General features: G+C 39.2%; 5 protein-coding genes, 1 long non-coding RNA gene and 1 pseudogene across 7 annotated transcripts in view; 4 read left to right on the plus strand and 3 right to left on the minus strand.

Moving 5' to 3' along the window:
- Positions 1–2,148, minus strand: part of LOC147644650 (uncharacterized) — a 4,266-nt gene extending 2,118 nt beyond the window's left edge. The window contains exons 1-3 of the mRNA XM_086826058.1: positions 1,687–2,148; positions 138–1,315; positions 1–62 (exon numbers count right to left, since the gene is read on the minus strand). The exon at positions 1–62 is cut by the window's left edge and continues 105 nt beyond it. Of these exons, the coding sequence (XP_086682184.1) occupies positions 1–62; positions 138–1,315; positions 1,687–2,148 (1,702 nt within the window). The remainder of the gene's footprint in view (positions 63–137; positions 1,316–1,686) is intronic.
- Positions 2,149–5,507: 3,359 nt separating this feature from the next.
- Positions 5,508–9,629, plus strand: LOC147644651 (3'-5' exonuclease Snipper pseudogene; annotated as a pseudogene).
- Positions 9,630–24,328: 14,699 nt separating this feature from the next.
- BckdhB (Branched chain keto acid dehydrogenase E1 subunit beta) lies at positions 24,329–39,356 on the minus strand. The gene is made up of 7 exons (XM_020958631.2): positions 39,209–39,356; positions 38,500–38,986; positions 38,358–38,435; positions 25,136–25,382; positions 24,854–25,072; positions 24,711–24,803; positions 24,329–24,656 (listed from the first exon to the last, which is right to left on the minus strand). Exons 2-7 carry the CDS (start codon positions 38,721–38,723, stop codon positions 24,429–24,431), a joined length of 1,089 nt encoding a protein of 362 aa, XP_020814290.1. The 5' UTR covers positions 38,724–38,986; positions 39,209–39,356; the 3' UTR covers positions 24,329–24,428.
- LOC147644652 (uncharacterized) lies at positions 25,504–36,734 on the minus strand. Its single transcript, XR_015270182.1, has 2 exons — positions 36,220–36,734; positions 25,504–26,112 (listed from the first exon to the last, which is right to left on the minus strand). It is a non-coding gene; the product is annotated as an uncharacterized LOC147644652 (long non-coding RNA).
- A 1,308-nt stretch (positions 39,357–40,664) lies between the features above and the next one.
- On the plus strand, positions 40,665–44,449 carry LOC147644653 (uncharacterized). Its single transcript, XM_086826059.1, has 2 exons — positions 40,665–43,414; positions 43,528–44,449. Exons 1-2 carry the CDS (start codon positions 40,665–40,667, stop codon positions 44,447–44,449), a joined length of 3,672 nt encoding a protein of 1,223 aa, XP_086682185.1.
- A 49-nt stretch (positions 44,450–44,498) lies between these two features.
- LOC147644654 (uncharacterized) lies at positions 44,499–45,002 on the plus strand. Its single transcript, XM_086826060.1, has one exon. It carries the CDS (start codon positions 44,499–44,501, stop codon positions 45,000–45,002), a length of 504 nt encoding a protein of 167 aa, XP_086682186.1.
- A 314-nt stretch (positions 45,003–45,316) lies between these two features.
- Positions 45,317–51,679, plus strand: LOC110188777 (NHL repeat-containing protein 2). 2 transcript variants are annotated; one of them, XM_020958621.2, is made up of 4 exons: positions 46,781–46,818; positions 46,874–49,075; positions 49,141–50,354; positions 50,454–51,679. In XM_020958621.2, the coding sequence occupies exons 2-4, from the start codon at positions 48,889–48,891 to the stop codon at positions 51,237–51,239; spliced, it is 2,187 nt and encodes a 728-aa protein (XP_020814280.2). In that variant the 5' UTR covers positions 46,781–46,818; positions 46,874–48,888; the 3' UTR covers positions 51,240–51,679. The 2 variants fall into 2 exon arrangements, with proteins under 2 accessions (XP_086682175.1, XP_020814280.2); XM_086826049.1 differs by lacking the exons at positions 49,141–50,354; positions 50,454–51,679 and having other exon boundaries at positions 45,317–46,818; positions 46,874–48,270.
- Positions 51,680–72,089: the final 20,410 nt, after the last annotated feature.

A 72,089-nucleotide genomic window follows, 5' to 3' on the forward strand; every position in this document is an offset into this window, starting at 1 on the left:
TCAGGGTTGTTTGGACAAACTTCATCGGCTTCCGGGACGTTACTTGTCGGACCTTCCTCAACCTCCCAGAATTTTGTGAGGAGCTGATCCAGTGACTGGTCGTGGCCACAAGCCACTCGTATGGAGAAGGCACTCACACTGCGGGAGTGGCAGGAGACAGGGGGCCTGTCAGCACCCATTCGAAAATAGTCTCCTGTCCGAGAAGCAACCCGCAGATGTTAGTTTTGGAGTTGCCAAGGAGAACAGACGGAAGAATATTGGCTCCTATCAATACGTTAATTTGGGAGCTCTCGAAGAACTTGGGATCTGCCAAGGCGACGTCGGGAAGCCCTTGTAGAAGGTCTCGCGGAATCGGATACGAGGGCAGATTGCCGGACAACTGAGGAATCACATATGTTGCAGTCTCTACTTGTAGCCCGGGTCTAGCAGGTGAGTGAATTGAAAAATGCCACAATTTAGTAGACTGCGCAGAAACGGACTGATTAAGGTCGAAGATTTGGGCTAGAATGGTCTTAAACGGGAGTTTAATCAGGTTGAACAGCCGTTCCGTGATGAAGGTTGCCTCGGACCCTGAGTCTATTAAGGCTCGCGCTTGGAAGCTGCACCCGAGATGACAAACGTTAATGAGGGCGGTCCCCAATAGGACGGCTCCCGAGCCGGAAGCGAAGCACACTTTTACTCCACCGTGTTCTTCTGAGCCATCCGAACCTCTGGAAGTGGGCGCGGGTTGGTGCGTCGATGACGCCGACGGACTTGGAGCAGTTGCGAAGGGGTTACCGCGGTGTAAAAGAGTGTGATGCCGGCTATGGCAGGTGGAGCAGCTGTGGGCACTAGTGCTATCCCGTTGCTGATGCTCTCGTGCAAAACAGTTTAGACAAAGCTGCTTCCTCTTAATGTAGTCGGAGCGCCCATTCACATCCATCTCAAGAAAACGTGGACATAAGCGAGCAGGGTGATTCCCGCCGAAACAGAGATCGCTTCCCTTGGGGGCATGAAAAACTCGGGTCTCGTACGAATTGAGCCTGCGAATTGGGGCGCTCGTGGGTGCCAATCTTGGCGGAACAGGCCCCGAACCGCTAGGCCTGACGTCGTCGATGGCCTCCAGGGTGCGATGACGCTCTGTTTCGGCTTTGTTATGTATGTTGTTATGCTCCCACAGCGAAAGTGTTATGTCAGGGAGCTTGGAGGACACCATATACACCAGGATGCAATCCCAAGCCTCGACTTGAATCGAGGACATCTCTAAGGCTGCCAGGCAGCTTTGAATGGTGGTCTGCAGATCCGTCAGCGCGACTCCGGATTCCTGAGGCACAGCCTATATATTGAAGAGGATTCCTGAGGCACAGCCTATATATTGAAGAGGATCTTTAACTGGCTGTTGACCAACAACCGTCGATTTTCGAAGCGGTCGGTGAGGCGAACCCTTCATTGGTGAGCGGGGCTTTAGACACAATGGCATTTGCGTCGCCACTGGTGTTCGAGAGGAGGTGGAACAACTTTTCAACTGGGGTGATGCGAGAGTTGTGAATGTAAATCGCCGTAAATAGATCTCTGAAGGTGGGCCAACGAAGATAATCGCCCGCGAAAACCTCTGTGTCCACTGGTGAGGGCGAGTGGACACTGCTAGCCGCCCGAGCTGACTGAGAGGCGGCTTGAGATATTGCTTCCTCAAGGTTGGCAACACACGTCGAAAAAAACGGAATAAAAGTAGCTGTACTTTGACTCCAGCACTGTCGAGGTGGCCTTGCCGTCGTCGGACGCGGAGAGCAGTTCGAAGCAGCTCTCATAGTTTTTCTTCCACAGGGCCCGGATTTGGTCCCTATGGACTTGACACAAGAAGGGGGAGAATTGTTCAGTCTCCGGGGTGCCCGGCGTATGGATATTCGCCTCGAATTGACTGACATGGTCTGTGGTGGCAATAAACCGTTTGAGAGCGACATCTATCGCATTTTGCGCCATTTTGACATCTGACCGAGTAACTCTAGGCGAGGACCAAGATAGTGAATCAACGGATTCGTCGCTTTTTGTCCTTAGAATGGCAGTGGCAGCCTTAGGCTTCAGTTGAGACGCCCGCGGTGATGCGGATTGGGACCTATCCAAGCGGATGGAGGGGATCGGACGCGATTTCTTGTCGTCTGTTGTTGGCATTCTCAGAAGCGAATGCTGCTGATCAGTGCTGGTCAATTGTCGTACGGGAAAACGGTCTCACAAATGCACTGTCTTGATCGGCAAGAAATAGAGAGATGACAGACGAAATGTATATGGAACTAGGGATGCGGGTTTAGGCAGTGTGTACGACGAACAAACGGAATAGAGCTCACAGAAGGCTGGAGGATACGAAAGGAGCCAACAAAACTTAACCGAATGGAGGTACTGAGCTTAGATATGTATTTATTGTGAATTGTTGAGATGAGGATTTAACCGCTGTGTTATACCGACGGCGAGAGGTGCCTATATGAAGCCCAACAAATTAAGCGGCAACAACAACACCCACGGCCTTTGCAGCGGCGAAGTGGATACAAAAAAAATAAATTAGCAAAACAAGCGCATTCACATCTGTGTGAATTGAATTTGGATGTTGGTTATGCTGGTACTTGTCTAACAAATGTTAATGTCATCAACTGCAAGCCTCAAATGTTGAAGAGCCGAACTTAAAAGCTCGGTACTTTGTCGCGAGGAAAAACTCGATGCGTTGTGCCGACGGCAAGCGTTGCCTATGTGAGGGCCCCAAGAAACGAAACAGCAACAACAACAACACGGCCTCTGCGGCGGCGAAATTAAAAACAACTAAAACACTAGCGTTTGCGTTTGGGTTTTGTTGCTAATTGTTATGTTCACTTTGAATTTTTTTTTTCTTTAATTTTATTATCGGGATTAGTATCTGGAATCGTTGGCAGAAAATATATACATATGTAAATATATGGGCATGCATGTAAATAGGAACAATGTGTCAGGGCACAGTGGAGCGCCGAGAAGTGGACTGTATTAAGTTCCGCGAATAGAAATATCTTGACACGGCACAAAAAAAAAGACAAAAAAATATCGCGGCAGCGGCGGACTGTTCGGCGAACAAGGTGAACTCCCGAATCGAGTGCACACCGACTGTCCGATAGTTATTATGCCCCTTTTTCCCGCAACACGATTTTACTGTTCACGGTAAGGTTTTTAAATGCACGAAATTATGATGTGCAAGTGGTTAGCATTCGTGTGTGTGAGTAACACATCGGCTGAAAAGTCCCGGGCCTAACATAGAAAACGCTGTTTTTTGGTTTAAAATTTACTTTATTTATCAAATTAATCTTTATTTAGAGCAAAGCAATCATTCTAGCGCCGCTCTAACATTTCAACCACTTTTGTAGAACGATTATTCTTTTGCCTCAAAATAGGCCTCCATTTTCGTGATAACCTCTTCATTGGTGGAAAATTTCTTACCGGCGAGCATTTTTTTCATTGCGTTGTCTTGATGTGAGCAAACGCGGCACCCATTTTGAGAAGAGCTTTATCATAGAGTCAAATGCTCATGCAATATAAACCTAAAAAATTCTTTTGATATCTTTACGATGTCAGCTAACTGACGCAACATCATTCAAAACGATGTTGTGAATTTTTTTGATGATTTCCGGTGTTACCTCCTCATTTGGACGTACACTGCATTCTGCATCTTCAATGTCTCTAAGACCAAGTTTAAAGTCAGCAAACCAACGTTTTATTGTTTTTTCTGATAGAGCGGAGTCCCCATAACACTTTGCAAGCCAAGACTTTCCTGGAATGGTATGTTTTCTTATCAAGAATCAGTGTTATATCAAAACATCCATTCCATTTTTTTGAAAATATAAAAAGTAGCGTCACAATAACTCACAAACTAATGAATAGAATATCATGAAATTTTAACAGCTGTCTTATGAAAGATTTTATTAACTAAAAAATATTAACTACAATAAAAAAATCGCGATTTATATGTTAGACCCAGAACTTTTCAGCTGATGTGTTATGTGGCTGTACATAGACCTCGACCGTTGGCAGTTGATAGGCAACGGGCAATGGATGAAACGGCGAGGTAAATAGCGGCGCACTCAAGCGGACACCGATGGAAATTTTTGAGGAACGGAGGCAAATAGAAATTGGAGTTCCTCAGCTGCCTGTCAGGAAAACTCGGACTGGGAGTTGACACGAATGACAAGGGAAATCTTGCAGGAGTGCTACCGAAATTGAGCGTTCGGCCCACTGTTGCAGATCGGCAGCCAGGCTAGACGGAGAAGAAAAAATTCGTATTTATCTTGGCGGACAGATTCCTGGAACTGCTGGTATCCTGCAAGGAATCCGGCTCGAAGGACCAAATGTTTAGGGGGGCGATCCTGCCCGCAAAACTCGGGCCCAAGAATTTCCCCCTCCTGGCAAAACCCCGGGTTGAAAAAAATAAAGGGGGGGGGGGGGTTTGTTTCTGGGCGTCAGCTTTTATTTGCTGCTTACAAGAGACTCCACTTAAAGTGAAAAAACGAGCTCCCGGTCGTTTTACCTCGTTAAAGCGAGAGCGGGGGATCAGCAATAGTTAAATAGAGCGAGCGCAAGCCGGGAACAAAAAGCTCGCTCCTGAGCAGAGGCGACACAGTGGGCCCCTCATGTAAACATACCGTAATATCCACAGATATTTTTAAGGGGTTAGACCACCCCAAATGGGAGCACTTTAAAAACAAAATTTTTGTTTTAAAACTGTATAACTTAAAAAAAGAATCACATCGAAAAAATCCTACGTTATGCCATAAAAAAAATCTGTGTAAAAAATTTTAGGAGAATCGGTTGAGTAGTTAGATAAATCATGTACACCTTTCTAAAAATTGTAGTTTTAAGACAAACGAAGATCAAGAAAGTACTCTATTGGGGCAGGTGTACTTCACCTAGATCTGAGTTGCTAAGATTCGGATATAGAAGTGCGTTAAGGTTGTTTTTGATAATCATACCTGCCCTCGGCCTACCTGTCGAGCTTTTGTATCCTTTTAGAGCCATGTCAGAGATTTACGTGTCCCTAGACCAGGGCTCATGTATTAGGCCGATGTTGATGTTCTTCTCTCGGAGAAGGACTGCGAGATTTACTGAAGCGGGGTGGTGTTGGGAGTGTCGTCGTCGATGGCTATGTCGTCCAAAGCTTGTTGGTGTCGTCGTCTTCGTCTTCTTCCAATTGTTCTAGGCATCGCTGGCTGATAAGGAACAAGAACGTCTGGCCTGTTTTCAAATCCCTCTCCGCCTTGAGGATGGCCCAGTCCTTTATATAGGCCCCTGAATTCTGTGCTTAAACACCTTTTCGTAGTTAGATTGTCCCTTTGGAAACGAGATGCGAGCCCGGGGTCTTCTTGGGATATCCTTGGCAGAGACTAGCTTCATAAGCATGAAGCCCTTCCAGGCGTTGCTAATGTAAGTAACCGCTCGAACTCTTCAAACACTGCCTGAAATCGAGCTTTGTCCGCTTGGTCTCGCAGGTCAGCTGGTCATTCTTGGCAATCTTCGCCAGAATGAACCGGGCCTTGCTGGCCTGCGCCTTCCTTTGTTGGTGGGTAAGCCTCGCTGGTCGTGTAAGCCTCTCACCTTGAAGTGGCTCGTTTTGGTGGAGTTAATTGTTTTGTGGGCCATTTGGCGAGTGCATCTCTTAGTACGCTCATCCGAGCGCAGCAACTCGTCTTCGTCAATTTGAATTTCGTCAATTTATTAACGCCCGAGGGATTTGAAGCATTGAAGAAGGTCGACCGTGGCTCCGCCCCAGAGCCACGGCAAGGCCACTTCCGACCCAGGGTTGCCTGGTCGAACACAGCTTGATTTACCCCCTAGCCCTTATACATTATAGTCAAAACGCACGGGTAGCCCGGGTCAAGGAGGTGGATGGGAGTCAGAGGATTCTTTAGGTGTCGGAGTCACGGGACTCTGCCGCTCGCATTAGCTGTACCGTAGTACGTTTCCAGAGGGCACCACGCGGAGGACCTTCTCCGAAGGGAATCAAATTGATTTTCACCTGCGAGTCGACTTGATGCACCATATGGCCAAGGAATATAAAACAGCAAAAGCAATTGTATTAAGGGAGTAGACCACCCTGAAGGCTCGAAAATTGGAGGGCTTTTCAAAAATTCATTTTGACAATGTTATTAGAAATACATTTTATTAATTAGTGCATCAAAGTACATATGTTAAACTAAAAAATACTTATTGAAGGAAAAAAAATATTTACGAATGGCGGAGATATTGCCAGTAAAAAAAATTATTTTTTTTAGGTAATGGTCGTATGGTGTACATGCTGCATACCACATTTGTTTTCTGAAATTCAAAAACAAAAATTTTTTATAAACTATATAAGTACGGCTACAGCATGACGTAGCCATTTTTGGAATTTTTTTTTTTGAACGTGTATGAGCACTTTGAAAAAAAAAATTTTTTTTATACGAAATTTTTGTTTTAAAAATGTATAACTTTATAACAAACAAGAAAGGAAGCTAACTTCGGCACGCCCAAGTTTATATACCCTTGCACATAGAACTTCTACGACTAGGAATCCATACAATATAAATTATATATATTTGTGTTTAAAAACAATTAAGTAATACCTGCTTTCATTGCATTCACCAATACATATTATATTTGCAGTTTTACATTCACAGATTTGCATTTTTCCTCTACATTAAACGATCGTTTGTATGGCACCTATAGGATATAGTCGTCCGATTTTCATGAAATTTGACACAAAATTTGAGACTAATATAAAATGGCTATACCTCAAATTTGAAAATCTGTTGAAAACTGAAAAAGTTATAATATTTAATTGTATTAATTTCTTGATCATTCCTATGGGAGCTATATGATATAGTAGTCCGATTTTCATAAAATTTTACACAAAATTGCAGAGTATAATAAAATGGCAATATCTTAAATTTAATCAAATTTTGTTGAAATCTGATAATGTTATAATTTTTTTTGTAATTATTTTTCGATTATTCCTATGGCAGCTATATGATATAGTCGTCCGATCCGGTTGGTTCCGACATATATACGAGTGAGACTATATAAAAGACTAACTACAAAGTTTCATTCAGAAAGCTTCACAACTGAGAGACTAGTTTGCGTAGAAGCAGACAGACGGACGTGGCTATATCGACTCGGCTGTTAATGCTGATCAAGAATATATAAACTTTATATGGTCGGAGGTGAGTCCTTTCGCCTTGGAAAACTTCTGACTGAAATTATAATACCTTATAAGGGTATAAATCTTGTATTTCATATGGTTATTTCTTTATAATAAATGGTGTTCAATTTTATCAGATATCTCTTCTTCTAAATTAATTAAAAAAAAAAATCACTTTCATAGTCGTCATCCGTTCACCGTCGGACGAGCTATGAAAGCTATCTAAATCGGTTTTTTTAAGATGGTCTCCTTAACAAGATCGATAATCGTTCCCGAAAAATGCTTTATTTTATTTTACACTTTTGTTAGACAGAGATTAGACATATATTGCCATTGCAGCTTTAAATGGTTACAGTGGTGAGGCCCGATGCTAGGGCCTCCAATTAGAGCTAAGCTCCTTTTTGATCCACTCCCTCTGTTTGTTTTTGGTAATCACTATCAGTACCTCCCAAAATCAGTAAGGAAACCTATTATTGCCGAAACTTCCTATACTTCCCAGTGACTCCATCTGGTAGGCACCAAAGTGGCGAAGTCTGTTGTGGTTTAGCGCTGGGCAGAAGTAGAGCAGATGTTCCGGTATCTCTTGCTCTGTAAGTTGCTTACAGCTTCTACAGATTGTATTGTATGGCAGTCCCAACTTCATTGCGTGCGAACCGATCGCCCAATGTCCCGTAGTGACTGGCGTGATCCTGCTAATATCCCGCTTGCTGTTGGATAGCAGTTCACTGGTTCGTTTTTTGTCGTACCTTCTGTGATCGCTCTTACTTTGCCATTCTTTGTTAGCTATCTGCTTGAAGTGGTCATGATTCCTTGTCTGAATCGCGTTTAGGTACTTAGCCCTGCCGAGCCTGCACGGGCTAGTTCGTCCTGGCATCTTGTTGTGCCCCGGTATCCATGTTACTTGTATCTTATTTTTGTCAGCAAGTCTATTAAGGGCCTTCTTGCATTCTGCCACTAGTCGTGAGTTCGTTTTTACGGTCGCTTGGCTATCCGAGTAGATCCGCACTCTGTTGCCCCCGAGGTCCTGCCGTAAGGAAAGAGCGACTGCTTCCCTTATGGCTAGTAACTCAGCCTAAAAGACCGTCGCTGAGTTAGAGAGATTGAAAGCCTCTTCAATTCCCCAATTTTCAGCGTAGAGCCCAGCCCCTACGCCGCAGCTCAATTTTGAGCCATCGGTGTAGAGGGACACCTACTTTGCCCCTACTTCAGACTTCCCTTGAAGGGTATGAAGTCGAAAATGCGTTCCCGAATTTCATCTCCGCGATCATGTAGTCGGTCTTAACGTCCGTGTTAATGCCGCTGCTCCCAAGAATCTTGCAGTGACCGGCGCCGTATTCCCTCCAGCAATTGTTTGCCTTCAGTCTTACTGCGCTCTGTGCTGCAATGTCCTTCACGAACAGTTCTATCGGCATTATATTCAGGATAGCATTGAGAGCAGCCGCGGGGCATGAGCGTATTGCACCCACGGCCCCGCACTCGCTGCCCGTTGTACCCGTGTCAGCTTCGTTCTGTTGTATGCCCGAGTTAGTGCCGGCCACCATACTAGGGCTCCGCTTGTTAATATTGGCCGAACCACTGCTGTGTAGAGCCATATAATTATCCTTGGGTGCAGTCCCCATTTGTTTCCAAACATTTTCCTGCAGGAGTAGAATGCAATGTTTGCTTTCCTTACTCTTTTTGCAATGTTTGGTTTATATGAGATCTTTTTATCCAGAATTACTCCTAGATACTTCGCTCCACTAGTTTTAGCTCCATGCCGTTTATACTGGGCATGTCTTCGTGTGAAGAGCATAAGCTCTGTCTTTGTGGGGTTGATACCTAGTCCGCAGGTTTTTTCCAATTTATTTAAGCGACCCATAGCACCCGTCATTATTTCGCTAATAACGTCAGGGTATGGTCCTGATACTAGCAGTACTACGTCGTCTGCGTATGCAACTGCTTTAACTCCACCTGTATTGAGATCTGGCGAGGGGCGGAGATTATTGAATTCCCAGCTGTGCTGGTCAACCTAAAGACTGGCAAAATCGAGGCCGAGTTCCACAAGTACATCATGCCCATTGAGTGGCTGCGCAAGGAGCTGCGGTCGCGTCAGCTTAGCTTGCCGAAAATGAGCAAATCAAACATATTCGGCAACTGTGCCTTCGTCACCTGGACGGACTGGGACTTTTGCATCTGTCTGGCAAAGGACTGCACACAGAAGCGGATGCGGAAGGCGGCCTACTTCAATCAGTGGATCGATGCCATTTATCGGGCCATTTATCGGTCGTGGTACAAGTACTGTCCGTGCAACTTTAGCGATGCCCTCTCCCACGTGGGACTGGCCTTCGAGGGCAGGGCCCACTCGGGCATCGATGATGCCAAGAATCTGAGCGCTCTCAAGAGCAAGATGGTGCGAGACGGGGCACTCTTTTCGAACACCAAAGTTCTAACGCCATATCAGCAGCTCAATTCCAACTGCCTCATGTGAGGCAGGAATGCCATCCCTCCAAGAAACAAGATTAGATTATTTATTAAATTATTGTTATTGGTACGAAACGACGCGACCTACAAAATATTGCATGAAATTTGAAATAATTTTTTTTCGATTTCTTCCTCCCGATTTTTTTCCCTCCAAGAAACAAGATTAAACATAAAGTTATTGGGATCTTTATTTAATTATATTGATATTGGTACGAAGACGACGCGCACTACAGAATATTGCATGAAATTTGAATTTTTTTTTTCGATTTTTTCCTCCCCATATTATAACGGCAAATAATAAGACTTGAATAATTCGAAGCATCGATCAGCGATCATATAAATATAAATATATAGAAATAGCTATAGCTATATGGCCTTAGAGCATACATATTTTTCTACAATTCATAATTACTTGATAATGCCTAGATTAATAATGCCCTTTAGTGTGACCCCGATCCACTCTCTGATGCCTCTCTCAATACCTAACAAGTTGAGGGAGCCCAGGATAGAGTCGGGGTTCACATTATTGAATGCGACTTCGATGTCTAGGAAGGCTGCCATTGTGTTTGCTTGTGTCTTCTCCACATGATGTACAACTACGTGTAGCGCTCTTTCCGATGATTTTCCTTTGCGGTACGCATTCTGCGCATCCGACAGTTGATGTCCCTCTAGAAACTCCCGGATGTGGACGTCCAGGAGTCTCTCTAGTGTCTTCAGAGCAAAGGACGTTCTTTGATGCACTAAGGTCAGTACATACAAGTGGCCCGTATGACACCAGGCACGTGCCTGTTTGGCTTAGGTGTTAGTAGGCGCAATGAAAAATATAGGACAGAATACGAGGAAAATTGACTACCGGCGTGCTGCCAGATTGTTAGCTTGCATGCTTACTAAGTGTGTTAGTATTAAAGATTTTAATTTGGGAAGGCAATCTACGTTAGAGATTAGTGTGTACAAATCATTATAATTTGCACATAACACTCTAAAAGGTTCATGCAGTTCAAAGGAGGTCCTACAGTGGCGCAACACTAATGGGATATAGGACCTAGTGGTTCTACATGGTACATGGAAATTAAGCTGACTCAACAAGTCAGCACTTTCCACATCACCATGGATAAGGTTAAAAATAAAGGTTATCCCTAGCATCGTTCTACGATTGGCTAAGGACGGCAAGTTTATTAATAGGAGTCTACTAGAGTAGGAAGGTAATCTTTGGTTTGCATCCCAATTTAAACGGCGTAGAGCGAAAAGTAAAAAGTTCTTTTGAACCGACTCAATGCGTTTACTATGAACGCCGTACTGTGGGCTCCAAATGCAGCATCCGTATTCTAAGATAGGACGAACTAAAGAAGTATATAAGGATTTAGTAACAAAGGGGCTCATTGAATTCCTTCGACCACCGTTTAATAAATCCAAGCACACCCCTGGCTCTATTCACCATAGACGAAATATGATTAATAAAGTCAAGTTTTGGGTCCAAGCGGACGCCCAAATCGTCAACTGTATTAATTCTTTCCAAAGAGCAGCCGTTCAGCGTGTAAGTAGCAAGCTTAGGAGCGACACGAGAGAATGTCATTAGCTTGCATTTCGAGCCATTTAAGTTTAATAAGTTTACACGGCACGAAGTTTGAAAATTATTAAGATCTGTTTTTAAATCCGACTGGCAGGCAACGTCATTGTATTGCACGCAAAGCTTGACGACATCCGCGTACATAAGCACTCTGGAGTTAGTCAAGACTTTGGGCAGGTCATTTATGAACAATGTAAACAATAAGGGTCCCAAATGGCTTCCTTGCGGGACACCAGATGTAACCCTTAGAACATTGGATAAATTGTTCTTAAAGAGGACCTTTTGCGTCCTGCCATTCAAATAACTAGAGATCCAATTAAGAAGATCACTTGGAAAACCCATCGAATCGAGTCTTCTAACGAGGAGAGAATGGTTAACAGAGTCATATGCTTTACTGAAATCAGTATAGATTACATCTGTCTGACAATTTTTATGGAAGCCCTTTATAATGTAGGAAGAGATCTCCAAAAGATTTGTTGTTGTTGATCTTCGCTTAATAAAACCATGTTGACATGGAGAAATAACCGATCTACAAAGGTGCTGTAAGTGAGGGGTGATAATATTTTCAAATAATTTTGGGATGGCCGACAGCTTAGAGATTCCTCTATAATTGCTGGCATCCAATTTGCTACCTTTTTTGTGGAGAGGAATAATAAACGATTCCTTCCAAATAATGGGAAAGTGGGAGGTTTCTAAGTACAAGGTAAACAATTTCAGAAGGGGATAGCACAGGGCGTCAGCACAATACCTGAGCACACAGCCAGGAATTCCGTCGGGACCTGGCGAATAAACTGGCTTGACACGATGAAGAACTAAAAGGAGAGAGCTTTCGTTTAGGCTAGGACAGAAAATTAAGTTCGATTTGGGTATGTCGTAGGAATAAGTCTGGTATATATACGAAGAGCTAGATTAGGTTGTTTGAAAAAACTGCGGCTATTGCCTGATCATTATTTGCGGTAGTATTTTCAAATGAAAGCGAGGAAGGATTTGTTTTAGGTTTACGTTTAGTGTTAACGAAATTATAAAACTGTTTTGGGTCCTGTGAGAACTGGGCCCTACAACGATTTAAATAGTTTTTATAACACTGCGCGTTCAGCACGGTAAAGTTTGACCGAGCTGATAAATAAAATGAAAGGGCAGATTGGGAACCGGTGATTTTAAATTTAGCATTCAGTCTAGATTTTTTATTTTTAAGTCAGCTCAACTCTTTAGTAAACCACGGCGGTTTATTCGAGCTTGGCGGATAATATAACGGAACACATTCAGTAAAAAATGAATTCATGGTACTGTACAAAATATCCACGGCAACTGCCATGTCAGTGCACATGTATAGATCAGACCAATTGAACTCGTTTATAAAATTGTTCAGCCGTTCAAAGTCCGTTTTGCGAAAACATAGGACTTTATTGGCTGGACGGTCAGAAATATTCTGTACGTCACACCCAATATCAAGAGTCACATCGAAAGTTGGATGATAAGGATCTTCGGGCTGCGTCAGAGGCGCCAACCTTGCTAAACTGACTCTCGCAGGATCAGAGACGAAGCAAAGATCAAGCAAGCGCTGTAAGGAATTTCGCACATGGTTGACTTGAGACAGCGAAATGTCAAACAAGCTAGCGATAAAGTCATGTTGTGTAGGTGTATTGAGAGTATTGGTGGAATTATTTGAGCACCAAATAGCACCAGGGATATTAAAATCTCCAAGAACTACCAACTGGTCTCTATCCAAAAGTCTACTGGAAACCATCTGAATAGCGGAAAGGTGATTCCAATAAATAGGAAGTTCCGACAGTGGAGGTATGTAGGAACAGGTAATAAAAATGGAGCTACCTTTCATAGATAGCTTCACACAGAGGAATTCAACATCGTTGCATTCCTCGAAGGTTAATAATTCTGACGTGAGTGAGGAGTCCACCGCTATAAGAACTCCATCCCCGCGTCTGATAGGGCGATCTAGCCGATATACCGTGAACACAGCTGGAAAAACTTCGGAGCTCAGAATCTCCGGCTTTAACCAGGTTTCTGTGAGCACAATAACCTGAGATGCAAACGAAAGGCTATCAGAATACAAGTTAGGAAGCTTACTACGTAAGCCTCTTGCATTCTGATAGGAAATACCTAAGGAGTAGGTTAGTTTTTTGGGTCGGGATTGGAAGACGTAGAAGGCGCAGTGGTATGAACAGGCCTGGGAAGAGTTATTCCTACAGGCCGCTTTTTCTTTTTCTTCGCCTCGAACTCCTTAACAACTATGTACTCTGGCCAGAAGTTGGGAGAGCAAATAGTGTTAAAGAGCTCGTTAGGGACATTTATTTTGAAAGATGAAATGTCCCTTGCGTAAGAAAATTTGAACTTTTCCACCTTTATCTTTATTTTTTCGGCTCTGGTTTTGCCTTGTATAAAGTCGAGAACATCTTCCGATGTTTGGTCAGGAAAGAGCCGCGAGACAAAAATATGTCTCGTTGGTGGAACCGCTATAAGGGCTTTTGGCAAGGCAGATTGGTTATCTGCCGGCGGTACGGGCACTCCCGCTTCACATTCGGATACCGAATCTTTCCTAGAGCTCGATCTCAGCACTCTTGAAATTAATGCTGAGGTCGAGGGCTGTGCCGTGGGAGGCTGCTGCTGAGTGCCTGTTGCAGGTAGTTGGGGTCCGTCTACATGCTGCCCACCAATAGCAGTTTTTTTGCGCCTAGGAGACTCATTTAATAGCGTAAGGCTATTAAATTGGGTGTCCAGCGCCAAGAACATATCAAGAGTTTTACGAAAACTCGTTAAAATGCCCTTAAAACCGCTTTTGGTTTGCCGCATGAAAGACGTCATCTCCCTTTCTACATCGCGACAGGCCTCACAACAGTAACGCAGGCCGATGTTTTTTCTTACATCGTCCACCGTCCGAGCTGCAACTCCAATACACTTGGCGTGCATGACGTTGTCGCACAGCCAGCAGCCGATTGTAAGGTCACCTGCAGCAATTGCCTTTTTGCAGGTTTTAACAAAACAGACAATATTTCCGGACATTATGAGGACTTACCACTGTACTTGTACTTGGAAAAAAATAACAACAGAGCTATAAAGAAAGAAGTGAAGAGTCACAGCGAGAGCGAGAGAGCGGGAGAGCGTATTAGATTAGATAAGAAAAGAAGTGCAGCGGCACAGCTAAAGCGAGAGAGTTGGAGAGCGTGGGAGATAAATAGATAAAACGTTTAGCTGTTGCGACGGCGCAAACAAAAGCTAGACGAAGAAGGCACAAAAAGGAATGCAAAATATGCAAAAGCTAACACTAGCAGCACAACTAAATTGGAAAATAAAACCAATTATATACACAAAATTAGAATAGCTGCATGCACACGCGAAGTGAATGGGATGTTATTAACACAAATTAGAAAAATTAAGTTAACCCCGGTGGTTAGATTCAAACTTTAATACAAAACGAGAGCGCAAGAAAAAAACACGTCCGTTCACTTGGAAAGATGAATGGTATTTAGACTTATCGGTCTATAATCCTTTGCTAGGATATGCGCCCTTCTGCCCGGTTTCGGTATAAAAATGACTTTTGTCTCCCTCCACAGGAGTGGGATGTGCGTTAGTCTTAAACAAGCTTCGTAAATGGCTTTTAGCCATTTGCAAATGCTATCCTTGGCTGATTGTAGCATTGCCGGAATTAAGCCGTCTGTGCCCGGGCTTTTGTACTTATCGAAAGAATCTATTGCCCACTGAATTCGCTCAGTGGTGATGATGTCTTTCGTTGGCGTCTTCATTTGAGCGTTCGGTCCCTCCTCGGGTTCCGAGCTCACTCTTAGGCTTCCTGGGAAGTGGGTGTCAACTAGTAGTGACTCCTTAATTGTTGTCGTAGCAGAGCCGTCTGCTCTGTTGATCAGGGTAGGGCTTATGTGCCCTTTGGCGAGGATTTTCTTACTCTCGCCGTGTCCTTTATGCCTTCTTATGCTTCGCAGTAGTTTTGCCAGGACTCTATCTTGGCCTTGTATACTGTCTTTTTGTAAATTTTTGTGCTTTGTATGTTCCCCAATCCCGGGTTACATAACTGTTGTTGAATGACTTTCTCGCGCTCTTTCTGAGCTCGCTTAGATCCTTTGTCCACCACAGTGGGTTAGCTTACAAGTCTCTTTCAAAGCGTTGTTCAGAATATTCGTTAGGTCCTCCACTTCCTCGTCGAGTGCCTTTGCAGTGGATATAGTCTTGATCCTCCTGCAGTTTACTTTAGATTGAACAATTTCGCTGAATTTATTCCAATCCGACTTACGGGGGTTCCTTCTTGGCACCTGTTTCTTAACTGGTGTCGTTATTTCAAAGAAAATGTACCTATGGTCTGAGAAGCAGTGTTCTGCCGATACCCTCCAGTTCTCGACTATGTAATTATTCTGTTCTATATGTAAGGTGAGATCTAACACCTCTTCCCAACCTTGAAAATTTTCCGTGCTCGGAAAGATAAAAGTCGGCGTATTACCCTTATTACATATCGTAACGTTTCTACAAATAATATTGTCAAAGAGTGACTCACCTCTTTCGTTGGTGGGGGTGGCGTCGGAAGATTTGTCGTCGGTGACCATGTCGTCCAACAGTTTGTTGGTGTCATCGACCTCCTCTAATATCTCATCCGGCTCGGCCAAGAAAACCTTTAACTTGGCCTTCCAGATGCCTTACCGGACCTTGTGGTCATTGGCCTCCAACTGAGGCAGCGTCGGTTAATCAGCAGAAGAAAAGGCTGGCTCACCTTCATCTCCTGCTCTGCTCTGAGGATGGTCCAGTCCTCTGTATGGATGTCTGGGTTCTGGGCCCTCAGACAGGCAAGCACCCTGGCGTGGTCGGTTTGCCCCTTTGGTAACCAGATGCGAGCTCTGGGTCTCCTTGGGATCTCCCTGGCGTGATCGCTGATCATAGCCACACACTCCGCCAGGAAGGTTTGGAAGAACCCGTCGTCACACCTAATAACCCGGTTGCCCCCTGACCTCGTCTGAGGAGTCGAAGGAGGGGATGGGACCGGTCGGCATGCTAACCAACCTGTCAGTTACCATGTCGGCCAATTTGGCCTCGATCTCCTCCCACTTCTCCGACAGCAGGCGACCGTCGTCATTGAGCTCGTCCATCAGAGCCATAGCCAGACTGTCCCTGGCCACCTCGCTAAATTTCTTTGTCTTGCTGACAAAGTTAATTGCTCTCGGTTTACCCTGTGGGTCCTTCGCTCTCTTAGGTACACTTTCGCTCAATTCCTGTGAACGAATTCGCTTCGCCTTCGAGGGCTGGACCGCCGACGGGTTAGCCGTTTTGTATGCCTCGAATTCCGCGATCTCCGCAAGGAATTTGGCCTTGTCCTCGGCATCCCGAGGGTCAGTCTTGCCCTCAGCCTCGTTCTTGGCTATCTTGCCGAGAACGAAGCGGGCTCTGTTGACCCTCGCTCGTCTCTGATGGTGAGACATTTTCGCCATCTCTAAGGTGGTGCCCAGCTGAGCACCACCTGTGTGTTTAGATTGGGGAGTGCTTCTCGCCCTCCCCTCGGATTGCGACTCTTCTTCGTCGGTCTCCGATACAATGTGAGATGCCGCGACCAATCTCGGCCTCAGCATCTCCTTCACGTCCTTCGTTGACAGTTTTTGGGGTTTATCCTCTCCCGGGAGTTCCGAAGTTCGGTTTGATGTATTCATTGCATTTCATGAACGCCCGCTTTGCTCGTCCTTGCAAGCGCAGCGGGCCAGAGGTGGTTTGGGGCTTTAAAGACAGATCGATCGCAGCTTCGCCCTAAAGCTGTGGCAAGGCCACTTTCGACCCAGGGTTGCCTGGCCCTGGGAAGGCTCCGTGCAGACACAGCGGATTAACCCCTCAGCTGCGAACCTGGAAGTCAGTGTGCACGGGTCGCATCACACACCTGACTTGAGGGGAGGCTGATTAAAGACTTGCCTAAGTCCGCCCGACTACAATTGGTCAGCATCCCCGGTCGAACCTCGACTGGGAACCTGCTTCCAGCCGCCCTCGCTTGGAGAGTATAGTCGCACTACCGATGGTGTACACAGTTACGGTAGATGACACGGTGACCCGTTGATCCCGTACATCCTATCGGCTGACGACCGCAGCTTTGAATAGTTTGCCTTTCTTTCAATGCGCGCCTTTTCATAAAGATCCAATTAGATCCATTGAGTTAAAAAATTGTGTTTTCACGCCTGCAGTTTTCCTTTTTTAAATCGATTCTATTTTTTTTTAATTTTCGTATGAATTCTAAAAAGTGTATCGAAGTACATATTCAGTTTTTAAATGTGATTGTCCCATTTTAGAATAATATATGCTGTTTCTGTAATATATGCAATTTTCTGAGGACGGCAACGTCTTGTAGTAATTTATTCAACCTTATAGCTCTTGCTTTTTGATTTACCAATTTAATGGAACTTATTGAAGCTACAAAGAGAGAGAGAGACTTAAATTAAAGATTCAGCTATGTTACATTTTTGTTTACATTTTAATTTCTTCTCAACTGCTTTAGAATATAGGGTGCTATATATCGCACCCATGTTGTTTAATTAGTTATTTTATATTTAGGTAGTGCTGTTTAGTTAAACCATATTCCCTTTCAAAAGATACGGGAGTAGACTACATTTTGGTGAATAGGTTTCTTAATTGACGAATATAAATATAATCTGCAGTAACAGCTTACATATGGGCAATTCTCCAGAAAGGTTCACCGCGGCCAATAACTTAAAATTGCTTAAAACCGAGTGTTTTTAATATGGTTACATAAAAAATTGGTCAGATTGATCAAGACTAAGAGAATTTTTCATTTTCTAAATTAAATTAAAATAAAATCGATGTCAAACACGCGCAAATGCAAATAATATTGTTTTTATAAAAAAAGTCATAAAAAAAGGCATATTTTGTTTTGATGCCAATCTGTTAAACAAAAGCATTTTGCTTTAACTTTTGCTTTTTAATATCACTCAGAGAATGCAGAGTCAATATAAAGTGCAAAAGGACATATGCGATCACCAATGTTCGTACAGTTTTAGTTTGAATTATCGCTTTCCAAAATGTCGCGTGCAACCGGGACTAAAATAGAATTAAAAAAATTATAAATAAATAAAATAATTATTAAGATAATTGATTGCATAATTAAATAAAAGTTAACGCATTACAATTTTTCATCATGCTTCACTAAAATCAGAGGTTAAACTGTTTCTTTGCAAATGTAGCTTCTGTTTTTGTCGCGTGCAAATGCAGTACATTTTAGTGAATATCTTGAAAACGAACAAGGGTCCAAAATCGATCTTAGCACCAATTTTAGTGCTAACCAAGAGCTATACGTTTCAAATTTTGTAAAATTAAAATAAAGTCTTGGCACATGTCTTGACACCAGAGAATTGCCCATATGTATCTGTAGCATGACGTAGCCGGAGCTACGACATGCCATAGAGAACGTTATAGAAAAGCTGCTTAAAAAATTTGAAGAGAATCGGTCCAGCAGTTTTTGAGAAATCATGTACAACGTTTTAAAAAATGTAGTTTTGACAAAAACGCAAAAGAAGATAAAGAAAGTACTCTAAGGTATACCGGCAGCGCTCACTTGTAATAGCTGTAGAATTCACAAGTAATGATAATAATGATAATAATAAATCCGATTTTTAAACAATATCAGGGTGGTCACCCCCTTAATTTCTCGATCGTTCCTGCCGGATTTTTGTTTTACACTGGATATTGTTTGTGTTTAAAACTTTAAAACGCTTTTCCCACAACTCACGTTTTCAAAGTCGGTGCCAATCATAACTTCAAAACTACTGTACCGATCCTTTTGAAATTTTAAACACTATATGTATATATTTTGCGAGGAAACGCTGTCGAGTTTTTTATTTTTGTTCACAATTTTGATTTTACAATGAAAAATAAGCCGATTTATTTCCAAAAAAAAAATGTGTTTTTCGCTTTAAAGTTTTTTAAAAAATTTAAAATTTGGTTCGTAATCAGAAAACCATAGAATTTTTCGCATTTTTTTATCTTATCATATTAACTTAATATTAAAGAAAATAAATAGTAGAACATTTTTAATTTACCTATTACCATTTTTTAGACCAATTTTCAATATTTTAGTTAAAAGTAAATACAACGCTGTATTTTAATATTCAGTCGGCTGTTCACCAGCGATCGTTTGTTTTCGGAACGCTCAGTTAGATTTTCCCAGGCTGAGCGGAAACCATCGTTGGTAAGTGGTAAATTGGAAAGTAAGGAATGAGCTTCACCACTAGTCTTGGCATTTAAATAGAAAAATTTTTCTACAAGTGTACGCGCAAGATTGTTTATACAGACTGTTGTGATAAGGTCTCGGTAAGTTGGTCAGCCTTCGAGAACTTCCGTTTCGCACGGAGGAAGCCGACAGCCAGACGGAAAGGAATTTTGAGGTTGAACGGGTTTGAGCTAATCTGTTTTAAAAGAGATCCTTTTGATCTGTTCCATGAGCTGGTCGGCAAATCTTTTGTAAATAAAATAGGAATACTCGTATTTCGCATAAAGAGTAGGCAATGACCCTCAAAACCAACTGAAATTAGCTCTGAACAAGCTCTTTCTCGACCTTATCCCATAACGCTCGTTCTTGGTCGAGATGAATTTTCAACGTATACTGAGATTAGCGCCACTGGATTGCAGAATTTGGTTTCGAATTGATTCAGCCGGTGAGGTCAATATTTATTTTTTTAAAACGGAGCCCTACTGGTTTTATATATTTTTAGAAATTACTTAAAAGTATCGAAGCTTGGTTTATAATTTAGGAACCAATTGGACTTGTAGTATAGCTATAAAAGAGCTAATAATTATTTAACAAAAATTAAACTTATTTGAATAACTTTGATTTGGCCTTCTGAATACAACGATATTTCATAAATAAAACAAGAAAGTAAGCTTACTTCGGGAAGCCGAAGTTGAATACAATATAAATTATATATTCTTGTGTTAAAAACGATGAAATAATGCCTGCTCCATTTCTTTAACCTATACATATTACATTTACAGTTTTACTTTCACAGTTTTGCATATTCTTCTATATCTAATGATCGTTTATATGATATAGTCGTCAGTTTTTCGCAAAAATTTTACACAAAATATAAAATGGCTATATCTCAAATTTTATGAAAATCTTTTAAAAATCGAAAAAGTTATTATTTTTAATTTTATTAATTTCTCGATCGTTCCTATGGCAGTTATATGATATAGTAGTCCGATTTTTATAAAATTTTACACATAATTGTAGAATAATATAAAATGGATATATGCCAAATTTGATAAAAATTTCTTAAAAACTGAAATAGTTATCAATTTTTTTCACAAACATTTTTCGATATTATACAGTCGTCCGATCCGGCCCGTTCCGAAATATATACGAGGGAGACTATGTAAAAGACTAACTACAAAGATTCACTCTGATAGCTTCAAAACTGAGAGACTAGTTTGCGTAGAAACGGACAGAAGGACCGACAGACTGTCAGACGGACATGGCTAGATCGACTCGGCTGTTGATGCTGATCAAGAATATATATAGTTTATATGGTCGGCGGTGACTTCTTCATTGCGTTGCAAACTTTTGACTGAAATTATAATACCCTGCAAGTGTATAAAAATGCAAGGAAATTAACTACCGAAGCGCTGACAGACTGCATGTATACTAAGTGGGTTAGAATTAAGGTTTTTAGGAAAGACTATCTACGTTAGAAATTAGTGTCTACAAATCATTATAATTTGCACATGACTCTAAAAGGTTCATGGAATAGGATGTAGTATTTCTACTTGGTACGTGGAGATAGATTTTACTCAATAAGTCAGCACTTTAAACATCACCATGAATAAGGTTGTAGATAAAGGCTATGTCAAGCATAGTTCTACGGTTGGCTAAGGGTGGTAAGCTAATTAGGAGGAGTCTATTAGTACTGAGGGCTCCTAACGCAGCATACATATTCTAAGATAGGACGAACTAAAGAAGTATATAAGGATTTAGTGACATAGTGGTCATTGAATTTCTTCGACCACCGTTTAATAAATCCAAGCACGCCCCTGGCTCTATTCACCATAGACGAAATATGATCAATAAAGTCAAGTTTTGGGTTGAAGCGGCCGCCCAATTCATTAACAGAATTAATTCTTTCCAAAGAGCAGCAGTTCAGCGTGTAAGTAGCAAGCTTAGGAACGACACGAGAGAATGTCATTAGCTTACATTTCGAGCCATTTAAGTTTAATAAGTTTACTCGGCACCAACTTTGAAAATTATTAAGATCTGTTTGTAAATCCGACTGGCAGGCAACGTCATTGCATTGCACGCAATGACATCATCCGCGTACATAAGCACTCTGGAGTTAGTCAAGACTTTGGGCAGGTCATTTATAAATAATGAAAACAATAAGGGTCCCAAATGGCTTCCTTGCGGGACGCCAGATGTAACCCTTAGAACATTAGATAAATTATTCTTAAAGAGGACCTTTTGCGTCCTGCCATTCAGTTAACTTGAGATCCAATTAAGAAGGTCACTTGGAAAACCCATTAAATCGAGGAGAGAATTGTTAACAAAGTCAAATGCTTTACTAAAATCAGTATAGATTACATCTGTCTGAAAATTATTATGGAATCCCTTTATAATATAGGAAGAGAGCTCCAAAAGATTTGTTTTTCGCTTCGCTTCGCTTAATAAAACCATGTTGAGATGGAGAAATAACTGATCTACAAAGGTGCTGCAAGTGAGGAGTAATAATGTTTTCGAAAGGTTTTTTTAATGGTCGACAACTTAGAGATTCCTCTATAATTGCTAGCATCTAATTTGCTACCTTTTTATGTGGAGAGGAATAATAACCGATTCCTTCCAAATAATGGGAAAGTGGGAGGTTTCTAAGGATAAGGTGAACAATTTCAGAAGAGGATAGCACAAGGCGTCGGCACAATACCTGAGCACACAGCCAGGAATTCCGTCGGGACTTGGCGAATAAACTGGCTTGACACGATGACGATCTAAAAGGAGAGAGCTTTCGTTTAGGCTAGGACAGAATTTAGTTTGGTTTGGATATGTCGTAGGAATAAATCTGGTTGTTTGAAAAAACTGCGAAAATAGATCGGCTATTGCCCGATCATTATTTGCGGTGGTATTTTCAAATGAAAGCTAAGAAGGATTTGTTTTAGGCTTACGTTTAGTTTTTTTTTAACACTGCGCGTTCAGCACGGTAAAGTTTGACCGAGCTGATAAATAAGATGAAAGGGCAGATTGAGAACAGGTGAATTTAAATTTAGCATACAGTCTAGATTTTTTATTTTTAAGTCGGCTCAACTCTTTAGTAAACCACGGCGGCTTATTAAAGCTAGGCTGATACTTTAACGGAACACATTCAGTAAAAAATGAATTCATGGCACTGTAAAAAATATCCACGGCAACTGTCATGTCAGTGCACTTGTATAGATCGGACCAATTGAACTTGTTTATAAAGTCGTTCAAAGTCCGTCTTCCGAAAACATAAGACTTTTTTGGCTGGACGGTCAGATATATTCTGTACGTCAGACCCAATATCAAGAGTCGCACCGAAAGTTGGATGATAAGGATGATCAGAGACGAAATAAAGTTCGACCAAGCGCTGTAAGGAACTTCGCAAATGGTTGACTTGAGACAGCGAAATGCCGAACAATCAAGCAATAAAGCCATGCTGTGTAGATGTATGAAGAATATTGGTATAATTATCTAGCCGATATACTGTGAACACAACTGGAAAAACTTCGGAGCTCAAAATCTCCGGCTTTAACCAGGATTCTGTGAGCACAATAACCTGAGATGCAAACGAAAGGCTATCAGAATACAAGTTTGGAAGCTTACTACGTAAGCCTCTTGCATTCTGATAGGAAATAGCTAGGGAGTAGGTTAGTTTTTTGGGTCGGGATTGGAAGACATAGACGGCGCAGTGGTATGATCAGGCCTGGGAAGAGTTATTCCTACAGGCCGCTTTTTCTTTTTCTTCGCTTCGAAATCCTTAACTGTTAAAGAGCTCGTTAGGGACATTTATTTTGAAAGATTTAATATCCCTAGCGTAAGAAAATTTAAACTTTTTCACCTTAATCTTTATTTTATCGGCTCTGGTCTTGCCTTGTATAAAGGCGAGAACATCTTCTGATGTTTGATCAGAGGAAATTCGTGCCATTGTCGGCCGGTATTCCGGGCCTAACACCCTGGAGCGCCTAGGAGACTCATTTAATAGCGTAAGGCTATTAAATTGGGTGTCGATGTTTTTTTACATCATCCATCGTCCGAGCTGCAACACTAATACACTGACTGAAGGTGCAATACCATTTTTAATCAATTTAATTTCATTTTTATATCCAAATTTTTTTGACAAATCAAAATTTAAAAAATTCATAACTAAGCCAAAAACGCATTAATTTCAATTCGGAAAGCGTTCATATACTTATTTTTAGCATGACGTTGTCGCACAGGCAGCAGCCGATTGTAAGGACACCTGCAGAAATAGCCTTTTTGCAAATTTTGGCGAAATAGATAATATTTCCGGACATTTTAAAGACTTACCACTGTACTTGTACAGGAAAAAAAGAGGAAAAAAAAACAACAGAGCTATGAAGATAAGAAGGAAGAAGAGACACAGCGAGAGCGAGAGCGTGGGAGATCAGATAAGATAAGAACTGCAGCGGCACAGCGAAAGCAAGAGAGTGGAAGAGCGTGGGAGATAAATAGCAAAAACGTTTAGCTGTTGCGACGGCGCAAACAAAAGCTAAACGAAGAAGGCACAAAAATCAATGCAAAATGTGGATAAGCTAGCACTAGCAGCACAACTAAATTGGGAAATAAAACCTATTATAAACAATAATCAAAATAGCTGCATGCAAACGCAAAGTGAACGGGAAGTAAATAACACAAAATAGAAAATTTAAGTTAACCCCTGTTGTTATTTTCAAACTTTTACACAAAACGAGAGCGCAAGAAAAAAGCACGTCCGTTCACTTGATGCAAAAAGGTTTGGGCATCGGATATTCTACGGTCAAGATAAACGAATGATTTTTAAGTAGTTTTATTCAGGATGGTGGGGTAAATAATTGTTGCATAAAGATATTTGAATATAGTTGAAAAGAATGGAAATAATTACCACTTGTCCTAAAACATAATAACATTTTAGTTTTATTTAAGTTTTGTTTACTCAGAGATAATAAATTTCATAATAAATGCATCCGTTTCGTAGGAAATTAGAATAAAGCTATTTTAAATCTATAAAAAAATTAAAACAACATTATGTCTTGTATAGCTGACAAGCAACGGTGTTTATCAGGCAAATAAAAAGGTTCAAAGACATGCGGAAACGGAGTATCCCATCCCGTCACACGCCTTACTGGGGCTTCAAGATGTAAAAAACATTTTTCTTGAATGTAGGCAGCTATCTCTGACCCAAATCCTTGAGTAAGGGGAGCTTCATGTGCTATTATTACTCGCCCAGTTTTTTTCGCTGACTAAAATTAAAGTTTATGTGAATTATAGCAAGTGACAGTATATTAAATACATACCTTACAAACAGCATCAGTGTCCCATGGCAAAATGGATACTAAATCTATAACTTCACAGTCAACACTAAGTTTTTCTTGTACAAAGTTAGCCACCTAAAACAAAATATAGTCTTACAAAAAGAAAAAAAATATGTGTGACGTACTTCTAATAGCACATGTACTTGTGTGCCCCAGCCAATGAGTGTGACATCTTTTCCTTCACGTAAAACGTCTGCTTTTCCGAGATCCGAGGTATAATAATCCAATGGTACTTCCTCAACCGCAGCTCGATATAATGTCTTGGGTTCAAAAACGATACATGGATTAGGATCACGAACACAGGCTAGAAGCAATCCTTTCGCCTTAATCGGACCCCGAGGAATCTAATAATAAATTAAATAGTATATCAAAAATAATATAATTCCATAGGGAGGTTATGTCACTACCACTATGCGAAGGCCTGGTGTGTGAGCGAAGTATGCTTCTGGGCTTTGAGAGTGGTAGAGTGCTCCATGTCCAACAGCACCGCAAGGAACTCGAAAAGTTAGTGATCCACAGTCAAAGAGTCCCCCACTTCGATACCGATATTTTGCAGCTTCATTCACTATCTGATCAAAACTAGGAAATATATAATCCGCAAATTGAATTTCTGCTATTGCAGTAGCTCCAGTATTGGCGACTCCAATAGCAAAACTGTAAAAGACAAAATTGAAATAATATGTCCAATTACAGTTAGGACAGTTTCTTAAGTGTAATAAGTTAAAAAGTTTCAATCAAATGTCCCCGGCTATAAAATACCCTTGACCATAAGCGATTTGCGATAAATAAAACAAGATACAGTAGAAGTAAAATTTTCGAATTTCAGTGTATCCCCTGTGTGACTTAAAATGTATTAACAATCACAGAAATCTATTTTCCGAACAAACAAAAAACGGATTAGTATGGATACAAGATTTAATCATTTTAGGTTAAGTTAGCTAAAAAAAAAAAAATTATCTTCTTCTTATGGACACATTTTATGTATAACTGAAATTAATTACGAGCTCGAATCCTTTCATACCCGAAAAAATTAAAGATCGAGGCGGGATCATTTTGTCCTTATTTTTATTTCCTTACAAAATATATCGAATATATTTTAAACGTTTACATGTGCATATATACTTCATAAATCGGAATGGCTAACGAACAAACAGAATCCCATAATATTCATGTTATTTAAGAAGGGAGCCAAAGCCAAAAGCAACATTTTTAAATAAAAAATCAACCACTTAGAAGAAAAAGGTAAATATCCTGTGAATCATTTTTCAAAAAACTATCAATATCCGGCATGATTTATACAATTATAAGTTTTATGGAATTCATTAATAATAAAGATCCTTCAGATGTGTTATATAAGGACATACCACAAACTTATTTTTATACCCTTGCAGGGTATTATAATTTCAGAAGTCAGAAGTTTGCAACGCAGTGAAGAAGGCACCGACTATATAAAGTATATCAAGAATATGATCAGGATCAACAGCCGAGTCGATCTAGCCATGTCCGTCTGTCCGTTTCTACGCAAACTAGTCTCTCAGTTTTGAAGCTATCTAAATGAAACTTTGTAGTTAGTCTTCTATATACTCTTACTCGGATCGGACGACTATATCATATAGCTGCCATAGGAATAATCGGAACATTTTTACAAAAAAAATTATAACATTTTCAGTTTTCAACAGAATTTGATCAAATTTGAGATATAGCCATTTCATATTATTCTACAATTTTGTGTAAAATTTTTTGAAAATTGGACGACTATATCATATAGCTCCCATAGAAACGATCGAAAAATTAATTCAATTAAAAAGTATAACATTTTCAGTTTTCAAAAGATTTTCATAAAATTTGAGATATAGACATTTTATTTTAATCTAAAATTTTTTGTAAAGTTTTAAAAAAACCAGACTACTATATAACATTGCTGCCATAGGAACGATCAAGAAATGAATACAATTAAAAATTATAACGTTATCAGTTGTCAGCAGATTTTCATTGAATTTGAGATATAGCCATTTTATATCAGTCATAAATTTTGTGTCACATTTTATGAAAATCGGACGACTATATCACATAGGTGCCATACAAACGATCGTTAGATGTGGAGCAAAAATGCAAATCTGCGAATGTAAAACAGAAAATATAATATGTATAGGTGAATGAAATGAAAGCAGGTATTACTTCATTGTTTTTAAACATAAATATATATAATTGATATTGTATGGATTCCTAGTCATTGAAGCTCTATATGCAACGGTATATAAACTTCGGTGTGCCGAATTTAGCTTTCTTTCTTGTTATTAATTAAAAAACATAAACTTAAATAAGTTTATGCATTGATTTGATTTTTAAAACAAAACTTATAATGATTACGCTCCCTGCTTTTAAGTGTAGACAAAATAAAATTTATGTTAGTAAGAGTAGGCAGGGAAAGTAGGTTGCAAACCGGAAAATGGACCATAAACGGATTAGAGATAACAATAACTTAGATATATCAATAACTTGGGAATCCCAATGATCTGAAACAAGCCTTTAAAAACAAAAATTTTACAATAAAATATAAAAAAATAAATATAAAATATCGACTAATAATAATATTAAATAATATTTAAGATATTTGTTAACAAATTCTTAAATCAATTTTTAATGCCTACAAAGGAGGACAAAACGTCTGACCTTATATCAAACAAATTATATATGTTACATATTTCTGTTAATAGTGCATATATATTATATATACTTTTTTAACCTATTAAAATTTAAAAAATTATTAAAACAACAAAATACATATAATTATCGAAAGTGTTAGAGATTACAAATATAATATTAGTAAGTAATTATAATTTTTTATTATTATGTATTAGTATTTAAGTTTACTATTTCTTAAATAACCTAAAATAATAATCTAATTTAAAATCCTAAAATTGAGTTTGTTTTAATATATGGGCAATTCTCCAGCAAGGTCCACCGCGGCCAAAAACTTAAAATTTCTTAAAAACGAGTATTTTTAACATGGTTACATAAAAAATTGAACAGATTGATCAAGACTAAGAAAATTTTTCATTTTCTAAAATAAATTTTAAAAAATTCGATGTCAAACACGCGCAAACGCAAATAATGTTGTTTTTATAAAAAAAAGGCATAAAAATGGATTGTTTTGTTTTGATGTCAATCTCTTAAACAAAAGCATTTTGCTTTGACTTTTGCTTTCTAATATCACATAGAAAACCCAAAGAGTCAATATAAAGTGGAAAAGGACATATGGGCAATTCTCTGGTGTCGAATGCGACATTCGTACGCATTCAAACTAAAAAAACACATGTGCCAAGACTTTATTTTAATTTTATAAAAATTGAAACGTATAGCTCTTGGTTAGCACTATAATTGGTGCAAAGGTCGATTTTGAACCCTTGTTTGTTTTCAAGATATTCACTAAAATGTACTGCGTTCGCACGCGACAAAAATAGAAGTTACATTTGAAAAAAACCAGTTTAAGCTCTGATTTCAGCGAAACGTGATGAAAAATTGTAGTACAATAAATTTTAATGAATTACGCAATGAATTATCTTACTAACGTATTTTGTTTGATTTTAAAATATTAAGTAGTTATTTTTTAAATTCAATTTTAGTCCCGGTCGCACGCGACATGTCGCACGCGACAGTTTGGAAAGCGATAATTCAAACTGAAACTGTACGAATATTGGTGATCGGATATGTCCTTTTGCACTTAATATTGAATCTTTGGGTTTTTTATGTCATATTAGAAACCAAAAGTTAAAGCAAAATGGTTCGGTTTAAGAGATGGGCATCAAAACAAAACATGCCATTTTTATACCCTTGCAGGGTATTATAATTTCAGTCAGAAGTTTGCAACGCAGTGAAGGAGGCACCTCCGACTATATAAAGTATATATATTCTTGATCAGGATCAACAGCCGAGTCGATCTAGCCATGTCCGTCTGTCCGTCTGTCCGTCTGTCCGTCTGTCCGTTTCTACGCAAACTAGTCTCTCAGTTTTTAAGCTATCTGAATGAAACTTTGCAGTTAGTCTTCTATATACTCTCACTCGTATATATGTCGGAACGGGCCGGATCGGACGACTATATCATATAGCTGTCATAGGAATGATCGGAAAAGTTTTACAAAAAAAATTATAAAATTTTTAGTTTTCAACAGAATTTGATCAAATTTGAGATATAGCCATTTCATATTATTCTACAATTTTGTGTAAAATTTTATGAAAATCGGACGACTATATCATATAGCTCCCATAGGAACGATCGAGAAATTAATTCAATTTATAAGTATAACAGTTTCAGTTTTCAACAGATTTTCATCAAATTTGAGATATAGCCGTTTCATATTATTCTACAATTTTGTGTAAAATTTTATGAAAATCGGACTAATATATCATATAGCTCCCATAGGAACGATCGAGAAATTTGAGAGGAATGAGAATGGCGGTGGCTGTTGTCGGAAGACTGACAATCGCGGTGGCGATAACATTTTTAGTTTTCAACAGAATTTAATCAAATTTGAAATATAGCCATTTCATATTATTCTAAAATTTTGTGTAAAATTTTATGAAAATCGGACTACTATATCATATAGCTCCCATAGGAACGATCGAGAAATTAATACAATTAAATTTATAACTTTTTTAGTTTTCAGCTGATTTTCATCATATAGCCATTTTATATAAGTCTTAAATTTTGTGGCAAATTCCGTAAAAATCGGACTACTATATCATATAGGTGCCATACAAACGATCGTTTGATGTAGAGGAAAAATGAAAATCTGTGAATGTAAAACTGCAAATATAATATGTATAGGTGAATGAAATGAAAGCAGGTATTACTTCATTGTTTTTTAACACAAATATATATAATTTATATTGTATGGATTCCTATTCATAGAAGTTCTATCTGCAAGGGTATATAAACTTCGGCGTGCCGAAGTTAGCTTCCTTTCTTGTTTATGCCTTTTTTTTGATAAAAACAACATTATTTGCGTTTGCGAGTGTTTGACATCGATTTTTTTGAAACTTATTTTAGAAAATGAAAAATTCTCTTAGTCTTGATCATCCTGACCAATTTTTAATGTAATCATGTTAAAAATACTCGTTTTTAAGCAATTTTAAGTTTTTGGCCGCGGTGCACGTTTCTGGAGAATTGCCCATATGCGATCACCAATATTCTCACAGTTTTAGTTTAAATTAAAAAATTTTAAAAATAACTACTTTATATTTTAAAATCAAACGAAATACGTTAGTAAAATAACTAATTGCATACTTATTAAAATTTATTTCATTAAAATTTTTTATCATGCTTCGCTGAAATCAGAGGTTAAATGTAAATGTAAATGTAACTTCTGTTTTTGTCGCGTGCGAATGCAGTACATTTTAGTGAATATATTGAAAACGAACAAGGGCCTCGATCTTAGCACCAATTGTAGTGCTAAGAGCTATTCAGAAACAAAAAACGTAAACAATATTTTTTCACACCTTTTCAGCCTTCTATTCTTAGACCATCTAGCTCCCACCCATACAAAATGTATTCATCCAAAAAATTAATGTTTAGCAGATCTCCCGCACTTTGGCTTCAAAACTGACTAAGCAACTCCAGATATATTCCCTATTAGAATGCAAAAGGCTTACGTAGAAATCTTAACTTACTTGTATTTTAAGTCTTTCGTTAGCTTGTCCGGTTATTGTGTCCACAGAAACCTGGTTAAAGCCGTAGCTTCTAAGCTCCGAAGTTTCTCCAGCTGTGTTTACAGTATATCGGCTAGATCGGACTATCAGGCCTGGGGGTGAAGTCCTTATAGCGGTAGACTCCTCACTCACGTTAGAATTATTAACTTTCGAGGAATGCAACATTGTTGAATTCTTTTGTGAGAACCTTTCTATCAATGGTACTTCCACTTTTATTTCCTGTTCCTACATACCTACATTGCAGGAACTTCCTATTTATTGAAACCACCTTTCCGCAATTCAGATGGTTTCCAATAAACTTTCGGATAGGGACCATTTGGTAGTCCTAGGGGATTTTATTATCCCGGGGGTACTATGTCCTCAAATAATTCCAGCAATAACCTACTAACTTGTTCGACATTTCGCCGCCTGAAGTCAACCGTGTACGAAATTTCTTAGAGGGTTTGCTCGATCTACCCGACATCGGGTCTGACTTACAAAATATATATCTGAACGTTCAGCCAAAAAAAATCATCTGTTTTCGCAAGACGGACTTGGACGGCTGAATAATTTTATATATGAAATTAATTGGTCCGATCTATTACTGACATGGCAGTTGCCGTGGATATTTTTTACAATGCCATGAACTAATTTTTTACTGAATGTGTTCCGTTATACTATCTCCGTAGTTTACTAAAGAGTTGAGCCGACTTAAAAATAAAAAATTTAGGCTGTATGTTAAATTTTAAGTCTGCACTTATCTCTTATTTATCAGATCGGTCAAACCGTGCTGAACGTGCAGTGTTATAAAAACTTTTTAATTCGTTACAGGGTCCAGTTCTCAAAGGACCCAAAACAGTTTTATAATTTAGTTAACACTAAACGTAAGACTAAAACAAATCCTTCCTCGCTTTAATTTCAAAATACTACCATAAATGATGATCGGGCAAAAGCCGATCTATTTTCGCAGTTTTTCAAACAACGAATTCTAATTCAAATCAGTCTTATTTTTACATCATGCCCAAATCAAACTTAATTTTTTATCCTAGCTTAAGCTTAAAGCTCTCTTTTTTTTGGATCTTCACCGTGTCAAGCCAGTTTATGTGCCAGGTCCCGACGGGATTCTTGGCTGCGTGCTGAGGTATTGGGTTGACGCCCTGTGCCATCCCATTCTGAAATGGTTAACCTTATCCTTCGAATTCTCCCACTTTCCCATTATTTGGAAGAAATCGTTTATTATTCCTCTCCACAGAAAAAGGTAGCAAATTGGATGCCAGCAATTATAGAGGAATCTCTAACTTGTCGGCCATTAAAAAACCTTTCGAAAAAATTATTACTCCTCACTTGCAGCACCTTTGTAGATCAGGTATTTCTCCATGTCAACATGGTTTTATTAAGCGAAGATCAACAAGAACAAATCTTTTGGAGCTCTCTTCCTATATTATCATATCAACTCTACTGTTGATGCTTTATGTAAGCTTAATATGGTCTGAGATGACTCCAAACTTTGCAAACTTGTATCTAAAATTATAACACCCTGCAAGGCCATAATTATAACTTTTTCAAATCTATCCTACTATATAATATTATATTAGTTTAAACTGCTGTACGTTTCATTTAGGAATTCAAAACATACACAAACTAGTCTCTCAGTTTTAAAGCTATCTAAACGAAATTTGCAGTAAGTCTCCTATACACTATCACTCATATACATATATGTCGGAACAGGCCGGAACGGAAATATATGAAAATTTTACAAAAAAAACAAGAAAGGAAGCTAACTTCGGCACGCCGTAGTTTATATACCCTTGCAGATAGAACTTCGATGACTAGGAATCCATACAACATAAATTCTATATATTTATGTTAAAAAACAATGAAGTAATACTTGCTTTCATTTCATTCACCTATACATATTATATTTGCAGATTTACATTCAACGATTTGCATTTTTGCTCCACATCTAACGATCGTTTGTATGGCAAACGATTTTCATAAAATTTGACACAAAATCTAAGACTGATATAAATGGCTATATCTCAAATGTGATCAAAATCTGCTGAAAACTGAAAACGTTATAATTTTCAATTGTATTAATATCTTGATCATTCAGCGTAAAATTTTATGAAAATCGGACTACTATATAATAAAGATGCCTTTGCAACGATCGAGAAATTAATACAAGCTTTATACAATATGTGCTACTACAATACATACAACATAAATACATTTATATCATATAGAAGCTCGGCCCAGTTAATAAAAAAAAAATACGAAAAGTTGCAAAAATCTAGCTTAACTCTAAGTACCATCTTCATTCATTCTAAATATTTTGGATAACCTCGCGATATCTTTGTAAATATTGTACAATTTAAGGCTAGTTGAGTTAAATCAAATGGTAATGAAATTATAAATGGATTTTATCAATCGATCCATTTATGTAGCTTAAAAAGAAAAAAAATCAAGGGATAATTTAAATTAAATACATAAAAATGGTGTCAATTTTGGAATTCTCACATCATTTAAGAACGACTGAACCGATTTGGATGAAATTTTTGTTTAATTGTTTAAAATTGCCAGGCAAATGTTTTTGTTGCTGAAAAAATGTATAAATCCTTCATTAAATTTGTTTAGGGCCTCAAAAGGTGTCGACAACAAACTGTTTACGTATACAGTATCATTAGAGAGCAAAATTACCAAACTGAGCTTTGCGAGAGTTGTTCTATACCGTTGCAGGGTATAAAAATTTCAGTCAGAAGTTATTAACGCAGTGAAGGAGTCACCTTCGACCACATAAAGTAGCATATATACAAAGGTAGTCATAAGTATTTACACAACGACAATTTTCACAACCAAATTTCTTGTAGTTGTTATTCTTCTTGTTGTCGAACAAGATTTTCCCTGAATTTTTTTTATCGCTTAGATTAATCTATGCAGAAGAAGAAGTTCATAGAAAAATGTTATAAGTAAAAAAATATATGCATCTATAGTGTAATATTTACACATAATTTGTTTTCGTCTTAAGTTAAATGCTATTAAAATTTAATATTTTTAATACACTTTTATTAGTTCGGGATGTATGTATGTATGTAACAGAATCTTTGAAAACTATTTTCAAGGGTTTTCAAATATCTGATAAACTTGAAACTTTGCATACTTCTCAAGGACCGATGACAATGCAATAATTTGATAAAAATTTTTCATTATCCTGATTAGGATCGTTAGGATTGATAAATTCCCTTATAGATTCTCAGTAAAGGAGTAAGAGAGACAGAGCTAGAACTCGATCTGCGCATCATAAAATAATGAGATTACGAAATACATAGTTCGAAAAATATTTTATAATTACAAGTCCGCAAAAATTGATTATTGATAAATCGAACTTAAATACGAAAAATAACTGATAGCTTAGAAAATTAAAAAAACTCGCGTTTATAGGTACCCACACTAAAAAATATAATATAAATAAAAGTAAAAAAAATAAACTAAACAAAACACGCTTTTATAAAAACCCGAAATAAAAGGAAGATGGGGTTTTTCCTGTTAACTTTGAGCAATCAAGTTCTGCTTGTCCAGCAGGCATGCGCAGATCGCGCCATAGCTCTGTCTCTCTTACTCCTTTACGGTCGCTCTATAAAAAAAAAAGAATTTATCAATCCTGATCAGGATAATGAAAATTTTTTATCACATTATTGCAGTCATCGGTCTTTGAGAAGTATTTATGTAAAGTTTCAAGCTTATCAGATAATTGGAAACCCTTGAAAATAGTGTTCAAAGATTCCGTTACATACATACATACATCCCAAACTAATAACAGCGTATTAAAAACAATGAAGAAATACCTGCTTTCATTTCATTCACATATTTGTATTATATTTACAGTTTTACATTTACAGATTGTCATTTTTCAAATTTTACACAAAATTGTAGAATAATATGAAATGGCTATATCTCAAATTTAATCAAATTCAGTTGAAAACTGAAAATGTTATAATTTTTAATTGTATTAATTTCTCGATCGTTCCTATGGCAACTATATGATATAGTCGTCCGATCCGGCCTGTTCCGACATAAAAACGAGTGAGAGTATATAGAAGACTAACTACAAAGTTTCATTCAGATAGCTTCAAAACTGTGACTAGTTTGCGTAGAAACGGACAGACGGACAAGGCTAGACGGATCGGCTGTTGATCCTGATCAAGAGTATATACAGTTTGTCAAGTAATTCTTTGCAAAACGAAAAATCCCCCACAATTTTGTTTTTAAACTGAAAATTTATTAACAAATACAAGAATTTTTAAAAATTTTCTTTTATAATATTATTAGGATAACTTTAATCTATAAATATAAAAAAACAAAACTTAAATATTTTAACTTAAAACATAGTAAACAAGAAAGGAAGCTAACTTCGGCACGCCGAAGTTTATATACCCTTGCAGATAGAACTTCGATGACTTCCTGGATTCCTTCCATACAATATAAAATATATATATATTAATGTTAAAAAAAAACAATAAAGTAATACCTGCTCTCATTTCATTCACCTATACATATTATATTTTCAGTTTTACATTCACAGATTTGCATTTTTGCTCCACATCTAACGATCGTTTGTATGGCACCTATGTGATATAGTCGTCCGATTTTCATAAAATTTGCAACAAAATTTAAGACTGATATAAAACGCTATATTTCAAATTTAATGAAAATCTGCTGAAAACTGAAAACGTTATAATTTTTAATTGTATTCATTTTTTGATCGTTCGTGATATAGTAGTCCGGTTTTTTTTTATAACTTTACACAAAATTTAGATTAAAATAAAATGATATTTTATGAAAATCTGGTGAAAACTGAAGAAGTTATAATCTTTAATTTTATTAACTTCTTTTATTTCTTATAAAATGGCTATGTATCAAATTTGATGAAAATCTGTTGAAAACTGAAAATGTTATACTTTTTAATTGAATTAAATTTGCGATCGTTCCTATAGGAGCTATATGATATAGTCGTCCAATTTTCATAAAATTTTACACAAAATTGTAGAATAATATGAAATGGCTATATCTCAAATTTGATTAAATTCTCTTGAAAACTAAAAATGTTATCGCCACCGCGATTGTCAGTCTTCCGACAACAGCCACCGCCATTCTCATTCCTCTCAAATTTCTCGATCGTTCCTATGGGAGCTATATGATATAGTCGTCCGATTTTCATAAAATTTTACACAAAATTGTAGAATAATATAAAACGGCTATATCTCAAATTTGATGAAAATCTGTTAAAAAATGAAAATGTTGTACTTTTTAATTGAATTAATTTCTCGATCGTTCCTATGGGAGCTATATGATATAGTCGTCCGATTTTCATCAAATTTTACACAAAATTGTAGAATAATATGAAATGGCTATATCTATATATGTATATATATATATATAAATTTGATCAAATTCTGTTGAAAACTAAAAATGTTATAATTTTTTTTGTAAAAATTTTCCGATCATTCCTATGGCAGCTATATGATAAAGTCGTCCGATCCGGCCCGTTCCGACATATGTATATACGAGTGAGAGTATTTAGAAGGCTAACTACCAAGTTTCATTTAGATAGCTTCAAAACTGAGACACTAGTTTGCGTAGAAACGGACAGACGGACAGACGGACATGGCTAGATCGACTCGGCTGTTGGTCCTGATCAAGAATATATATACTTTATATAGTCGGAGGTGCCTCCTTCACTGCGTTGCAAACTTCTGACTGAAATTATAATACCCTGCAAGGGTATAAAAATAGCAAAAACATAAACATTGCAATTCGTATGCTGTCAATTATTTCTTTGCAAAATGCAAACAGGAGTTGAAGAGGTTCCTAGAATTAAGCAACGCAAAGCAAATTCTGAGGAAAATTAACGCTTGCCACTTCTTAGTGGTCTTTACTTTTATATTCTTGAAAAATTTTGTTGGAAAAAGTTCGTGTTTGATCGAGTCCAGAATTTTAATCATGCCCGGCAAACGAATTGACGATAATAACATAGAATTGGTTTACTTTAACCATTATAAAGGGTAATCGGCGTCGGAACATTCAGAAATTTTTGATATTTAGTTAGGAACAATATATAAAATAATTAAACGGTCTAAAAAGAAAAATAGACTTGACCTGTACAATTCTACAGGCAGATTACCAAAAGCTCTCCAAGCGCGACCGTTATAAAATTTCGAAACAAATTGATAAAAACCCGCCAACAACCCTCAGAAAGTTGGCTTTGGACTTATAAAATTATTGCAGAAAAACTGGTTGCCATGAGACTGTGAGGAAAGTCCTGAATCTCCACAAATACTGCTGACACATAGCCAGGAAGATATCAATGCTTTCAGGCGATTCAAAGGCGATTTTATTTATTTATCTATCGGCCTCGTTAACCAGCCTCCTGAGTATGGGGATGAAGTTTTTTTTTGTGACGAGACTAAAATAATGCTATACACTCATGGCTGACCCAATAAAGTTTGGAGGAAACCAAACACAGGTGTCCAGCCGAAGAATATCATACCAACATTCAAATTTTGCAAGTTTTCTGTGATGATAAGGGGGTGCACATCATCCAAAGGAGCTGCGGATTTTTAATGATATAATGACGAAGGAGTTTTATTTGGACATCCTTAAAAAGGAATTGACCAGAAGCGCGGAGAAATTTGGTCTGCATGACGTAACTTGTCCAAAAAGAAATAAATATTAACTGCACCAGGAAAACGAACTCCAGCTCAAATCGCAGCTGTGCAGGACCTGGCTCCTGTTAATTGCAAAAAAGTCATTGACACTCATTGACAATTTTTGGGATTTTTTGGAAAAGAAAGTGACTAAACGGACTCCAACAAATAAAAAGGGTTTAATTAAAGTAATAGAGGAGAAATGGGAGAAAATTCCAGAATATTACGACTTGAAAGGGCTAATAATGCCAATGTCGCGACGCCTCCATGCTGTAATAGATGCAAATGTACTCCACATAAAATATTAACGTCGCAGCTATTATAGTTTTTAAGTTATCCTTGGTAAACTATAACGTCTTTGCAAATTGCAAAGAATTAATTGACAGCATACGAATTGCAATGTTTTTGTTTTTGTTATTTTTTACTATGTTTTAAGTTTAAATATTTAAGTTTTGTTTTTTTTTTTATATTTATAGATTAAAGTTATCCTAATAATATTATTTTTGTTTTTTTTTTTTATTATTTATTTACAATCTGTCTAATTAACAATAGGTAAATTTTATGAGGAGTGTTAAGCTAACAGAAATAGCAGTTCTCCAGTGAGCTCTGCTATTATATATTAATAATATTATAAAAGAAAATTTTTAAAAATTCTTGTATTTGTCAATAAATTTTCAGTTTAAACCCAAAATTGTGAGGGATTTTTCGTTTTGCAAAGAATTACTTGACAAACTGTATACTTTATATGGTTGGAGGTGCCTCCTTCACTGCGTTGCAAACTTTTGACTGAAATTATAATACCCGGCAAGGGTATAAAAAGAATTACTTAATATTTTAAAATCAAACAAAGCACATTATTAAGAAATTCATTGCATAATTTATTAAAATTTATTGTAATACAATTTTTCATCACGTTTCGCTGCAATCAGAGCTTAAACTGGTTTCTTGCTAATGTAACTTCTGTTTTTGTCGCGTGGAAACGCAGTACATTTTAATAAATATTTTGAAAACGAACATAGGCCCAAAATCTACCTTAGCACCAATTATAGTGCTAACCAAGAGCAATACTTTTCAATCTTTGTAAAATTAAGATAAAGTCTTGGCATATGTTAGTTTGAATGTGTACGAATGTCGCATTCGAAACCAGAGAATTGTTCATATGTAATTGTGAAAAATCGAATAACCTTCATTTTCTGTAAAGTGTAGAAAAATAATTATTTCTAGAGTTTTAATGACATACCCAGCAATTCCCTGCTCACACAACGGCGAGTTAAAAACTCGGTTATTTCCGTACTTATCTCGCAGATTAACTGAGCACCTGTTGAAAACATATACACAGATGTACTTGAAGTCTTTTAAGCGGCATTCTTTGTTGTCTTTACCGAAAAACTCCCCCGAAGCTCACATCCTCACCAAACAATAAAGCTGAATTATCATTTTCTAGCGCCAAATCCATTGCATTATTAATGGCGTTAAACATATTCATTTTTTTCCCAGAACTCGAAAAGGTCGGATGATATGTAAAATGTGACCGGGAAAAAAAAGTAGGGTTTACATTGGACCGCAGAGTAACAAGCCGGCCACGCAATATTTGAAGTGCAATCATTTTATTAATTTTAATGCAATACAAAACATAAACTATTTATAAGTAGTCTTACGTAATCATCAAATCCACCAAAAAAGATCTATAAAGCAATCGACGATAATATTGATATTATCGATGGTTACCATCGATCCCTTTTTGCCACTTTTTGTTCATCGCCCATCACTATTTGCAAAATTCTATGTTGTTATCATGGTTCTATCCGTATATCTGCGGCAAGGGGCTATGTAAGAGATTTCAATGACAACGGCATGAGCGAATTTGTCCTAAACAAAATAAAAATATATTTATTTATTATGCTAAAATATGTATCCGAGAATGTAAAATTTAATTATTTCATAATAAATCCACAGACAGTTTTTTTTTAAGTATATATGGCGAAATTGCCAAACAAATTATTGCACAAATTAAATGAATGGGTCAGATTGAAACGTTCATTCTGCTTATTCTTTTAAACAAATTTATAAAGTGAAATTAAAATTAATTACAACGGCTTGGATAGAGTTGAAGACAAATAACAGGAGGCGACAACGCCATAGTCAACCTATAACAGATTATTTGTGTGATTTAAATCTCTACTGTGAGTTAAATATCAGATTATGGACTTTGTCTTTTCCGCATTTCTCAATTTAAACCTGTTCTCGCCGTCAAAAAAGGGGCTCCATGCCAGCAATGCCTTTATTTTTTGATTTTTCCCTCCACACAAGCTTTCGAAATATATACATGTTTTAAAAATCAAAAATTTTATTTACGAAAATCACTTCTAAAAACGGAAATATTCATCTTTTGGTGGCGACGGGTCAATTACGTCGAATACATCAATAAATAGTATTCCAAAATCAAATATTTGAATTAATTTTATTACCACTTTAGTTATTTTCTTTTACTTAGAAAAATGATTTTAACAGTTAGTGTGACCAATTTCGTGCATTTTGTTTAAATACTTTTTATTTATATATTTTAGTATCAGGGCTTGATAAATCCGCTTGAAGAATGTGACAGAAGGGCACGAAAATGGTCACACTGACTGCTGAGCCAGCTTATTGGACATTGGATTACGATTTAATGATTTATTCGCCACTATGGTAGGGATGCAAAAACATCGATGTGTGCGTCAATCCATGTTTTCAATGTTTAAAAAGAAAAACATCGAGTGAAACATCGATGTTTCTAAAAAAAAAATGGAATTTAACAATATGACTAGATTTTATTTGAGATCTGTGATATCAGGACTATCAATAGTATTATTGAAATGTGAATTCTTATTGTTAAATAAAAGCTTGTTCACAGAGCCTTGTCCTGCGGTCATGGTTTGTCCAGCTTTGCTGAACACTCTTTCCGCTTCGCATGACTTGTTTAGACAAGTATTTGGCTGCTACCAATTTTAAAGAACAGTAATCAGTACTCATCTATAAAAAAAAAAATGGTCAATTAGTGTCGCGGAACGGATTAGCTAACCCGCTAGAATATCGATAGTCAGTCAAGTTTGAATTACGCGCCACTAAGGCGAACCTTCGTTAAGTATGTACTCGGTATTTGAACTATGTTTGTAATTGGCCACACTGTTATGGCCGAAAAGCTATGTTAAGTTCGGCGCCACGGTTATTTCATTCGTATCTCCTCCCAGCAGAGAAGGGAGGAGATACTGCGGTACGTAAAGGGGAAATAGGTTGAGGTTAATTCTAAGTTTGTACTTCCTCAACAGAATAAAACATCCACAAGCTCATTACCACACTTCAAGTCCGAGTGTTGGATACGCTACAAGATCTGGTATTTCTTGTTTCGGTGCAGCACGGGTGTTAGATGGCAACTCCCGGGATTTGGATCGGCGTCATTTCTTTTATTTGCATTCTTTATTCGCATTCTTTGAGTCGCATCTCAATTCGCATTAGAGTCGGAACTCTAACGGCATTTGGAAAACACGTACGGAGTTAAACGCGTGATATGCCGACGACACATTCGCCCAGACGGAGCCCCAGACTTAATCAACCTGAGGTTACCGCAGCTACGACCACATCTGCAGCATCCGGCACACCGGCCGGCTTGGCGTATGCAGACGGTGGCCCACAGCGGCCACGGACTCCAGAGGAAGGAATCGGGGTAAAACGCACCACTGGACCTGCCCAGACGGAAGCGCTGGAGCAGGATGTGGACCCCACGACTTCACAGATTGCGAAGCTTATGGAAAGGGTCGCAAATCTAGAGAAGGAGCTCCAACAGGCAAGGGCAAATGAAGGACTTGCGGCGCCCGCCAGGAATCCCGTTAGGAACGGGTCGAGTGGCGTCGGAGTGAGCGGTGCGGCGAATACACCGCTAGGAGAGGCGCCATGTTTGAGCGCAATGGTAAGGCAGCAATTGAGTGAAAATCTGCCAACGGGACCACTAGCGTCAGTGACGCCATCTTATGATGAACAGTTGCCGGCACAATTGAGTGCAAATCTGCCGCCACAATTGAGTGGAAGTTTGCCGCCATATTTGAGTGGTAATGCGGCAATAGGGCAACGAGTCACACGGACAGACTGTACAACTGTAAGCTACTCACCGCCATGTTGCGTGACGGCCACGGTGCAGCCAGAACGAGGTTATGTTCACGCACCACGGGAGCCACAACGCAGATTCACTGTACCCACGCCATCACCCGGATCCTATGGAACAGCGGGTGTGGCCAATGAATGGACGCCACGCAGATTGCCTGATCTTCCAGAGTTCGAAGGTCAGCCAGAGGAATGGCCAATATTCCAGTGCGCGTTCTTGGAGACGACGGCGGCGTATCAGTGTACAGCATTGGAAAATAACCAAAGGCTAGTGAAGGCATTGAAGGGTGAAGCGAGGACGGCAGTCAAGACACTGCTTATTCATCCCAACAATGTACAGGCCGTAATGGAACAGCTTCGCTTTCGCTATGGGCGTCCGGAGCAATTGATCCGGAGCCAACTGGAGAGCGTGCGGGAGCTACAGCCAATTCAGGAGCACAACATAGGCAGGATTGTATCGTTCGCCACGAGGGTGAGCAATCTTGCAGCGTTTCTGCAGTCAACCGACAGCGGCGACCAGCATATAGGAAATCCCACCCTGATGGAGGAGCTGATCGCCAAGTTGCCCCTAAGTAAGAGGTTGGACTGGGCCAGATACGCGGTCGCTATGGAACCATACCCGACGATAGTGCACCTAAGTGAATGGCTAAACGAGCTCGCTGAGCTGGTATGCACCATTACGGACGTGAGCAGTAAAACCCCAAAGCGAAGGGTGTTACATGCAAACACGAATCTGGAGCTTCCGATGCATGATGAGCATTGGGAAGACATGGAACAGAAGGGGTATAATGACCACCCCAGAGGTTGCCTCATGTGTGGAGGGCAACACGCAATCAAGGATTGCAAGGAATTCAACAACGCCCCTGTCAGGACGCGATTGGAGTTCGCCAAGAAGCGGCGGATCTGTTTCGCGTGCCTTGAAACCGGGCACATGGTACGGTTCTGCAAGAGGAGCCGTAAGTGCAACGTCTACGGATGCCAGAGGAAGCATCACTACTTGCTGCATGACGAAGCCGATAGCCCCAGACGGTCACAGCAGTCAGACTGTGGCCACAGGAGGGAGCTACGGAGCACCCACAGACGGGAGCCACACGAGGTCATCAGCCAACGCAAGCGGATGCCGCAGTCAGCGGATCCAACAGTGAGTAACATTTCCATGGCCCAAGCAACAAGCCTGAGAAGCGCTGGGCGCATGGAAAATGAGAATCAAAGCGGCCAGGAGACGCCGCATCGAAACCTTAGTTGTGTCGATTCGGATGGAGGCCACCTGCTGTTCCGAGTTCTGCCCGTGACGCTGTACGGGGAGAAGCAACAGGTGGACACGTACGCACTGCTCGACGAGGGATCGTCTGTGACACTCATAGACGACGAGCTCGTCCAAAGCCTACACCTAAAGGGTGAGAGCCGACAACTAAACGTGCAGTGGTTTGGCGGTAAGTCCGCCAGAGAGCCTACGAAGAGGGTTAGCCTGCAGATCAGTGGAGCGGGCAAACCGAAGCGGCACGGTTTAAGGAACGTGTACGCAGTAAGCAACCTGAGTCTTCCGATGCAGAGTTTACGTCGGGAAGATGTCAAGACGGCAAGGGCGAGCGGACGCCTACCAGTGAAGCCGTACAATAATGCAGCGCCAAGGATCCTTATTGGACTGGATCACGCGCACCTAGGAATTCCCCTGCAGACCAGAAGGTTCGGCGCAGGAGGACCATACGCAGCAGCTACCAAATTAGGATGGGTAGTATATGGACCAGTGAGACGCCAAGCGAGTCCACTGACGGAGAGATCGTGCCTACTAGCCGTTACCCAGGATGACGCTCTGGAGAAGATGGTCAGCGATTATTTCGAAATAGAGAACTTCGGAGTGAAGCCAGCGCCACCGGTCGCAGCCAGCGACGATGAACGGGCCCTGGGCATCTTGGAGAGGACGACTAAACGGATAGGTCAACGATACCAGACTGGGCTGCTATGGAAGGATGACGAGACAAGACTGCCAGACAGTTACAACATGGCACTACGGCGACTCGTCAACATCGAACGGAAAATGAAGCGCGATGCGAACTTCGCGCAGGCCTACAATGCGATCATGGATGACTACGTCAAGAAGGGATACGCACGACGACTAGAGCAGCAGGAGGTCACTTATGGTAACCGTGACAAGTTGTGGTACCTGCCGCACTTCGGGGTCGAAAACCCAAACAAGCCTGGGAAGATCCGTCTAGTTTTCGATGCAGCAGCCAAAGTGAACGGCGTATTCCTGAATTCAGCACTACTGAAAGGCCCCCAGAAGTACTACTACTTGACTACGTCAAGAAGGGATACGCACGACGACTAGAGCAGCAGGAGGTCACTTATGGTAACCGTGACAAGTTGTGGTACCTGCCGCACTTCGGGGTCGAAAACCCAAACAAGCCTGGGAAGATTCGTCTAGTTTTCGATGCAGCAGCCAAAGTGAACGGCGTATCCCTGAATTCAGCACTACTGAAAGGCCCCCAGAAGTACAAGTCACTCCCGGCTGTCCTCTTCCACTTTAGGGAAGGAGCCGTGGGAGTCTGTGCGGATATCAAGGAGATGTTCCACCAGGTATTGATGCAGCCACAAGATAGATGCGCCCAGAGATTCTTGTGGAGGCACGGAGATGACCGCAAAGACCCGGAGATCTACGAGATGACAGTGATGACGTTTGGAGCAGCTTGTTCGCCATGCTCAGCGCAGCACGTGAAGACTGCAAATGCTTTAAGGCACGTGCACACTGATCCCCGGGCGGTCCTGGCTATTAATGAGTACCACTACGTGGACGATTACGTAGATAGCTTCGCAGACGAGGATGAAGCTATAGCCGTCTCAAAACGAGTAAGAGAGATACACGCAAGTGCCGGTTTCGATTTGTGTCGGTTTTCTTCCAGCTCGGCGAGATTGGTCAGAGCCTTAAGTCCGTTAGGCACCAACGAGAACGTCGAGTGGACCGAATCCGAGCAGAAGGTATTGGGCATGTATTGGCACCCAGCTACAGATGACTTCAGATTCAGCGTCAAGTACCATCGGGTTCCCAGCAGCGTGATGACGGGGGAACGTGTCCCTACCAAGAGGGAGTTCCTCAGCTTGGTGATGTCCACGTTTGATCCGATTGGGTTCTTGAGCTGCTACAACCGCCAAGCTACTTATGCGAGAGATTTGGCGGAAAGGAGTCACATGGGATGAGCCATTGCCAGACGAGCTAGCCACGGCATTTGAGAGCTGGCGGCAAGAGATGAGCTATGTGAAGGAGTTCCGATGTCCACACTATTTTGGTACTGGACGAGTACGAGCACTCCAGCTGCACGTCTTCGTGGACTCCAGCCAGTCGGCGTTTGCTGCGACGGCGTATTGGCGGGCCACCTACGCAAACGACGACGTGCGGGTGCATTTCGTATGTGCCAAAACGAAATGTGCTCCGATGAGGACAATGTCAGTCCCGAGATTGGAACTACAGGCAGCCGTGCTGGGAACACGGCTGATGAACACTGTGAAACTGGAACACAGTGTAGAGATAAGCAGATACGTACTCTGGACGGATTCTAAGACAGTGCTGCACTGGATAAGCAGCACCCACCGGCGGTATAAACAGTTTGTTGGAAACCGGGTGGCAGAAATCCTGGAGACGACGGAAGTATCCCAATGGAGATGGGTACCAACTGCCGAGAACGTGGCAGATGACGCAACCAGGCCGCGACGCCATGTGGACCTCAGTCAAGGGTCACGATGGCTAGAATAGAAGAGAATTGGCCAGAGAGCTCCTCTAGTGGAAGTGGCTGCACGAGAGCCACCGACGAGGAAGAGATGCCATGTGAGTTTGCGCTAGTGACTGCAAACGGATTTTTTATATCTTTCCAGAGGTTCTCAAACTACAACCGGCTGGTAAGGACCATGGCTTGGGTCCTAAGATTTGTCCGACGATGTCGCGGCCAGTATAGCGACCGTGAGAAGTATGGACTCACGGCAAACGAATGCGCCAACGCGGAGCGCATATTGATCCGGCAGGCGCAAAGTGAAGCGTTCTCCGGAGAAGAGAGGGACAAAGCTGGAAGGATCTCGAAAGAAGGCAGCCAATTGCGAGGGCTGTCCCCGTATTTCGACGACGATGGAGTCATGCGTGTAAGGGGAAGGATTGACGCCGCCGCTTGTGTGCCATACAGCGCCCGGCGCCCCATTATACTGTCCCACAGACACACGCTGACGGTGATGGTAGTACACCACTACCACCAGAAGATGGGCCATCAGAACCACGATGCGACCATAGGCGAGATACGGAAGAAGTTCTGGATAACGAACTTACGGAGGCTGCTACGGAAGGTGGTGGCTGACTGCCAGATCTGCAAGCTGCGGAGGGCACAGCCGATGCAGCCAATAATGGGTCCTTTGCCAGAGGACCGACTGGAAGCCAACGGATGGCCATTCAAGCACACGGGCTTGGATTATTTTGGACCGTTGCACGTGACGATTGGACGTCGCATCGAGAAGAGGTGGGTGGCACTGTTCACCTGCTTAACCACGAGAGCCATCCATTTGGAGATGGCCCATGATTTATCTACAGACTACTGCATCATCGCTATGAGGAACTTCATGAGCCGGCGAGGACCGGTGGTCAAGATGAGGAGCGATAATGGGAAAAACTTCGTTGGAGCCAATCGAGAGGCCAGGAGATTCAATGAGGTTTTCGAGCCAGAGAAGATCCAGGGCGAGCTGTCGTCCAAAGGAATCGAGTGGATATTCAACTGCCCAGCGAACCCAGCTGAGGGTGGCGCCTGGGAAAGGATGGTCCAGTGCGTCAAGAAGGTGCTGGCACATACGATGAGGGAGCTGGCTCCCATGGAACATGTTCTGGAGAACTTGTTGATCGAGGCGGAGAACATAGTAAATTCCCGCCCACTAACGCATCTGCCAGTTACTGTGGACCAGGAGGCTCCACTGACTTCCAACGACTTGCTGAGAGGAGTACCCAATCTGTCGGATCTACCCGGAGACAATGGACAGCCGTTGGAGAGGTGCGCCACGAAGAAGCAGTGGCGACTGGCCAGGATGATGAGAGACCGCTTCTGGAAGCGATGGGTGCACGAGTACCTGCCTACTCTTGTGCGCAGGGAGAAATGGTGCTCACATGTCGAGCCCCTGCGCCGAGGAGACTTAGTGTTCATCTGCGATCCGGCCATACCACGTCGAGAGTGGAAACGAGGAATCGTGGAGGAGGTGTTCACTGGAGTAGATGGAGTGCCCAGGCGAGCGGCGGTACGGACGGACGATCGAGCCAGGATGATTCGTCCCGCTTCGAAGCTAGCTGTTCTGGATGTGGTGAATGCGGCTGCTTCACGGGGGCGGGGATGTCGCGGAACGGATAAGCTAACCCGCTAGAATATCGATAGTCAGTCAAGTTTGAATTACGCGCCACTAAGGCGAACCTTCGTTAAGTATGTACTCGGTATTTGAACTATGTTTGTAATTGGCCACACTGTTATGGCCGAAAAGCTATGTTAAGTTCGGCGCCACGGTTATTCCGATCGGCGATCCCAGCAGAGAAGGGAGGAGATACTGCGGTATGTAAAGGGGAAATAGGTTGAGGTTAATTCTAAGTTTGTACTTCCTCAACAGAATAAAACATCCACAAGCTCATTACCACACTTCAAGTCCGAGTGTTGGATACGCTACAAGATCTGGTATTTCTTGTTTCGGTGGAGCACGGGTGTTAGATGGCAACTCCCGGGATTTGGATCGGCGTCAATTAGCATTTTCCGGATAAAAATTTCAAAGTCTTTCCTTCCAATATTTTAAAGGGTCTTCATTTTCTCCAAGGTTTTCTTTTTCGGAGTTGTGTGAAAAAACATCGATGGTGGTGACCCAGCCATCGATGGTTCCGATGATTTGCAAACATCGATAACATCGATATTTCACTCGATGTTTCTGCACCTCTACGCCGAAGCTCATAGGATCAACCCAATAACTTGAGAAAGGGAGCAACAAAGAAACACAATCCATCATCGCAACACTCGTCTTTAGCGGAGAATTCGAAAGCAGGAACTTCATGAAATGGCTGAGGAGCGTCTCCCCCATATAGATGTTTCCCAAAATCGCCAGGCTGAATTTTTATGGCAGTCAGAGCGAAACAGTAATATTATAGCCGAACTTTCCACGGATAAAGAAGATGATCAAAGGGAACGCCAACGCCAGAGGAAGCGAGGCAATGCGAGGGAACAATATTTTCGGAATATTAAGGTCGGACCAACTGAACGCTGTGCATGCTGTGGAGGAAAATGATTTCCGTCTCAGTGGTTTGAGCAAAATTTGTATATCTGTTAAATTTCCTAATTTGAATGGGGACAACTCATTTTATTTAAGTAGGAAATTTCCGAGTCCAACTGACAAATATAATTGCAGCACATGTCGTCAGTGTTTCAAAGGGTCGGCTACCATCCCTCAGTCTCACTCACATCGATAACATCGATGTTTCAGTCGATGTTTCTGCACCTCTACACTATGGAGCTGACTGCAAAACACCACAGCACCAATGCCATCGCCTCCCAAAAACAAATCTCATATTATTGAGGCTATCGTTACAGCAATTATTAATTAATTATTATCAATTATTTAAGTAATTATTAACTACAAAATTTTTTTTTCCAGTTAAAAAATCTTTCCCTACGAATAAAATTTTTCGCTCGCAAAATCACACCTATTTAGTTTTCAGATCTGTCAACGCTTTATATTTTTTGCTAGCTATATTTATCTTACGTTAGTACCCTCCATAGCGAAAGCTAATGTACTTACATATGTATATTGTTTTTCTTATTTTCGCTACCCTTTCTTATATGAAATTTTGCATCTTGAAGAATGTTTATCTTATGTTACTAATCTAGTTATCACTTAGTTATCACAAATTTGCTCGTCTGAAAGGAACAAAAATTTACTGGAATTATACACATACATATAAAAAATGTGTTTTAAAATGTAATTTTTTAAATATTAAAATTACAGTTTTACATTTTCTTCAACATTTAACGATCGTCTTGATGGTATCTACATATGTTGTACATATGTATGCATGTATGTACATATAAACTAACTTGTATAAAACCTGTTGTACCAAATGTCATCAACCTGTCATCAGTAAAAATCGGCATGTAGGGCCTCTTGCACTGTGCCTTTCTCAATAATGTAAGCGCGGTGGGTGTTTTTTGTACTTAATTTGTCAAGGGCAAAAAAAAATAAAACAAAAAAATATGGTTCGACCTAAAATACCGATGAAATTCTGATGACACGTTGATGAATCATCGATTAATTGTTAATGAACCATTGATGAGTGCTTAGAAAATCGATTTCTATTTATTCTTAATCATTCATATGGCACCTATATAATATAGTGCCCGTTTTTTAATAACATTAGAACTCAAATTATTAAATAATATAAAAATTATAAAATAATCATGAATAATCCTGATAGAGCCTGAAATAACTTTTTCACTGAGTTGTTTCTGTTCAGAAAATATCGATATTGTTATATATGTATGTACATATATTTCACATCCCTAATTGATACATCGAATGCTTCTCACCCCCAGTAGAAGAAACAGGTTATTCGTAGTATTTGTGCGCGTTTTAATTTTCCTGAAATGGAATTTTCTGCCGATCTTCCGCTTATGGATATACTTACATTTATGACGGATGAACTTCAACAAGCATATGAAAACGGCAATGGTAAAACTGAGAAAGTCAATGTGCTTATGGAATTTTTTGAGCGATGGGAGAGCGACAATTCAATTAAAATTCTGAAGTCTTTTAACTTTGAATTTGAACCTGGTATGCATCTAAAATATTTATATGTATATGTCCATGAAATAACTTTCTAATGGCTTTTCTTTTAGACTTGGATTGGTTTAATGTTAGTCGACCATTGTCGTTAGCTGGACTACGAGGAAAAATAGTTGTTCTTGACTTTTTTACATATTGCTGCATTAATTGTATACACATATTACCCGAATTGCACAGTTTGGAAGAACAGTTTCCCGTCGAAAGTGGACTTGTAGTCGTAGGTGTGCATAGTCCAAAATTTGAAAATGAAAGAGCCACTGTTAACATTCAGTCAGCTGTGCATCGATATGGAATCACACATCCCATTGTTAATGATTCCAGATCAGCCATGTGGCGCCTCCTGGGAATATGCTGTTGGCCATCTCTAATGGTTCTAAGCCCCACTGGTCGACCTTTGTTATTACTGATGGGTGAAGGACACAGAAAATTTCTTGAAGAATTCATTAGATCGGCTTTATTATTTTTTGAAAGGCTTGGAAAAATTGACCACGGCAACTTGCCTCTGCAGTTATCTTCAAATAACTTGCACCTGGCATCTAATTTGCGTTTTCCAGCTAAAATTGCACGAAGTCCACGTGGGGACAAATATGCAATTGCAGATTCCGGTAATAACCGCATCCTTGTTGTGGCAAAGAATGGGGTGGTAGAACACAAGATTGGAGGCTACCAAGCTGGTTTTGCTGACGGAAATTTAATAAGCGCACGCTTTAACAGCCCACAGGGTGTAGCATTTATAGACGAAAACGTTCTGATCGTTGCCGACACCAAAAATCACTATCTTCGAAAAATCTGTTTAACAAATAACCAGGTGGATACTCTTGCTGGCACAGGGGTTCAGGGAAGCGAACGTACTGGAGGGCGCGTGGGCATTCTGCAACCTATATCATCTCCTTGGGATGTGGCTATATTTCGCACACGAGATATGGATATGTCATTTCATCTTGATGAACGAAACGTGCCAGAAAAGCCTATTGTGCTCATTTCGATGGCCGGCACCCACCAAATTTGGGGCTATTTTCCCGAAGGTATTATTTGGTGGAAGTTCCGTAAATTCGAGCCCCTTTGTTGTGTTGCATTGATCGGAAACGGTTTGGAGGAAAATCGAAACAACTCCTACCCTCAAAATGCAGCTTTCGCGCAGCCATCTGGTCTGGCAATGGCAAAGGACTATTTGTTCATAGCTGACAGCGAAAGCTCTAGCATACGTAAAGCTTCAATGATCGATGGAAAGGTAATGCCAGTTGTCGGAGGAGATCGGAACCCACTTGTAAGTATGTGTACATATGTGCACTTAAATTTAGAAACCGAGGATAGTTGTATCCATGTATATTTATTTATTTTAATATATGGATATTTCCCTTTACAGAATCTTTTTGCTTTTGGCGACGCGGATGGAAAACTTTTTAATGCGAAACTTCAACATCCACTGGCAGTTACCTATGACAATGTTAATAATAGGATATATGTAGCTGATACCTATAATCATAAGATTAAGATTATTAATATAGAAGATAGTAACATATCAACGTTGACAATCAAAAGCCATGACGAAACCGATTTAATTCTAAATGAGCCAGCTGGGTTGTGCGTGGATGTCGATGGTCGAAATCTGCTGATTTCGGATACAAACAATCATACAATACACATTATAGACTTAAAAACGTTAAAGGCACAACCGTTTTCTTTGGATTTTAGTAAAGTAACGTCTATTAGTGAAACCGATGCACAAGAAACAACAAATTTATTAAAGGACGAATCAACGCATCACGTGATTAAGGCAATGTCTCTGCACTTTAGTGAAAAGAGTACAATTTCTTTTCATTTTCGCCTTTCACAAGAATTCAAATTTACCAATGAAGCCCCCCAGACATGGGTATTAAAAACTGTAAACCGAGCCGTGAATTTAGATCAATCTTCCGGAACTGTAGATAACGGAATATGTAAAATGCAGGTGCAGGTTGTTCATCCCGATCTCTTATGTGAAATCAGCAATATTATGACCATTTTTTTTTCACTTAATATATGTGATTCAATGTGTTGCCTAAATAAGCAGTTTTCCGTAACTCTAAAGAGTAAAGAGCTAAGAGAAGAATACATACCTAACCAGAACGTTTATATTAAAGTCGAACGAAAAAGCATAGGAATTATATAATTAAAAAATGAAGTTGAATATTAGCTGTATAAATATTTTTATATGTATGTATATTCTTGCAAGGTAGCCAGAAGGAGGCGTCGATATTTTATGGGCCGTGTTTCAGAACCCATTCGGTTACAACAGCTACTTCTGCGTCTTTTGTTGCTTGAATCACCTCAATAGGGGAAGCTTTGCAAAATTCACCGGCACGTACGACAATGAAAGTGTTACACGTTCTCTCGTTTTACTGCCGAGAGCTCAATATTAAAATATTAAAGCGTCAAAACAATAAAACTTTTCCACTTAACGACTAATTTTAATCAATTTTAATCAGATATAGCCATTTCGAATTTTGTAGATTTCGGACTACTATATCATAACAATTAATATAATTAATAAATTTACCTGTTAAAGTTTTCATCAAATTTTAAATATACCCATTTTAAATTATTCTAAAATTTTGGTTTAAATTTAGTGAAAACCCGATTTTTATAAATGGGCAATTCTCCAGAAAGTTCCACCGCGGCCATAATTGTAAACGTTTTTAAAACGAGTATGTTTAACATGGTTATAAAAACATGGTTCGATTGATCAAGATAAAAGAGTATGTTTAACATGGTTACAAAAAAAAAATGGTTAGATTGATCAAGATAAATAAATTTTTAATTTTCCAAAATAAATTTAAAAAAATCGATGTCAAACACCCGAAAACAACAATGTTGCTTCAATCAAAAAAAGTAATAAAAAATTGCTTGTTTTGTTTTGACGCCAATCTCTTAAACAAAAGCATTTACTTTGACTTTTGCTTTCTTATATTACAGAGAATGCAAAGTCAATATAAAATGCAAAAGGACATATGTATGCAATTACAAATATTCGTACAGATTTAATTTAAGGGGTTAGACCACCCTGAACGTCTGAAAATTGGAGGGTTTTTAAAAAATTTATTTTGACAAAGCTATTAAGAATCCAACTTTTTATTTATTAGTATATCAAATTACATATGTTGAATTAAAAAAAAAAAAATTTTTACGAATGGCGATAGCCAGTCAAAAAAGGAACTATTTTTTAGCGAATGGTCGTATCGTGTGCACAGCAAATGTTTTATCTAAAACCCAAAAACAAAATTTATTTTATAAACTATATGGCCGGCACTAACTAGGGCATGCAACAGAACGAAGTTGACACGGATACAACGGGCAGCGAGTGCGGGGGCCGTGGGAGCAATGCGCTTATGCACCCCGGCTGCCCTCAACGCTATCCTGAATATAATGCCGATAGAACTGTTCGAGAAGGACATTGCAGCACAGAGCGCAGTGAGACTGAAGGCTGGCAATTGCTGGAGGGAATACGGCGCCGGGCACGGCGGTATAAATGCAAACGAAAAGACTGGCTACATGATCGCGGAATTGAACTTCGGGAATGCATTCTCGACCACATATCTTACAAGGGAAGACTGGAGCAGGGACAAAGAGGTAGTAGAGAACGATGTGTCCCTCTACACCGATGGCTCCAAGATGAGCTGTGGCGTAAGGGCTGGGATCTACGCTGAGAATTGGGGAATTGAATCTCTCGCGACGGTCTTCCATGCTGAGGTACTAGCCATAAAGGAAGCAGTTAAACTCTCCTTAAGGGGTTACATAAAGTAAATATATTTAAGAATATACACAGAAAGTTTCAGTTATGGGGCCCATCCACAGTAGAACATGTTGGCCGAGCATGTTGAGCTCGACGAAATTTTCATCGTTAGTGCTAGTGCTCGCGTACAAATTTCGTGTTCGTCGAGCCGCTCGAACAAAATAGAAATCATTCTATCTTGCTTGTGTTCGCAACAACATGCTCGACAATGGATGGCAACGTTGGCACGAACATCATTTCAAGCAAATGTTTGAGCGACAACACCTAATAGAGCAGCTCTAAGATGTCAAAAAAATTTATTTATTTTAATTGAAAACTTTATTTTCCAGCCAAAGGCGCAAACATTAATTGCCAAAAGTGCGATATATGTACGTCCAAGTAAAAGTACAAAACAGAGATAAGACGATTATTATAATCAATGTTTTCGTTAATTGGTATGAAACATTGTTAATCTTTAAAGAGGAACATTATATTAAATATAGTAGATTTTAATCTTATTATTTTGTGTGGCTTTCATATAGTTGGATTATATCCTTAGAACGAGTTTTCATAAAAAAAACCTACTTTTATGTGGTCTTTGGAATCTTGGCCTATTCTTCCAAGAGGACAGCTTTGACCTAATTTTTATTGGATGCAGCCCTCTTGCGAATAGCTAAATCCCAAATTACCCACAAGTTCTCAATGAAGTTAGGGTCTGGGATTGGGCAGGAGGGTTCACCACATAAGGGCAGGTTCAGATCACCCAGGTCTGCACAAGAGCCTGGCTTTTCATTGTCCGGGTAAAATCGGCAACTCCGCTCTAAGCCAAATTTTTGGATCGTAGGATTAAAATTTGTATTGTGTAGCTCTGTCTTCGGTAGTTGCCATTTCGTCTGAGACCAAATGATCAAATTTAGCTATTCGTGAATATTTAGAAAAAACAATGCCACTGTAATTGAGCGTCAAGTACCACGCACATCGCAAAAAATTAATAACTCCGGTAACTTAAGGGGTTACATACAGTTAGAATTAAAAAAAAAAATAGATTTTTATTTTATTTTATTATCTTAATGTAAATATATTTAAGAATATACACAGAAAGTTTGATTTAGTTCCGGTGAATATTTCCTGAGTTATAAGTAAATCTGAAATGAATTTCAGAGTGCTCTATGTAAAGTGCATTCCAAACTTTAAACGTGTTTTTCTCAAAATGGTCTTTTCAAAGTCGGTGACCAACATTTCTCGAAAACGGCTAGCTCGATTAGTCTCAAATTTTAACACTACCTTCTTAAATATATTTTTTAGAAATTAATCGAAGATTTTTTCTTTCCAATAAATATTTTATTTTTTATAAACAATTTAAGGCGGAAATTTTGGGGAAAAATCGATTTTTTTTTTTTGCAAAACTGCCATTTTGTAAAAAAAAATTATTTTGCTTATTCCTTCGATTAATTACTAGATTTGACATTACTCATAGGAAATGTGTTTGGGTTTTTAATTTCGGATGATCCAGTTCCGACATATAGTGGTCACCGCAAAACGTCTTACAAGGATCCATGACCACTTCAAGCAGATAGCTAACAAGGAATGGCTAAGTAAGAGCGCACAGAAGGTCAAAACAATGTTTGCCGAGATACGACAAAAAACGAACCAGTGAATTGCTATCGACGGGATATCAGCAGGATCACGGCAGTCACCACGGGACATTGGGCGATCGGATGGCATGCAATGAAGATGGGACTGCCATAGAATCTGCAAGCAATATACAGAGCAATAGACATCGGAACATCTGCTCTGCTTCTGCCTAGCGCTGAATCAAATCAGACTTCGCCACTTTCCAAATGGAGTCACTGGAAAGCATAGGAAAGCTGAAGGTATTGGCAATCCTAGGTTTCGTTACTGACTCTGGTTGATAGTGATAGTGATCAGGACTACCAACAACATACAGAGAGAGTGGAACAAAAAGGAGTTTAGCTCTAATAAGAGGTAGTAGTATTGGTCCTCACCACTGAAACCTACCATATAAGTATAGCTATAACATGTCGGAGGCGTTTTTTGGAATTTTTTTTTTAGCAAAAGAATCACTTTGAAAAAAAAATTTTTTTTTTACGGAATTTTAAAAACTTAACTTAAAATCAAAACATATCGAAAAAATCCTACGACATGCCATAGAGAGTTTTATAGAGCACCTGTGTAAGAAATTTGAAGAAGCAGTTTTTTGAGAAATCATGTACACCGTTCCAAAAAACGTAGTTTTGAGAAAAACGCAAAATAAGATTAAGAAAGTACCCTAAGGTATACCGTCAGCGCTCACTTCTAATGACTGTAATATCTTAAAATAACCCTAAGAATATTGAAAATATTATGGAAAAAAAAAATTTTTTTTTTCAAAAATGTCAGGGTGGTTAAAAAATGGATTTAAAAAATAACTTCATAATATTTTAAAGTCAAACAAAATACATTATTAAGATAATTCATTGCATAATTCATTAAAGTTTATTGTATTACAATTTTTCATCACTCTTCGCTGAAATTAGAGCTTAAAATGGTTTCTTGCTAATGAAACTTCTGTTTTTGTTATTATGGTGCTAACCAAGGGCTAATAGTTTTAAATTTTGTAAAATTAAAATAAAGTCTTGGCACATGTTTTTTTTTAGTTTAAATGCGTACGAATGTCGAATTCGCCATCAGAGAATTATCCATATATGGCGGTTAGCGAAGCAGATTTCCTTTTTCACAGTTTTGTATTTTTCTCTATATCTAACTATTAATTGTATGGCACCTAAATTTTTTTTTTAATTAAAATTGAAATATTAGAATAATAAAAAAGGGCTGTACCTCAAATTTGATGAAAATCTGTTGAAAACTGAAAAAGTTATAATTTTTTTTCTACTAATTTTCCGATCCTTACCATATCAGCTATGTGATGTAGTCGTCCGATCCGGTCGATAGAAGACTAACTGCAAAGTTTCGTTTAAATGGCTTCAAAACTGAGAGACTAGCTTTTGTTGAAACGGACAGACGGACATGGCTATATCGACTTGACTGTTGATGCTGATCAAGAATATATATATGGTCGGAGATGACTTCTTCAAATTATAATACATTGCCAGGGTATAACAATGCGAGCAAATTAACTACTGGAGTGCTGCCAGATTATTTGCTTGCATGTGTACTAAAATGGTTAGGTTTGAAGTTCTTTATTTAGAAAAGATAACTACGTGTTAGATTACGTTGTAGAATTTATTGTAATTTGCTCGTAAGACTCTGAAAGGTGCAGGCATTTTAAAGGATTTTCTACAATGCGCAATACTAAGGGTATATATGATAGGATCTAGTACCATAAAACGGTACGTGGAAATTGAGCTGACTCGGCACTTCCCAAGTCACCAATACCTAGCATTATTATACGGTTGGCTAAGGAAGGCAAGGTATTTAGAAGAAGTCTATTAGAATAGGAAGGTAATTTTTGGTTTTCATCCCAATTTAAATCGCGTGGGGCGAATAGTAAAAAGTTTTATGGAACCGATTCGGCGAGTTTACTCTAGACGCCGTATTGAGGGCTCCAGACTCAAGAATCATATTCAAGAATGGGACGAATTAAAGAAGTATATAGGAATTTAGTAAAATAGGGATCATTGAATTTCTTCGACGACAGTTTAATAAATCTAAGCACACCCTTGGCTTTATCACCCAAACAAAATATTTTTTGGACGTTGATGCACTACGGTCGGTACACTCAAGTGGCACGTATGACACCAGGCACGTGCCTGTTTGGGTTAGGTGTTAGACGGCACGATGAAAAATATAGGACAGAATACGAGGAAATTGACTACCGGCGTTCTGCCAGGTTGTTTGCTTGCATGTTTACTAAGTGTGTTAGTATTAAAGATTTTAATTTTGGAAGACTATCTACGTTGGAGATATGTGTGTACAAATCATTATAATTTGCAAATAAGACTCTAAAAGTTTCATGCAGTTCGAAGGAGGTTCTACAGTGGCGCAACACTAATGGTATATAGGATCTAGTATTTCTACATGGTACGTGGAAATTAAGCTGACTCAAAAAGTCAGCACTTTCCACATCACCATGGCTAAGGGTTTATTAAGAGTATATTTGGTTTGTATCCCAATTTAAACCGCGTAGAGCGAAGTTTAAAGTTCTTTTGAACCGACTTGATGCGTTTACTATGGAAGCCGTACTGAGGGCTCGAAACGCAGCATACATGTCATTTATAAATAATGAAAACAATTAGGGTCCTAAATGGCTTTTTACGAGACGCCAGATATAACCCTTAGAACATTAGGTAAATTATTCTTAAAGAGGACCTTTTGCGTCCTGCCATTTAGTTAACTTGAGATCCAATTAAGAAGGTCACTTGGAAAACCCATTAAATCGAGTTTTCTTACGAGGAGAGAATGGTTAACAAAGTCAAATGCTTTACTAAAATCAGTATAGATTATATCTGTCTGAAAATTATTATGGAAGCCCTTTATAATGTAGGAAGAGATCTCCAAAAGATTTGTTTTTCGCTTCGCTTAATAAAACCATGTTGACATGAAGAAATAACTGATCTACAAAGGTGCTGCAAATGGGAATTTATAAAATTTTCGATAGTTTTTTTTAATGGCCGACAACTTAGAGATTCCTCTATAACTGCTGGCATCCGATTTACTATTTTTTTTGCAGAGAGAATTAATTAAGAATTCCTTCCAAATAAGGGTAAAGTGGGAGGATTCGAAGGATAAGGTGAACAACTTCAGGGCGTCGGCACAATACCTGAGCACACAGTCAGGAATTCCGTGGGAACCTAGCGAATAAACTGGCTTGACACGATGAAGATCTAAAAGGAGAGAGCTTTCGTTTAGGCTAGGATGGAAAATTAAGTTTGAATTGGGTATGTCGTAGGAATAATTCTGGTGTAATTTCGAAGAGTTTGAATAAGCTGTTTAAAAAAACTGCGAAACCAGATCGGCTATTGCCCGATCATTATTTGAAGTAGTATTTTCAAATGAAAGCGAGCAAGGATTTGTTTTAGGATTACGTTTAGTGAGAACTGGGCCCTACAATAGTTTTTATAACACTGCGCGTTCAGCACGGTAAAGTTTGACCGAGCTGATAAATAAAATGAAAGGGCAGTTTGAGAACCGGTGAATTTAAATTTATCATACAGCCCAGATTTTTTTTTTTAAGTCGGCTCAACTCTTTAGTGAACCACGGCGGCTTATTCGAGCTTGGTGGATTATATAACGGAACATATTCAGTAAAAAATGAATTTATGGGACTGTAAAAAATATCCACGGCAACTGTCATGACAGTGCACATGTATAGATCGGACCAATTGAACCCGTTTATAAAATTATTCAGCCGTTCAAAGTTCGTCTTGCGAAAGCATAGGACTTCATTGGCTGGACGGTCAGAAATATTCTGTACGTCACATCTACAACCAAGATTCACATCGAAAATTGGATGATAAGGATCGTCGGGCTGCGTCAGAGGCGCCACCCTTGCTAAACTGACTCTCGCAGGATCAGAGACGAAGCAAAGATCGAGCAAGCGCTGTAAGGAATTTCGCACATGGTTGACTTGAGACAGCGAAACGTAGAACAAGACAGCGATAAAGTCAGGAGTATGGAAAGTATTGGTGGAATTATTTGAGCACCTAATAGCACCAGGGATATTAAAATCTTCTAGGACTACCAACTGGTCTCTTTCCAAAATTCTACTGGAAACCATCTGAATAGTGGAAAGGTGATTCCAATAAAAAGGAAGTTCCGACAATGGAGGTATGTAGGAACAGGTAATAAAAATGGAGCTTCCTTTGATAGATAGCTTCACACAGAAGAATTCAACATAGTTGCATTCCTAGAAGGTTAATAATTCTGACGTGAGGAGTCTACCGTTATGAGAACTCCAACCTCGCGTCTGATACGGCGATCTAGCCGATATACTGTGAACACAGCTGGAAAAACTTCGGAGCACAGAATCTCCGGCTTTAACCAGGTTTCTGTGAGCACAATAACCTGAGATGCAAACGAAAGGCTATCAGAATACAAGTTAGGGAGCTTACTACGTAAGCCTCTTGCATTCTGATAGGAAATAGCTAAGGAGTGGGTTAGTTTTTTGGGTGGGGATTGGAAGACGTAGAAGGTGCAGTGGTATGATCAGGCCTGGGAAGAGTTATTCCTACAGGCCGCTTTTTCTTTTTCTTCGCTTCGAACTCCTTAACAACGATGTACTCTGGCCAGAAGTTGGGAGAGCAAATAGTGTTAAAGAGCTCTATATTTTGAAAGATAAATATCCCTAGCGTTAGAACATTTAAGCTTTTCCACCTTAATCTTTATTTTATCGTCTCTGGTTTTGCCTTGTATAAGGGCGAGAACATCTTCCGATGTTTGGTCAGGAAAGAGCCGCGAGACAAAAGTATGTCTCGTCGGTGAAACCGCTATAAGGGCTTTTGGCAAGGCAGATCTGCGGTGCCATTGTCGGCCGGTATTCCGAGCCTAACACCCTGGGCAGATATATCGTTAAACACGGGACTTTGAGGGGTCAGTGTTTGCGACCCCCCAGGGGACAAAACAGAAATCACCGGCGGTACGGGCACTCCCGCTGCACGTTCGGGTACCGAATCTTTTCTAGCGTTCGATCTCAGCACTCTTGGAATTAATGCTGGTGTCGAGGGCTGTGCCGAGGGAGGCTGCTGCTGAGAGCCCGTTATATGTATTTCGGGTCCGTCTGCGGGCTGCCCAGCAAAAGGAGTTTTTTTGCGCCTAGGAGACTCTTTTAATAGCGTAAGGCTATTAAATTGGGTGTCCAGCGCCTAGAACATATCAAGAGTTTTACGAAAACTCGTTAAAATTCCCTTAAAACCGTTTTTGGTATGCCGCATGAAAGACATCATTTCCCTTTCTACATCGCGACAGTCCTCACAGATGTAACGCAGGCCGATGTTTTTTTTACATCGTCCACCGTCCGTGCTGCAACACCAATACACTTGGCGTACATGATGTTGTCGCACAGCCAGCAGCCGATTGTAAGCTAGCCTGTAGAAATGGCCTTTTTACAGGTTTTGGCGAAACAGACAATATCTCCGGACATTATTAAGTCTTACCACTGTACTTGTAAGTAAAAAAAAAACAAAGCTATAAAGACAAGAAGTGAAGAGTCACAAGAGAGCGAGAAATCGGAAGAGCGTGGGAGATAGATAACTAAAACATTCAGCTGTTGCGACGGCGCAAACACAAGCAAGAACAAGAAGGCACAAAAATTGGGAAATAAAACCAATTATAAACACAAATCAGAATAGCTGCATGCACACTCGAAGTGAACAGGTAGTTGTTAACACAAAATAGAAAATTTAAGTTAACTCCGGAGGTTATTTGAAAACTTTAACACACGACGAGAAAGATGAAAGATTTTCCTGGGCCTTTTCCGTAAAGAATGCATTTTCTAAAGCTTTTAATTGATTATTGGCACCGATGAACAAGAAGTGAAAGGTCTGATATTTTCCAAGTCTACCCAACAATTGTCCGTCGTTAGGTCGCCTACTAATTCTAGCTGTTCTGCTCTGGGGGCTAAACAACAGAACACTGCAATATAGGCCTTATCCTGGCCTTTTTCCACGGATTTTATGATAAATCTAAATAGACCCGCAGTAGTCGATTCGAGATTTGAAGAATGGCCGAGGCTGTGTCACTCAATCAGCTGGTAAATTGCCCATTTTTTAATACGCTTTTATTAGTTCGGGATGTATGTATGTATGTATGTAACGGAATCCAAATATCTGATGAACGTGAAACTTTGCTTACTTCTCAATTTGATAAAAAATTTTTATTATCCCGATTAGGATCGTTAGGATTAATAAATTCTTTTATAGATCCTCAGTAAAGGAGTAAGAGAGACAGAACTAGCTCGCGATCTGCGCGTCATGAAATAATGAGATTACTTTGTAAGATATTTCATAATTACATGTCCGCAAAAAATGATTATTGATAAATCGAACTAAAATACGAAAAATAACTGATAGCTTAAAAAATTAATAAATAATAGTTAAAAAAACTAGAAAAACATGCTTTTATAAATAATGTTTTGCCAAGTACTATTGTTTTATTGTATTGTTTAACTATATTGTTTTATTGTTTAACTATTGTTACAAACAATGATAAATGTATTTCTGTAAACATAAAATATAAAAGAAAATCTCTGATATTTACAAAAAAATATTAAATTAACAAAACCAGTGCAGCTGTAGAATATCTCGTCACGTATGTATTTAAACGTTGTGCTTAGTGACAGCATTATGTATATCAGTCCAATGACAAATTCACAGCAATAGTCGAACTGAATACATGTTAAAACAATGATTGATATAATTAATTACAGAAACAAAACAGGCACTTGGCGCGAGATACTACCGTGTCTCTGGATGCACCCCACGCTTTTAACTCTGAATTTAGTGATCTTGTTTATAATTATAAACTATTGCTCGGAATTTAATAATTTTGTTTGAAATTATAAATTATTTTCTTTTTTTTAGTTCGGGTATTTATAAAAGTGTGTTTGTTTAGTTTTTTTTTTTTAATTATTATTTATTGTTGCATTCATTTGGGTCGAACCCTTGTACATCTGACACAGCTTTGTATGTTTGTCATTCAGAATCCAATATTGGTGTCTGTCCATTGGTTTTAGCGATTTTACTTCGCAATGCAAGTTATCTTTATGGATATCTCACAACACCATCTTCACAATTGGATCATTGTGATCGCGGAAGAGTAGAAGGATTGCAAACAGTGCAGAGTGCAGAGTAGGTCCTTCAGTCTGATGCCAGAAATCTGTTTGTTGCAGCTTGCCCTCAGAGCTGAAAATTGTTCAGAAAATTGAAGTTTTGCAATGAACCTCCCATATATTGCAATTTGGAGATTTCATAAGAATAAGCAATGAGTGCCAATGATCAAGATTTTTCTTTAGTGTCTAGATGTTCTTCCCTCCAAAATCGTTTTAACAGCGTATCAATTTCTCCCGAAGACACTTTCGAAAACAATCTGTGCAGGGGGCGATCCTGCCGTAAAAATAAATCGTGGGGTTGAAGCGAAGAAAACCCGCCGGGGTTAGAAATGAAAAGTCGGGAGCGTCAGCTTTAATTGGCTGCACATATGGTACTAACTAGCTTAAACATATGGGTCGCGCTCCCGACTAATAAGCTACGCATAACAGTGCGAGAGAGGGCTCGAGAAGTGGAGTGCTAACTAGCCGTCCCTCAGCTCGCTTAGCAGCGAGCGAAACTCGGAAACTTGCGAACGCGCCACAAAGGCCTTCTGACGCGAACACAATCCGTCTGAGTCTTGATTTTGGAGATTTGGGCCTCCAGTCTGAAATTCGTCAAGCTTCAGAGATAGCATTGAAATCATTCGGTCAGAAATCATATTTATTTGTGATCCAAAATCAAGCAGAGCTCTAAACGTGACCATTTGGCTATTGCTTGCTGACATTTTGACTGTGCTAGTAAGTTGTAGGTCATGTTACTTGCTCCACCCACAGAAGGTGATTGTGGCTCGGTTGCTGCACCTAACCTGCACCTGGTTCCAAGAAAGGTATGGTTTTTTTTTTATCGCATTTAAAACACGTACGTCTTCAGCAATCCTTCGCCTTGTGGTCACTACTGAAGCAGTTAACACACATTCTTTGTTTTTGTACCCAATTGTTATATTTTGTATGTTTTGTATTTGGTCACCATAGAGAAAACCCTCTAATACGTAAGCCTGACTGAAGGCACATATTACGTTTTTGGCCTAAACAAACACACTAACAGCTTTTTGATCGTTTACATAATTTGTGACGGTTGATAAAAAGCACACAAAATTATGAGTCTCAGCTTTAAAAGCTCTCCGAAGCTTTTAACGGGACTTAGTTTTCTATATGCACAAACCAAATGTTTTTTCGCGTGTAAAATTTGGTTTGCTGCATATTGTGCTTTGCTGTTCAAATTAAAAACCACCGAGAGATTTTTTTTCACCCTCGGCAACTCGCGGCGAGTGCCGTAAGACAGTTTCATGCCCCACCAATACCACCAAAATACCAAATCAAAAATCCTTCCTACTTAGGTAAACTAGTGAGTGGCTCCCTTCACCGCTAGCTCACTATTTTTATCTAAGACCTTTTATCCAACTTTATAAATTTTCTGTAAAGAGACTCTGCTGTGACTGAGCTTTATTTTTTTCGATTTTTAATAAGTATTTAAATCAATATAAAAACGAAATATTAATTAAAATTTTTGGAAAATATTCTAAATCGTTTATTAATGGCATCCCATCACAGAAGTAACATCAGGTATTCTTAGTATACGTCTTAGTTACGCATACATAACTGTTCAGCGTCATCCATATAGACTAGAGAAAAAGAAGAGGACAACAAAAGGAACGTTATAAACGAATTATTGTCCGCCAAAGTTATACGTCCGAGTGGTTCCCCTCTTGCTAGTGATGCTGGCCAAGAAGAAGAATGGTAAAGATCTTTTATGTGTAGACTACAGGAAATAAAACGCTAATACCGTGACGTTTAAATATCCTTGACCATTAATTTCTGATCGAATAGCTCGTATGCGTGGAGCCAGGTTCTTTTCTTGCTTAGATAATTCAAGGGGCTTTTACTAAATTCCCATTCACAGCATTCGTCACCGTTTACATTATGATATAATGATAGCCGCAGAAACAATGATTGGGCTATATCAAGTTTTATAAATCCTATAGAAAGCAGGTTCATCAAAGCTGCCGCAGGAGCCTCTCTTTCGACAAACCGTTGCACAAAAAACTCCTGGAATTGCGTAATTGTTATTGTAACTGTGGTTTATAAAACATCAAAGGGTTACACTTTATGAAATATATAACAATAAACATTGCGGGTATTAGACCATTTAGTACATCTGTTTCCGTATCTGGCACTGGTTTTCTTCAACAAAAGATTTGTTTATGGGGAAGGCAATAAATTTGCTACCATTTAGCAATAACTAATTAACGCACGATAGGTTAGTTATAAAGCCGTATTTATTTTCTTATTTTAATCTCGTCAGAGCTGCAACTGCCGATCGGACGCTTGACTTTAATTATATATTATATTACAATGTAGTTTTGCTTAATTATCTACACAGAAGAAGAAGAGAGAGAGCAATATATAAAGAAGAGAACGCCTAAGAGCGCAGCAGGGTATACATATGCACGGATGATTAGGTGCGAGCGGTCTGCTCCGAACAAGTTTAAAAATGAAACTTTTTTATATTTGCATAGATTTTGTTACATTCTAAAACCATTATTTTATATGTCGATCGGAGTAATCGTTGTTGGTCTTTTTTTTTTTTTTAATTGTCATTGAAATTGATGCAAAAAGGTTTGGGTATCGGGTATCCTACGGTTTCTGGACGTTGATGCACTACGGTCAGTACACCAGGCACGTTCCTGTTTGCGTTAGGTGTTAGTAGGCGCAATGGAAAATATAGGACAGAATACGAGGAAATTGACTAACGGCGTGCTGCCAGGTTGGTTGCTTGCATGTTTACTAAGTGTGTTAGTATTAATGTGTTTAGTTTAGTGTGTGATTAGTGTGTACAAATCATTATAATTTGCACATAAGATTAAAAAAGGTTAATGCAGTTTGAAGGAGGTTCCATCAAGGACTATACAATTTACAAGATGCCTCACGACCATACATTCGTTTTGCAATATGAGGCTAATTTTATTCAAATGACAATGGCGCTCTCCCTGCTCTCACAAAGTTGAGAGCGTAAAGATCTAAAAATAGAATGCGTTTGCATGTATGAGTAAACACAGAATCTTGCAGTACCGCACGTCATCAATAGGCCACTGTCATCGACTGTCATCAACGCGCCGACTGCGGCTTCTACAGAGTCGACGCTCTGATGACTGCGACTTCTACTACGACGCTCTGCCCACGGTACAGTTACGACAGTAGTCTAGACGGCAGTCGTCGGCAGTACCATGGCCCGGCCATTGATGAATTTTGTTGATGAATCATCGATGAATTCATCAACAATTTGTATGGCCATTCATCGATGAATCATCAACAACACCGCCTTGACTGTTGATGAAACGTTGATGAATTACTTACTGATGACTGGTACTAAATTTTTATTTATGACAGCCTAGGACATGCCTATGTTAAATTCATCTACAGTTTGTATGGTCTGTCATCGACGAATCATCAACAGCACCCCCTTGACTGTTGACGAAACGTTTATGAATTACTGAAGACAGGTACTGCAGGGTTTCAATTGTTCTTTTTTTTCTTTATTTTTATAAGTAATGCAAAAAATATTAATACCAAATGTTTAATTCCAATATTTAATTTAAAATCTATGCGTATTTATGTCACAACAATAATATTAAAAATAATAATAAGAAAATGTTAAGTTTATAATAAATATTGGTTTAAATTATACCACCATAAAGGTAGACTTTCTGGCGCGTTTTATTTATTGTAGTATCCCCAATAGACCTAGTCTACGTTCATTATCAAATCATCAAAATCGTTGCCGTTTATTATTTATGACATAAAATGCTGAGCTTAGATTGCTTCTTCTGCCTATCAGCTATCACAATCCATTTACAATGCTTAAAGAGTAAAACTTTTACAAGTATATTTAAGAGATCTATCTTATGCACATAACATATATTATTTTTATCAAACCATAATGAGAAATCAATACTTTTATTTGTGCACTTAATACATTGTTTCACAATAAATTTTCTAATATTAATTTGTCGTTTATTATTTTTGAAAATATTTTCAAAAACCTTTATGTGAATTTTACAGATATTAAAAAATATATCAGATGGTGCTTTTAATTTTTCAAAGTGCGAGTCGCTCGAGTAGTTTTTTCATGTATAAAAAGCTCAGATGGAGCTGTTAATTGCTCGTCTTCTTTAATCAGTAACGATCTGCAATTATCACAACTAGATGCCTTTGCAATATATTCACAAAAATATCTACTCGAGGTTAATTCAATGGGTACATTATTGCTCAAAAAATGATCCATATTTTTGTCAAAGTACCTCTCATTGTCTTGGACAATTTCTCAATATGATACAGAATACTCTTGCTTCTGTATTTCTTTCTTTTCAATGCCAGGCTGTTATATAATTGAATCAAACTCAACTGGCAAAATAACATCATCATCTGATTCGCAATTTGTCTTTTGGGGAAATTTAAAAATATGCAAAGATATTAGTTTAGGAATTATTATATTAAATTTATTAACTCAAGGCTTTCAAGCGGATCCTTGTTAACTCGACTAATTAATAAGAAAAAGTGATCCAAGTAGTCTTTAAAAAGATCTTTAACGAGGCCAAACATAGCCTGACTAGTTTGGAGCAAGCCATCAAGACAATATATATTATTTCAGTGGTATTTAACGTTCTTTAGGTATTCCTGCATTTCCTTCAGTTTGTTCCAAGCCATATTCTCAGTTTTTGTCAGTTAATACTTTGCTATTCAGGCAATCAAAGTAATCATTAACTAATTGGACAAATGCTGACACTTCTGAACTATTTCGATGAAGCTGCTTGTTTTGATTACAAGCTTTAATTGCCGCAAAAAAAGTATGACTAAATGTATGTGTTGCCAAACATACCCGCATAAGCTGAAATCTATTTGGATTAAAGTGACTAATTTAGTCATTTTCGTTACTGATTCCTGCTCTAATTCGTATACCACTCGTATAACATCAAAATCAACTATTCCGTCAGGGGTTTCAAACCTACTTTAAGCATGTTATTTTTTATAGATTTAAAAAGATGCGGATTGTCAAAACATATAATATTTCTGATTATTACTTACTTTGAACCCAATACTTTCAGCAATATTAATGTTTTTATAAATAAGGCTTTAAAGGCATTCTCCTTTAATATTTGTTTCTAGCACAAAATAATTCAATATAAATTTCCATTAAAAAAAGAAAAAATAACCCGTATAACAAATACGCAAATCTGGCTTCCCATTTTAAATAAATACTCTAAGCCATCAATTACGTCAACTGAGGAATTGTATGTTAAAATTTTTTACACCGGCCCCGTTGAACGCCTCCACGGCTTCAACATCCTGGAAGCGGCGCCAGCTTGGGAATCGCCCTCCGGAAGATGGCTCCATCGCTCCGTCTAAGATCGACGACCCTGACCATGCCGTCCTCCCCTGCGTGCGTCGCGACGATCCGCCCCAGTAGCCACTGTTGAGGCGGCAGGTTGTCCTCTGCCACGATGACGAGCTGTCCCTCCTTCACATTGTCCTGCTCCTGGTGCCACTTGCCTCGGATTTGGAGGCCCAGCACATACTCCCGGGACCATCGCCGCCAAAACGTTTGCTTGGCTGACGAGACAAGCCGCCATCGCCGCAAGCAGCTGAGACCCGCCTGGTCCGGGGTCCGCAGTGCTCGTAGGAGTAGGTGCTTGGCAGTTTTCACACCTGCCTCCCATAGTCCGCTCATGTGCGGAGCCCGAAGGGGTGTGAACGCAAATACGCATCCGCTTTTTGATGCGAATTCGCGAATCGCGTCCTATTGCTCCTCGAGCCTTTCGCGAAGAGCCTGGAAATGGCGACTCGGATTTTCAATGTCGTATAAACAGGGCCACAGCAATCAACGGCACATATTGCAAATGGGCGGAGAGCACGGAGTCTTTCTGCGGGAACATTTCCCATAATTTGACTCATCAGTCGGGGCTTGTATTTAAAACAGCGCACACGAACTGTCTGACTGCAGAGTTCCTGAGCGTTTATGGTCCAAATACGCTGTCGTAGCATACTCACAGGTGCTCGAGGACCGACATAAAAATTTGTGTGGTGCAGATGCCGGACGTAGCTCTGCACAAATTGGGAGCGTTTCGTCAACAGCAAGGGAAACTTGGCATCGTAAGATATAGGAGCGTTTGCTAGTCGCCCCCCAACTCGCAATAACGAAAAATTGCACCAAGTGCCGGCGTCTTCATAGATGAATGGGTTCAATCGCTGAAGACTTTGGCCGACCTTGGAACCTTTACGAATTTTTACTATTTCTATTTGATACTCGTGATTCTGAATTATTTGTAACCTTCAGCAGATTTGCTACGAATGTAGACGCAAGCTCCATAGGCTCTCATGGATGCGTCGGCAAAGGCATGTAATTGCACCGGTGACATCGGATCAGTATGCACAAACCGAGGAATAGCTATCTTATCCAATTGAGACAAGGTATTTTTTTAGCATATTCCATACAGTTTCTAAATGCAGCGGAATTGACTCATCCCAGTCTAACTTCTTGAGCCAAAGTTCCTGCAATAGGATCTTTTCTTTTTTTACGATGGGACTTAATAAGCCGAGGGGGTCAAACAGCTTGGATGTTACCGATAAAATGTTCCGTTTTGTCGCTCGGAGACCCATGACAGAATCGTCAATTTTAAAATTTAAGGCATCTTCGCTAGGCAACCAAGATATTCCTAACGCCTTAGTTGACTCGGAGTCCAAAATAGGTATTGACTTAACTGTGCTCTCAGATGCAGTGATCTCAGGTGAGTTTGAAAACCACTTTGTCAATTCAAAACCTGCTGTTTGAAGAACCTGAGACACTTCAGACTTGATTGTCCGTAGCTCCTCAACGCTTGCAGCACCAGTTAGCATGTCATCGACGTAAAAAACGGATCCAATTACCTCGGCAGCTCTAGGGAATGAAAGTTTCGCAGATTCACTCAACCTTTTTAAACACCGAATAGCAAGAAAAGGGGCTGGTCCAGTACCATATGTAACGGTGTTGAGCTTGTATAATCTCATAGATTAAGAGGGGTCTCTTTTCCACACTATGAGTTGAAACTGCTAATCCGCTTCGTTAACCATCATTTGGCGATACATCTTTCTTACATCGGCAGTCAGGGCATACCTGTGCAGCCGAAAGCGGAGTACAGTGGAGTACACCTCTTCTTGGATTGTCGGTCTCACCATCAAGATGTCATATAAGGCCACCTGAGTCGATGTTTTGCACGATGCATCGAAAACAACGCGCAACTTTGTTGACGTACTCTGGGGTTGAGGCCCCACACATTGATGGGGAATGACATAATGTGGAGTGGAAGGAATTTTGTTGTCTGTAGGCGACATATGACCTAAGGCGAGATATTCTTCCATAAATTCCAAGTACATGGTCTTTAAGTCAGGATCTCGAGACAACCTTCTCTCAAGCGACAAAAACCGCCGTTTTGCAACTTCAAAAGAATTGCCTAACCCCTTAGGGTCAGATTTAAACGGCAGCCTTACTTCAAACCGACCTGATGGCAATACCTGAGTAGTCTTCCTGTAGTACTCTTCACATAACTTGTGCTCAGCCGACAGAATTTTCTTTGGATTTGGCATTTCCTCCAATGGCCAAAATTTCTGTAGCGTGGTGTCGATCGACACTAACGATTCTTAACTACAACTGAAATTATTCACAACTTGCTTCGGGACTGCAGATTTATATCTCCCCGAGACAACCCAACCAAGAAGGGTCTTTTGAAGAGTTGGATAGTCAGGACCTTGTTTATAAGATCCAGAAATCGAACGAGAACTCACTCCCATTGATTCGTGACTTCATCACGGTGTGTATCTTTTTCTTGACTTGAGAATTGGACTCGCCAATACCAAGTAAGTTGATACACGACTCCTCTCTACGAATCTGTAAGCGGTTCGCAAATTTTTCCGTTATAAAATTCGTTTGAGACCCAGAGTCCAGAAGTGCTCGGGCTAAAACGTATTCACCGCTTCTCGTGCGCACGCTTACGATTGACGTAGCCAAGATCACCCTGTCCAATGACTTAGCATGCATAACATGTGACGTGGAAGGCTGTTCTTGGTTAAAGGGAGGAGAAATATTCTCTTGAAGGGGTGGCAACGCTAAACTTTTATCAGGCACTGTGTATCTGTGGAGCAGAATGTGATGTGAGCGGTCACAAGCTCTACACTTTTTTCCTTTGCATTTTGACACAGTATGGCCTTTTCGCAGACAATTGATGCATAAGAAGGCTGACTTGACAAACTCGAACCTTTGCATTACAGAGAGACGCCCAAACGGGCTGCAATTCTGTAGCGAATAATCTTCTGCATTGCAATAGCTACAAGTTTGCTGAGTCTTGCTGTTGGAGGAGGAACACGAAAATGAGCTTCGATTATATGGTTTGCTCGACGGTAATTTTTCCAGATTTGGTTTTGTCGATTCTTCAGCCGATAAATGCTGGTATCGGCGATTTAACATTTTCTCACAATCGGACAAAAGTGGTAATGTCTCATAATCGAGCTGTTCCTCCCATTTTTGTTTGGTCACTGGGCCGACTGTATTTAATACCAAATATATCAACATTGCGTTCGAAATTTTTGTATCATCTCCTATCGATAGCAGAGAACCGTAAATCGACGAAACAGTGTCGATAAGATTTCTCAAGGAGGATGCGGATTGATGCGATATTTTTGGAAGACTGAACAATGTTGAAATATTATTCATAAAGATGAGGCATTCGTTGCCGTAAACCTTTTTTAAACTGGCCATCGCCTTTTCGTAATTACTCTCGGTAACTTGGTAAGCTTTAATTGTTCATAAAGCTTCACCAGAGAGACATGAAATTAAATGGTTAAATTTTTCGATAACTGGAATGCTGGCATCTTTATGAACCAAAGTTTCGAAGAGGCTAATAAAATTTTTAAATTCCGAATAAATTCCACTAAATTTTGGCAATGCCAAATTCGGAAGTCGCGCACGAGTTGGTGCTACAGCAGCTGATCCCGGAGTTTCGCTGCTGGCTGCTGTCCTAATGGCAGATAATAATGACAATAATTTTGCCTTGGTCACGATGCTAAGTTCTTCCAATTCGTCGCCATATTCATCGCCACTATCTATTTCTTCTATCTGTTCTTGTATTTGATTTGATTTCAATTTGTTAATTGAAGCATTTAAATTTTTCGAGTCGACATTTCAATTCTTCTTCTAAAATCGGAATCAAACCCTGTTCCAGCCGCTCGTTTAATCGGCGAATGGTTCTGACCCGACTTTGGAGCTTGCTTTCTCCTCCAGAAGAGATTTATTTTTTGTATCCTGGCTCATTTTTATGAATTAATTAAATTAATTTTCCCAAGAATGATAATAATGGCCGAAAATTATTGTTTAAATATAATTATAGCTTTCGAATCAAATATAAATAATATCAAATAAACATTCAATTAAAAAGAATAAAAAAAATATATATATATATATAAATATTCTTTTTAATTTAATAAATATTTAATATTAATAATTAATTAATTAATATTAAATTAATATTTTTGTTTGTTCGAAAAGTCTATTAAATATTTTTTCAGATGACAAATAATTTATTTAATTGAAACGAGTCACGCAGTATCAATATTAATAGTGGGTGCAAGTGACGCCGAAAAGTGTATACCCGACAAATACAGGGTAGCGCGTCACTTGGCGGTCCGCCAATCAAATGACCGAAAAAGAGTATACCCGACAAAAACAGGGTAGCGCGTCACTTGGCGGTCCGCTAATCTAAGCGCGCCAAACTAAGAGAGCCCAACAACAACAACGACTGCACCGGCACACAAGCGAAAGCGAAAACGAAAAAGTTCACCGCTGCAGCTGCTAGTATATAAGGCTTTATGTTATGGTGCGCAAGCTTGGATTAACTTCCCAACTATTAAAGCGAGTTCTAACGAGATAGGCGGGGAATGGGGCGACAGTGATTGCAATATTATACAATAAATAACATAAATAAATGTTGCGTCCAAGTGCGATTCAATTTTATGTATGAATATATTTTTAGATTTTAGACAATATAATTGAATAAATTAATCATGCAATGTTGCTCTACTACATATATAAATACGTATGTGCCAAGAATTGAAAGCGAGGTGCAATATTTCAGCACAAGACAATAAACAATTAATTTATTTCACACTTCAGCTTTCAATTTTTTGCACAAATACCTCTGATTGGCGATATACATACATATGTACATATGTATATATGTATATGATATATGTATATATGTATATGTATATGTATGTAAATATTCCAGCTGCCACTTTCCTTTACTTTGTTGATCCCTCGTTGATGGCAATAGTTGGCGCAGCAGAGTATTTTCGCGACCGACACGGTTAATTTATTTATTTATTTAAATTAACAACAACAACAATTGTTAACAAGCAATAATAACACTTGCTTGTTGAACTGCACTTATGTATAGTTTTTTATA

Source organism: Drosophila serrata, unplaced genomic scaffold (assembly GCF_035046125.1).
Source record: "Drosophila serrata isolate PLE 108 unplaced genomic scaffold, ASM3504612v1 contig_125, whole genome shotgun sequence".
NCBI lineage: Eukaryota > Metazoa > Arthropoda > Insecta > Diptera > Drosophilidae > Drosophila > Drosophila serrata.

Coding starts and splice junctions, on each gene's coding strand:
- BckdhB (XM_020958631.2), bottom strand. CDS start 38,723: ATGATTGCACTTCAAATATTGCGTGGCCGGCTTGTTACTCTGCGGTCC. Junction 25,073..25,135: donor CACCAGGCCTTCGCATAGTG/GTAGTGACATAA, acceptor ATTTATTATTAG/ATTCCTCGGGGTCCGATTAA. Junction 24,657..24,710: donor ACACTGATGCTGTTTGTAAG/GTATGTATTTAA, acceptor CTTTAATTTTAG/TCAGCGAAAAAAACTGGGCG.
- LOC147644654 (XM_086826060.1), top strand. CDS start 44,499: ATGAGCTATGTGAAGGAGTTCCGATGTCCACACTATTTTGGTACTGGA.
- LOC110188777 (XM_020958621.2), top strand. CDS start 48,889: ATGGAATTTTCTGCCGATCTTCCGCTTATGGATATACTTACATTTATG. Junction 49,076..49,140: donor TAACTTTGAATTTGAACCTG/GTATGCATCTAA, acceptor CTTTTCTTTTAG/ACTTGGATTGGTTTAATGTT. Junction 50,355..50,453: donor GAGGAGATCGGAACCCACTT/GTAAGTATGTGT, acceptor TTCCCTTTACAG/AATCTTTTTGCTTTTGGCGA.
- LOC147644653 (XM_086826059.1), top strand. CDS start 40,665: ATGCCGACGACACATTCGCCCAGACGGAGCCCCAGACTTAATCAACCT. Junction 43,415..43,527: donor GGTAACCGTGACAAGTTGTG/GTACCTGCCGCA, acceptor CACTACTGAAAG/GCCCCCAGAAGTACTACTAC.